Below are 72089 nucleotides of genomic sequence, written 5' to 3'. Positions count from 1 at the left end.
ACTGCTTGCCTCAAGAAGATGGTGAAGTTTATTTCCTGACCTTCAATTCTAGATGCGGGCTAACACAAGACACGTATACACCTTATGGAACATAGAACCGTAGAACACAGGAACAGGCCCTTCGGCCTACAATGTCTGTGACAACATGACACCAAGACAAACTCTTATCTGCCTGTACAAAATCCATTTCCCCTCAGTCCCTGCACAAGAGGATTTTTCCCATCGATGTAAAATAAAAGAGTTATTAGTGTTTAAAAAAAGGTTGAGATTCTCTCTCCTGAAGGCCACGCCCCTTCTGGAGGTGCCTCAGTCAGTCTCTGCAAGATGGGAGAGCGAGAGGGTCACGTCTCTCAGTCTGAGCTGTAAATAAAAGCCCTGTCCCACGTTAGGAGTTTATTCCAAGAGCTCTCCCGAGTTTACCCTGATTCGAACTCGGAGATTTACGGAAATGGCTACTCGTCATTACTCGGGGCTCTCGTGGACATTTTTCAACATGTTGAAAAATCTTCACGAGTCTTCCCATGCTTACCTGCCGTAAGCGAGTCTTCCCTAGTACCTGCCGTTAGCGTTATGAGCCGCTAAGAGACGTCCCCGAGCTCCGACGTACCCGCTACGTTCATTCTCCATGCTTACCACAGAGTTTGATTTTTTTTAACTTGGGAGAGCTGTTGGAATTAACTCGTACCGTGGGACAGGGCTATTAGAATTTGAACAGGGATATCGCCTGTTCCTGAATCCTTTTTAGTTATGTTAACATTTGGAGTCCCCAGCCTCGTCAGTCAGGGACGGTGCGTGGATCAGATAACTTGCTCTGTCATGGGACAACTTTTAAATGTTCCTTGCAGCACCACAACACAGCCTGCCAGTCCTTGACTCTCAGAGGGCTGGGGCTGTAGGTATTTGAGCTGGAGGTAGCCTTGACAGCGCTGAAGAATCCATATGCCTCAGATGGAAACGGAGAAGATGTGTTTGCCATCTGTTCTGGAATTCACTGATGGAGCCATAGGCTGACCAAAGAATCTCCTTCTATGTGGGCCTTGACTATCAAAAGGACAGGTTGGGTGAGTGGGCAGATGCATGGCAGATGCAGTTTAATATGGATAAATGTGAGGCTATTAACTTTGGTGGTAAAAACAGGAAAGCAGAATGTTATCTAAATGGTGTCAAATTGGCAAATGGGGAAGTACACAGGATCTGTGGGTCCTTGTTCATCAAAGGCCTGTCCCACTATGGCGACCTTATTTGCGAGTTTAGGAGAGTTTGCGCTTGCCACAAGCTCGCAGCATGGTCGACACGTGGTCGTAGTTGGCCACTGGTAAGTCTCCTTCATGGTCGAAAAAAACGTAAGCACGAGTTTTCAGAACCAAGGAAAACTGTAATGTTAAATGCCCGCTAAACTTCACAGCTGTGTATCTCTGGCTTATTAAAAGTTGTCTGTCTTCTTAAAAGTGTCTCCACTCCTTCTCTCCCCCCTTCTTCCCCCCCCCCCCCCTTCCCCCCCCTTCCCCCCCCTTCCCTCCCCCTTCCCCCCCCCCCCTCCCCTCCCCCCCCCCCCTCCCCCTCTCCTCCCCCCCTCCCCCCCCTTCTTCCCCCCCCTTCTTCCCCCCCCTTCTTCCCCCCCCTTCTTCCCCCCCTTCTTCCCCCCCCTTCTTCCCCCCCCCCTTCTTCCCCCCCCCCTTCTTCCCCCCCCCCTTCTTCCCCCCCCTTCTTCCCCCCCCTTCTTCCCCCCCTTCTCCCTCCCCCCCCTTCTTCCCCCCCCCCCTTCTTCCCCCCACTCCTCCCCCTTCTTCCCCCTTCTTCCCCCCACTCCTCCCCCTTCTTCCCCCCACTCCTCCCCCTTCTTCCCCCCACTCCTCCCCCTTCTTCCCCCCACTCCTCCCCCTACTTCCCCCACTCCTCCCCCTTCTTCCCCCCACTCCTCCCCCTTCTTCCCCCCCCCCTTCTTCCCCCCCCCTTCTTCCCCCCCCTTCTTCCCCCCCCCTTCTTCCCCCCCCTTCTCCCCCCCTTCTCCCCCCCCTTCTCCCTCCCCCCCCTTCTTCCCCCCCCCCCTTCTTCCCCCCCCCCCTTCTTCCCCCCCCCCTTCTTCCCCCCCCCTTCTTCCCCCCCCCTTCTTCCCCCCCCCTTCTTTCCCCCCCCTTCTTCCCCCCCCCCCCCTTCTTCCCCCCCCTTCTTCCCCCCCCCTTCTTCCCCCCCCTTCTCTCCCCCCCTTCTCGCCCCCCCTTCTCCCTCCCCCCCCTTCTTCCCCCCCCCCCTTCTTCCCCCCCCCCCTTCTTCCCCCCCCCCTTCTTCCCCCCCCCTTCTTCCCCCCCCCTTTTCTCCCCCCCCCCTTCTTCCCCCCCCCTTCTTCCCCCCCCCCCCTTCTTCCCCCCGCCGCTTCTTCCCCCCCCCCCCTTCTTCCCCCCCCCCTTCTTCCCCCCCCCCCTTCTTCCCCCCCCCCCCTTCTTCCCCCCCCCTTCTTCCCCCCCCCTTCTTCCCCCCCCTTCTCCCCCCCCTTCTCCCCCCCCCCTTCTTTCCCCCCCTTCCCCCCCTTCTTTCTCCCCTTCTTCCCCCCGCTTCGTCTCTCCCCCCCCTTCTCCCTCCCCCCCTTCTTCCCCCCCCCCTTACTTCCGCCCCCCTTCTTCTCCCCCCCGCCCTTCTCCCCCCACCGCTTCCCCCCCACTTCTTCCGCCCCCCTTCCCCCCCCCCCCCTTCTTCCCCCTCCCCTTCTCTCCCCCCCTATCTCCCCCCCCTTCTTCCCCCCCCCCTTCTTTTCCCCACCCCTTCTCCTCTTCCCCCCCTTCTCCCCCCCCTTCTTCCTCCCCCCCCCCCTCTTCCCCCCCCACCCTTTCTTCCCCCCCCCCCTTCTTCCCCCCCCCCCCCGTCGCTGGGTTCCGGCCACCCCCCGTTCTTCGCCGCCCGCCCCCCTATCTTCCCCCCCCCCTTCTTCCCCCCCCGCCCTTCTTGCCCCCTCCCCCCTTCTTCCTTCTCCCCCCCCCCCTTCTTCCCCCCCCCCCCCTTCTTCCCCCCCCCCCCTTCTTCTCCCCCCCTTCACCTCACTTCTTCTCCCCTCCATGCAGGTACAGCAGTCAGTGAAGAAAGCAAATGGCAAGTTGGCCTTCATAACAGAGGAGGCGTATGGGAGCAAAAGGGTCCTTCTGCAGTTGTACAGGGCCCTAGTGAGACCACACCTGGAGTATTGTGTGCAGATTTGGTCTCCAAATTTGAGGAAGGACTTGCTATTGAGGGAGTGCAGTGTAGGTTCACCAGGTTAACTCCCGGGTTGGCGCGACTGTCGTATGTTGATAGAATGGAGTGGCTGGGCTTGTATACTCTGGAATTTAGGATGAGAGGGTATTTTATTGAAACATATAAGATTATCAAGGGTTTGGACAAGCTAGAGGCAGGATGTTACCGATGTTGGGGGAGTCCAGAACCAGGGGCCACGGTTTAAGAATAAGGGATAAGCCATTTAGAACCAGAAAGGAGATGAGGAAAAACTTTTTCAAACAGAGAGTTGTGAGTCTGTGGAATTCTCTGCCTCAGGTGGTGGAGACCATTTCTCTGGTTGCTTTCAAGAGAGAGTCAGATGGAGCTCTTAAAGATAGCGGAGTCAGGGGATATGGGGAGAAGGCAGGAACGGGGTACTGATTGGGGATGATCAGCCATGATCAAAATGGCGGTACTTGCTCGAAGGGCCGAATGGCCTAATTCTGCACATATTGTCTATTGTCTATTGGCTCCTTCAAACCTCCTCTGCCATTTAATAAAATCTTGCCTTTCCATGGTAGCCCGACATGCCCCTGCTCAGTCAATATCTATCTATTGCTGTCTTCAAAATAATCAAAGCTTTTGCTTCCATTGCCCTGTGAGGAAAAGTTTCAAATGCTTCCAACCTTTTCCAAAAAAAAACGGTCCCAAATGATTGATTGATTGATTGATACAACATGAAAACATGCCCTCCGTCCCATCGTGTCAACACCGGCCATCGATCACTCATTCCCTCTTCCCATTCACTCCCAAAACATCAGGTACAATTTACAGAAACCAGTTCACCTACAAATGCGTGATCCTTAATTTTTAATACGTCAACTCTCAGTTGTTGATTCTCCCAAAAGAGGATACACATTCTCACAGAAGATAGACACAAAAAGCTAGAGTAACTCAGCGGGAAAGGCAGTCTGTGGAATTCTCTGCCTTAGAGGGCGGTGGAGGCTGCCTCTCTGGATGCTTTCAAGAGAGAGCTAGACAGAGCTCTTAAAAATAGCGGAGTCAAGGGATATGGGGAGAAGGCAGGAACGGGGTAATTATTAAAGCTTTATTTCAGACACAGGTCCATATAACACATCAAACAGTACAAAGAATTACAAAGATACATTAAAAAATTGCATATTAGCCTAAAATATATATAAGCTATTGCACCAATGCCGTCTTAGCCTAGAAGTGAACCTATAGCAGCTTTTCAGAGGGCTGACTAGGGCTTCAGTTATGTGGTTCTCTGACTTGTCCAGGCGACACATAAAACTAAACATCAGCTGTCTTAAGAGTGCCTCGCAGGCTGGCACTCTAGTAGACACAAACAATTGACTGGCACTATGCCATCTAGGGACACGAAGTAGCAACCTCATTGCATCATTGTATGCTACCTTGAGCCTCTGCAGACTCTTTTTCTTATAATTAGACCACAATTGATCAGTATATAACGGTGTGATGTAGGTTCTGAACAGGGAACACTTCACAGAGTCAGAGCACATATAAAACTTCCTTATAAGCATGTTGGCTTGAAGATAAATTTTACAGCGCTGTCGGTAGAGGTCTTTGTCATCCTTCCAGTCATCAGATATGACATGACCTAAGTATTTAATTTCCTCACACACAGCAAGAGGACTGTCTGACAAATAAAAGGTCGGAAAAGTTGATTCCCTGTCCTCAGCGCTTCTAATTACCATTATGCGGCTTTTCTTAGCGTTATACTTAATGTCATAATCAAGGCCATACTGAGAGCACACCTTCAGCATCTGCTGCAGCCCAGCACTATATGGACAGAGCAGGACCAGGTCGTCTGCATACATCAGATGATTAACAATAGTGTTGCCCACAAGACAGACAGTTTTTAGCCTATTTAACTGATTTGACAATTCGTCCATATAGACATTAAATAAAATAGGAGACAAAATTCCTCCTTGCCGCACTCCGTTACTAACACAGAATGGAGCAGATACAACATTGTCCCATTTAACCTGAAACGTTTGATGGGCATACCAGAACACTAAAATTCTCACTAAGAATTTAGGGGCACCTCTATTTAGCAATTTTACAAACAATTGTTCATGATTAATCCTATCAAATGCCTTGGACGCATCAATAAAACATAGAAATACAGATGAATTCAGGCTTGTGTACCTGAACACAATCTCTTTAAGAGCATAGATACACAGGTCAGTTCCATGTTTTCTTTTGAACCCAAACTGATTGTCAGTAGTAAGGACATACATTTCTAGCTTTGTCAACAGTATTCTCTCCAGTACTTTAGATAAGATACTGGCTAATGCAATAGGTCGGTAATTATCAATACTGTTGAGCCTACCAGCCTTATCTTTAATCACAGGCACTAACATTACAGACATATCATTTGGCAAGACACCATGAACCAGACAACCATTAAAGCACATGGAAAGCAAAGGGCAGAGCTTATAGCTGGCATATTAGATGTTCTGCAGTAATGCAGTCCATACCACAGGCTTTGTTGTTATCCAACATGTTAATGACATCATAGACATCAGTTGCCCTAACTACCATATCTACAGAGAGATCAATATGTTCAGGATTGATTCTAACTGGGTTACTTTTAACACAGTTAGAAAGGTTACAGTAGTGCTCACGCCAACTCTCAGCTATTTTTTCTGGGTTACTAACACCTTCAATGTCAGACGGTCGGGGTGTTTTGCTGTTATTCATTACTCTGACCTCTTTCCAGAAGTTAGTAAGATTGTTATTCTGTAGCTTCCTGGCAAGCGAGTCTGCTCTCATTGTGTTTTCATTTTTCTTAATAAAACGAAGTGCATATTTAACTCTAGCATTTGTGCGTTTTTTCATATCTAGCAATACTCCCTGTCTAGGCCTACCTGCCTCTGACCAGAGTCTAAAGGCCTCTCTTGCCTCAGCGTACTGCTCAGCCACAAACTCATTCCACCCAGGTCTGATGTTGGGTACCTTACATTTGCTTTTACAAAAGGGATCACTGGAGGCATTGAGACATTTCACAATAACATCATACATGGCACAGAGTTTTTCAGCATGTTGCACGTCCTTACAATTCATATCTGAGCACATTAGGGCCTCTTGAGGCAATTCAATATTATTTAAAAAACTGTCCGTTTGCAGTGAATAACCAGCCATAACCTCTCTGCTCAGTTTTGACCAGTCCAGTTTACTTGAGGAAGCAGCATTATTATTACTGGACAGCAGGGGTACATTCTCAACATTTAACCGTGCAGCAATAGGTATGTGATCAGAGGTGGCAAGTTCATAACAAATCTCCACCTTTTCCAGTGAGGCATGAGCATCAGCTGTGGTCACAATATGGTCTAACCAAGATGTTGTGTGCCACGCTTCACTAACATAGGTAAAACTTGTGTCAGGCAACAGAGCTTTACTCGATAGAATTAGTTTAGACTCATTACAAAACTGCTGCAGGTGTGCTGCAAATAAAGATTTGCTATCTGACATGTCAGCATTAAAATCACCCATGACGTAGACACAAGATGAGCTGTTGTCCTCTATAAAGGACTGAATAAAAGCTAACCTGTTCAGAAACTCGTCCTCATGCTCATATGATTCATACGATGTATAAACATTTAAGACAGTAAATTTATTTCCATTATAATTACACTCCAGCCCTATGGCCCAGTCAACATTTAGACGCACCACCTTCACCAGTGAGTCATATTTGATGTTCCACAGTATAGCTACACCACCAGCTATCCTACCCCGAACCAGCCTCATACTGAGGTCAGTAGTGGACTCTCCAGCCCCATGGAAGTTCATGTGTAGACTGTTCAACTTATCCAGATCTTGTTTCACCAGCCAAGTTTCTTGCAGGCACAGAATGTCACATTGGTCTAGCAGTGTGTCCACCACCAACCGTCTTGATCTATCAGTAGCAGAATGACCTACTCGCAAACCACGAGTGTTGTATGAAGCAACATGCATTTAATGTGTTTTGTCGCTCCCAGCAGAACAGCTGGCCTTCATCCCGTCCTCACCCACAGATGCGACAGGCACCCCAGCATCGTTACCGTGCAGCAGCTCCTCATCCTGAGAGCGAGGGGCATCCTCTGGGCCAGCCGGACCTCCGTCTGCTCCTCTAGGGCGACGAGGCTCATAGTAGCGTCGGACAAAAGACCCAGCGGGCCAAAGCTGCGGATCGTACAGTTCCGCCACATCATTACATTCAGCGGTGACACAGAAGGAGCTGAATCTACTCTGTGTCGTCTCTATTTTTCTACATATCACTTCAAGACCCAGCTTCGTTTTTAAGTAGTCACTGAGAGTGTTGGCGTCTAAGCTGAGATCAAACTTTGTAGCAAATACCTTTACCATCTTTGTTTTGACAGCCAGTATATTGCTACCCACACCAGTCCCGATTATGCCGGTCTTCTTTCTCACACGCCTCGCTGGAGTTTTTACAGTGCGAGGTGTAGGATGTCGATGGGCAGAGTTCTCAGGTCCCTGCTTCAGTCGGCGCCCTTCCTTCACCACCATGCTCCACGGGGGAGTCTGCGTTCGTCCCAGGGCTGGATCTACAGGATGGGCTGGTTGTCTACCTTCGGTCCCGCCAGGCGTTGCTGTCAACCATCCATTACCCACAGAGGGAGTGCAGGGGGCAGGATCAGCGCCCGGCGGCTTCTCCATCACAGTCGAGGAAAGACCTGTCGCACTGGGCGCAGGGCCCGGTTGTATCTCCACAGCAGAGAGGCAGGCAGCCGAAAAAGTAGCGTCCGGGCCACAAGCCCCCTCCACAGCAGTCAGCCGGCCGTCGAGTTTAGCAGAAACCTCCCGCAATGTTTCACAGGCAGCTACCTGAGTTCCCATAGTTCTTCTTAGGTAGTCAACGTCAGCATTGATTTGCTGCATTCTCCCGAGGAGCGCAGACACATCAATGTGTTTAAATGAGACGGGGGGTAATTCATCCAGAAAGTGCGATACAAATCTCGGGATCTCTTCACCGCACTCATTAATCACTTGCAGGCACATTTTGACATTGTTAATGATTGTGGACGATCAGCCATGATCACATTGAATGGTGGTGCTGGCTCGAAGGGCTGAATGGCCTACTCCTGCACCTATTGTCTATTGTCTATTGTCATCTCTGGAGAGAAGGAATGGGTGACGTTTCGGGTCGAGACCTTTCTTCAGACTGATCACGGTGAGTCTCATTACTTACTTATCCTATATTTACAAACTGCAATCCACATGACGTGGCATCCTAAAATGTTACTCCAGCTTTTTGTGTCTATCTTCAGTTTAAACCAGCATCTGCAGTTCTTTCCTACATGTACACATTCTCACGACCCTTTAGATTGCTTATATATATATTTTGAAGCTCTTTCGTAAATTATTAGGATCGCACAGGGTAAAGGGATTATTTTTAAGCAGAATCCTTATGCCTTTTTTTGTTTGAAATGTGTCCTGAGTTTTGGAAGTGGGGGTGAGTGGCGGGGGTGGAATATGGCTCATGCGGTGACACATAATGAGTGTGTGAGATGCTCAGTGACAGAGTGGGAGATGGAGCGTGGGAAGTTTCTAATTACAGGATGCTGCAGTGGATGTGTGATTGGCTGGCAACTCTGTCTGTGTTACTCCCTGAAGCCGGAACCAATTGTGCAAACCTTGAGGCAGGAAAATGTAATTTTCTTTTAGCACCAGCATTTAGAATGTGAAATATATAACCTTGAAATAAGAAGTTGAAGAAAAGAACCAACGTTCTCTTTGGTGGAAGTGTTACCAATTGCTAGGGCATCTTCCAAGAAGGGGAATGTCAGCGGCAGTGAACATACCTCCTCCCGCACCTTCGGAAAGAACCCTAAATTTCCGTGACCTGATTGGGAAGTGGTACACGGCAACCTTGGTGCACGGAAGCATAGGGGCGTCCGCCAGTGGAGATGGACATTTGTTTGTTTGCACTGGTGTTGGTAGAGGTGGCCGCGGGAGACCCCTGGTGGAAGGAGCCGACGGCATTGCGTTGTAGAAACATAGAAAATAGATGCAGGAGTAGGCCATTCGGCCCTTCGAGCCAGCACCGCCATTCAATATGATCATGGATAATCAGCCAAAATCAGTACCCAGTTCCTGTTTTTCCCCAATATCCCTTGATTTCATTAGCCCTAAGAGCTAAATCTCTCTCGTGAAAACATCCAGTGAATTGGCCGCCATTGCCTTCTGTGGCAGAGAATACCAGGGATGTAGGGATGTGCCAGGCTGATCCCTACTTCATTGATCCAGTGCCACCAGGAGGCTTAAAGTGAGAATATAACAGCTTGCACCTAATGAACTAATGCACAGTATGATTTGACTGGGTAGCATGCAGAACAAGCGTTTAACTTTATCTCTGAACACATGACAGTAAATATACTAGCTCACCAACTAACTTTACAATTCCAAGTGAGCTCTGTTCCAAGCCTGTAGTGTCACCTGGTGTTTACGTCCCTCAGTAGCCCAAGATTAAACTCACTGAGCTGCTGTTAAAGTGTTCAATCATTGTCCAAAACTTGTAGGTCTTTTAATAGTAAAATGAGACTGTCGCACAATTTAAATATAATTATAAAATATCTGACCCAGATGGGTTTAAGGATTTTTTTTTTTAATGACTGGATTTAATGTTAAATTATTGCTAACTGCAGGAAATGCCAGTTAGTATTAAACAAAAGAAAAATTCAACTTATGATTTCTGAAACTATTTATCTTCAGATGTCTTTGGAATGAATGGTCTAGATGCGACAGGTTTCATTCTGCGATGGCAGGCTTGTTCCGGGTGTGACCATAGATTTTCTGTAATTCCTTGGCAGATTAAAGTATTTCTGGCAAATGCAACTGTGCTTGGCTTTGAACTCTCCCAGTTGGAAGCAGGGTTTTCAGTTAGATTAAGTATCAGCCATGTTTTATGATTAAAAGAATCACAACACTGCAGCATTCATTTGGTGAATCTGCAAAAGATAACTGGTGCATTGATTGCTGTTATAGACCCTGGGAACAGAAATATTTAAGAAGGAACTGCAGATGCTGGAAAATCGAAGGTACACAAAAATGCTGGAGAAACTCAGCGGGTGCAGCAGCATCTATGGAGCGAAGGAAATAGGCAACGTTTCGGGCCAAACCCCTTCTTCAGGACATAGCATTTGTGGAGCCATGTCATTGAATGATACAAGGGGAGGCTAATTCACGACGCTTCCATCTGACTTTAGAACAAAGATGGCGTCTGCCTGTGATGACATTTTGCCAGCAGCTCAACAGCAGAGAATTAATAATAGTTTCACTCAACTCACCTGGATCAGAGAAACGGCAGAAATCAGCACCGTATCGGACAAGCTGCTAGTGCACTTGAAAGCACTAGCGATATCCCGCAGCTGCGGGAGCCCCTGACTGTAAGCGATCCCTGGATCGCTGGAGAACACCTGACCCGACTCAGGATCACAGGTACAGTACCTGGAAACACCGGGGAGACCTCCATGGCCGACGAGCAGGCTCTCCCAGGAGCAATGGAGCTGCTGACTGTGAGGGAATCCCCGATCGCAACAGAGCTGGAGCTGCCGTCCGCAAGGGAATCCCCGTTCCAGCGCAGGTTCACAGAAACAGCAGGTACAGTAAGTACAGTACCTGGAAACAACGGAGAGGCCTGCATTGTGTCCGGAAACATGGCCGACCGGCAGAACTTCAGGTTAGACTGAAGCGCAGGGGAGTTCGGCCCCCTCTCCCTACCATCCTACTGGCCAATGTACAGTCCTTTGAAAATAAAGTGGAGGACTTAAGGGCAAGACTGCTTTACCAAAGGGAGCTGAGGGAATGCTCTGTGTTCTGTTTCACAGAGACATGGCTCACCCCCAGCTCCCCAGACTCAGCCGTCCAGCCTGAAGGTTTCTCCATCCACCGTATGGACCGTACGCAGGCATCTGGGAGAGTGAGAGGAGGGGTGTCTGCCTTCTGGTCAACTCTACGTGGTGCTCAGACATGGCAGTCCTATCCATCTCCTGCTCTCCACACCTCGAACATCTGGCGGTGAAGTAGCGTCCCTCCTACCTACCGAGGGAATTCACCTCCATCATTCTGACCGCGGTCTACACCCCACTCCAGGCCAGATTGTTCCTGATGTCCATCTGGCACTGGGAGAGCTGCACGCCATGGTCAACAAGCACCAGACGGCTTACCCCGAGGCATTTACCACCATAGCCGGGGACTTCAACAAAGCCAACCTGCAGAAATCGCTCCCTAACTTACACCAACATGTCACCTGCAGCACCAGAGGACGACACACCCTCGACCACTGCTACATGACCATCAAGGATGCCTATCGCTCTATCCATCACCCTCACTTCTTGCCTACAGGCAGCAATTGAAGAGCGCACCCCCAGAGACGAGAACTGCACAGGGCTGGTCGGGGGAGACAGAGGAACAACTCCAGGACTACTTGGAGTCTGTAAACTGGGCAATGTTCAGGGACTCGGCAACGGACCTGAATGAATACACCACAGTCATTACAGACTTAATAAAAAAATGTGTGGAGGACTGCATCCCAACAAAAACCTTCCGAGTGTTTCCTAACCAGAAGCCATGGATGAATCATGAGATCCGCATTCTTCTGAAGACCAGATCCCGGGCATTCAGGTCTGGAGATACAGAGGTCCACAAGAAGTCCAGATACGACCTTGGTAAGGCCATTCATAGCAAAAGGATTTGAGTATAGGAGCAGGGAGATTCTACTGCAGTTGTACAGGGCCTTGGTGAGACCACACCTGGAGTATTGCGTACAGTTTTGGTCTCCTAATCTGAGGAAAGACATTCTTGCCATAGAGGGAGTACGGAGAAGGTTCACCAGACTGATTCCAGGGATGGCAGGACTTTCATATGAAGAAAGACGGGATAGACTCGGCTTGTACTCGCTAGAATTTAGAAGATTGAGGGGGGATCTTATAGAAACTTACAAAATTCTTAAGGGGTTGGACAGGCTAGATGCGGGAAGATTGTTCCTGATGTTGGGGAAGTCCAGAACAAGGGGTCACAGTTTAAGGATAAGGGGGAAGTCTTTTAGGAATGAGATGAGGAAAAAAAATTCACACTGAGAGTGATGAATCTGTGGAATTCTCTGCCACAAAGTAGTTGAGGCCAGTTCATTGGCTATATTTAAGAGGGAGTTAGATGTGGCCCTTGTGGCTAAGGGAATCAGGGGGTATGGAGAGAAGGCAGGTACAGGATACTGAATTGGTTGATCAGCCATGATCATATTGAATGGTGGTGCAGGCTCGAAGGGCCGAATGGCCTACTCCTGCACCTATTTTCTATGTTTCTATCAAAAAGGCCAAAAGGGATTTCTGTTCCAAGCTGGAGCATGAGACGGATGTTCGGCAACTGTGTTTGAACAGGGTTTGAATGCCATCACCTTCTACAAGGCGAAATCAGGAGGCAGCTCAAATGTCAGCGAAGCATCACTCCCTGACGAGCTCAATGTGTTCTATGAGTTTTTACGGACATTTTCAACCTCTCATTTCTGAAGTCTGAGGATCCCACCTGCTTTAAAAGGGCATCAATAATACCGGTGCCCAAGAAGAGCAAGGTGATGTGCCTCAATGACTATCGACCAGTGGCACTAATGTCTGTGGTGATGAAGTGCTTTGAGAGGTTGATTATGGCGCACTCCTACCTCGACAAGAACCTTGACCCGCTTACTGCAACAACAGATCACCTGTGGATGCAATCTCACTGGCTCTCCACTCCGTTCTGGACCACTTGGACAACAAAAACTCATATGTCAGGATGTTATTCATTGACTACAGCTCGGCGTTTAATACCATCATCCCCTCCAAGCTGGTTACCAAGCTCTCAGATCTGGGTCTCTGCGCACCCCTCTGCAATTGGATCCTCAACTTCCTCATCCATAGACCACAGTCTGTCCGTATTGGTGGAAATGTGTCATCCTTGATAACAATCAGCACGGGAGCACCTCAAGGCTGCTTGCTCAGTCTCCTGCTGTACTCACTCTATACTCATGACTGCGTAGCTGGACATAGTGCGAACTCCATCATCAAGTTCGCTGACGACATCACTGTTGTGGGACGAATCATTGATGGTGACGAGTCAGAGTATACAAGGGAGATCGACCGATTGACCAAATTGTGCCAGCACAACAACCTGGCTCTCAACACCAGCAAAACCAAGGAACTGATTGTGGACTTTGGAAGGGGTATGATAGGGACCCACAATCCCGATTACATCAACAGGACGATGGTGGAAAGGGTCAAGAACTTCAAATTCCTGGGTGTGCATATTTCCGAAGATCTTTCCTGGTCCCAGCACACTGATGCAATTATAAAGGAGACACATCATCTCCTCTACTTCCTGAGAAGATTACGGAGAGTTGGTATGTCAAGGAGGACTCTCTTGAACTTCTACAGGTACACAGTAGAGAGCATACTGACCGGTTGCATCGCGACTTGGTTCGACAACTTGAACGTCCAGGAGCGGAAAAGAATGCATAAAGTTGTGACCACTGCCCAGTCCATCATCGGCTCTGATCTCCCCTCCATTGAAGGAATCTATCGCAGTCCCTGCCTCAAAAAGGCTGCCAACATCATCAAAGTTCCACACCATCCTGACCACACACTCATCTCTCCGTTGCCATCGGGAAGAAGGTACAGGAGCTTGAAATCTGGAACATCCAGGTTCAGGAACAGCTACTTCCCCACAGTCATCATGCTATTAAACTCGCCATCAAACAAACTCTGAACTATAACAGCCTATTGCACTTTATCTGTTTATTTGTGTGTATATATATGGTCTATGCTATATAGACACACTGAACTGTTCTGTATTTGTGCTTACAATATTCTGTTGTGCTGCAGCAAGCAAGAATTTCATTGTCCTATCTGGGACACATGACAATAAACTCTCTTGACTCTTGAGAACAGGAACAGGCCCTTTGACCCAAAATGCCTGTGCCAAACATGATGCCAAGACCAACCTTTATTTGCCTGCACATGATCCATATCCTTCCATTCCAAGCAAAGTTCTTTAAATGCCACAATCTGTCTCAACCACCGACCCTGGCAGCGCATTCCTGTGTAAAAAATCTTGTTCCGCACCTCTCCTTTAAACTTTGCCCCTCTCACCTTAAAGCTATGCCCCCCAGTATTTGATTTTTCCATTCTAGAAAAAAGTTCTGACTGTCTACCCTACCTATGCATCTCATCTATATTACTAAAAGTCTGATCTTGACCGCTTTTGGCCCACTGTGCTGCGATTTCCAAGAGAAGGCCGCCACCAACGGCCGTCATTTTTGGCCACCTCGCTCAGAGCCCCCCTCCGCCTTCTGGTACCAGAGGATTTTTTCCATCGATGAAAAATCAGAGAGATATTAATGTTTTTTTTTAATTCCCCATTCTCTCTGCTGCCCCCTCTGGCGGCAGGGGGAGGGACTATAAAACCCGGAAGTGTAGTGCCTCACTCAGTCTCTGCCAGACCCAGGAAGCGAGAGGTTCACGGCTCTCTGAGCTGCGAATAACACTGAACGCACGTCTACTCCACGGTAAGTCCCCTCGATGCGTGTTCACAAAATGAATTTTGGTTGTCGGGTGGCTGCAGCCCAATTGTTTGCCTCGCCTTTTTAAAAAGTTTGTGTTCACAAAATGAATTTTGGTTGTCAGGTGGCTGCAGCCCAATTGTTTGCCTTGGCTTGGCTTTTAAAATCGTTGCAACATTTGGATGCCAGCCCAATAATCCATTCGGCCCACAATGTCTACACTAGACCTCTGGAAACCAGTACCTTCGGCCCGCAACACCCATATTAGCTCAACAGACAGCCCCCCCACTGGCGAGCAATATTGGAATTGGTGGAGAGGTGGATTATTTTGTTGGTGACCAGCCTTCCCGTGTGATGCTGGGACCCAACGGGTCCCACTTAGAAATTTATATACATCTGTGAGGTCTCACCACAACCTCTGGCGCTCCAGAGAAAACAATCTAAGTCTGTCTAACCTCTCCCTGTAGCCAATACTCCCTAATTCAGGCATCATTCAAGCTCCCCCATCTTTCCTGTAATGTTGCGACCAGAACTGCACATAATATTCCAAATGCGGCTTAACCAAAGACCTATAAAGCTATATCATTACTTCCTGATTCTTATACTCAATGCCCTGACCAACAAAAACAAGCACACCATATGCCTTCTTTACCATTCTATCTACTTGTGTTGCCACTATGAGGGACCCTATCTACCCTGCTGAGCCCTCTTATATGTTTGGATAAAGTCACCTGTTATTCTTCTAAACTACAAAGAATGCAAAGTTTTCACAGGGCAACCCTCTCCTCCCTAGAATTAACCTGGTGAATCTCCTTTGTGACTGCCACCAGTATTATCACTTCCTTCTTTAGGCCAGGGAACCAAAACTGGATGCAGTAGGGTCATTGGACTGTACAACACAGAAACAGTATTGTCCCTCCAACACCCCGCACAAATGGAACAAAACTTCCCTATCCAACTGCTTTGCAATTATGCGATTAAACCTAATGTACTTGTTCAACCTGTCCTATAACATTGTGATTCTTGCACTGGAACACCTAGATTCCTCTGAGGTTCACTCATTTGCAATCTCTCTCCATTTAAATAATATTTTGCCTTTTCATTCTTCTGAAGTGCATGATTTCACATTTACCCACAAAATCTAAATATACAATAGGTTCCCCTCTATCAACTCATCCCATCACATCTTCAAAGAATTTGAGAAAATCTGCTGCTGATGATTTATCTTTCATTAACCATGTTGTCTGGGTTGGATTCTGTTCTGATTTCCTTAATTAGTTATTTCCTCTTTGATTAAATACCTGGGAGTCCACATCACAGAGGATCTGACATGGACAACACAGACTGCAGCACTGGTGAGTAAGGCAAGGCAGTGCCTTTACCACCTCCGGCAGCTGAGGAAATTCAGAGTCTCTCTGAGGATCCTTCAGTGGTTCTACTCTGGGGCTGTAGAAAGCATCTTGTCCGGCAACATCTCAATCTGGTTTGGGAACAGCTCTGCCCAGGACAGGAAGGCTCTGCAGAGAGTAGTGCGTTCGGCCGAACGCACTATGGGAACTACACTCGCCCCTCTGCAGGACCTATACACCAGGAGGTGCAGATCCAGAGCCAGCAACATAATGAGGGACCCCTACCACCCCAGCAACGGACTGTTCCAGCTGCTACGGTCAGGCAAGCGCCTCCGCTGTTACGCTGTGAAAACAGAGAGAATGAGACGGAGTTTCTTCCCACAGGTCATCAGGACTGTAAACTCTTATCTCACCAGGGACTAATTTACTGTTGTGTTGTGTCTTTTTTAATTTTTTTTTCTAAAATGTAAATACTGGTTGTATTCTGTTCTGTTGTTTTTTGCACAATCCGCAGGCATTGCCACTTTCATTTCACTGCACATCTTGTACGTGTATGTGACAAATAAAGTTGACTTGACGACTTGATTATGGCTTCAGTCTTTTGGGACAATGAATGTTAAACTAACAGCCCATAGCCCACAGCCTGCTGTCTTGCCCTTTTTGAACAAGGGAGAAATACCAAGTCTATGCAGACCACTGCCGTCTATGCCGACCCATTCACACTAGTTCTATGTTATTCCACTTTCTCATGCACTCCCTATATGCTGCGGGCAATTTTACAGAGACCTATTAACCCACCAACCCAACATGCAATATCCACATTGACAGCACCCAAGGTCAGTGTCGAAACTGGGTCTGGCACTGTCTGTGTTTAAACTCATGAATTTCCCCAACATTTTATCCTTTGTGGTTGGGATTTTTATATATTCCTCCCTGTTATTTTAAATAAACCCCATCTGTTTCATTGAAGATATCAGACGTTTCCACCGCAATTAAACAAAAATTGATTGTTCATATCTGTTATTTGTTAATTCGTGTTATTAATTCACCAGTCATACTCGAGAGTTTCTGCACCAATAAGACAGGACCTGGCTACAGTTAACTGCAAACATGCACATGCAGACTAGCCGACGTTTGCATCATGTAAAGCCTTCAAAGGAGAAATAACCAGAGTTCTGAGCCTGCAGGATTGCTGGATATCGATGTGAGGGTTGGATATCTATGTGAGGGTTGGATATCTATGTGAGGGTTGGATAAAGAGGAACAAAGAAACATGTGGCAATACGAAGAACTAGAGATGAGCAAGGCCCATCCGGAGTTCAGGAAGTGCAGGGAGTTGGAAGGAAATTAGGAAGGCAGAAAGGTAATTAATGTCACTGGCAGACATAATTATGGTTAATTGCCCCATACATATATTCAGGTCAAAAGAAGAACCAGGGAAACAGGAAAGATTGCTGGGGCGCTATGTGAGTTTTAAATCCTCAGTGACCACAAGTGAGGCTGCTGTTGACTGGAGAACAGCAGGGAAATGGCTGATATAGATGCATAAGCCCTACACCAGTCATTAGGAAGTTATTGCAGAGAATAATGAGTGGTCGGATTAATAATCAGGGTCCAAACAAAAACAGCTTACATTACTTTGCCAAGGGCAGACCCTGTCTGACCAATCTGACTGATTTTCTGAAGAGGTGACCATTGAGGGCAGAGCAGTGCATGTGGCTTACATGGACTTCAGTAATTCATGAATATTAAGAGCAGAATTAGGACATTCACCCCATCAACTCTACTCCGCCATTCAATCATGGCTGGTCAATCTTTCCCTCTCAACCCCATTCTCCTGCCTTTGTCCCATAACCCCTGACACCCTTACTAATCGAGAATCTGTCAATCTCCGCTCAATGACATGGCCTCTACAGCTGTCTGTGTCAATGAATTCTGCTTCAACTTCCTTTCCCCCTCACCTTAAACCTATGTCCTCTGGTCCTCGATTCCCCTACTCTACCCGATCTATTCGTCTCATGATTTTATACATGTATAAGATCTTATACACTCTAAGATCTCCCCTCATCCTCCTGCACCCCAAGGAATAGGCTCCCAGCCTACTCAATATATTCACCACCCTCTGACTAAAGAAATTCCTGCTCATCTCCTTTCTCAAGGTACATCCTTTTATTTGAGGCTATGGCCCTAGACTCTCCCACTAGTGAACTGGATCTAAAATATTTAGTGTTTAAGAAGGAACTGCAGATGCTGGACAATCGAAGGTAGACAAAAATGCTGGAGAAACTCAGCAGGTGAGGCAGCATTCATGGAGCAAAGGATATAGGCAACGTTTCTGGTCGAAACCCTTCTTCAGACTGATGTGAGGGTGGGGGGGCGAGGGGGCGGAAATAAGAAAGGAAGAGGTGGTACCAGTGGGCTGAGGGCGAGCTGAGAAGGGGAGGAGAAAGTAAGGACTACCAGAAATGAGAGAAGCCAATGTTCATTCTGCTGGGGTGCAAACTGCCCAAGCGAAATATGAGGTGCTGCTCCTCCAATTTACAGTAGTCCTCATTCTGGCCATGGAGGAGGCCCAGGACAGAAAGGTCGGATTCAGAATGGGAGGGGGAGTTGAAGTGCTGAGCCACCGGGAGATCAGGTTGGTTATTGCGAACCAAGTGAAGGTGTTCGGCGAAGCGATCGCCAAACCTACGCTTGGTCTCACCGATGTGAGGTTCAAATGACAAATAAATGGTATTGTATATTGTATTGTATGTAGAGCAGCTGACATCTAGAGCAGCGGATGCAATAGATGAGGTTGGTGAACTTGGAAAGTCTGCTTGGGTCCTTGAATGGAGTCAAGGGGGGAGGTGAAGCGACAAGTGTAGAATTTCTTGCGGTTGCAAGGGAAAGTGCCCGGATAGGGGGTGGTTCGAGTGGGAAGGGACGAATTGACCAGGGAGTTACGGAGGGAGTGGACTCTGCGGAAAGCAGGCAGGGGAGGATATAGGAAGATGTGGCAAGTGGTGGGATCATGTTGGAAGTGGCGAAAATGTCAGAGGATTATTTGTTGTATGTGACGGCTGGTAGGGTGGAAGATGAGGACAAGGGGGGCTCTGTCCTTGTTACGAGTGGGGGGATGGGGAGTGAGAGCAGAGTCACGCGGTATAGAAGAGACCCTGGTGAGAGTCGCATCTATAGTAGAAGAGGGGAACCCCCATTCCCTAAAAAATGAGGACATCTCCGATGCCCTGGTGTGAAACACCTAATCCTGGGTGCAGATGCGGCGTAGATGGAGGAATTGGGAGTAGGAGATTCAATTCAATTCAACTTTAATGTCATTGCACAAATACTGAGTATCGGTACAACGAAATGCAGTTTTGCGTCAGTCCGTAGTAGTGCAATATAGAAATTTTTTTTAAAAGAGGATACAGAACAATAGAAAATGCAGAATAATTAAACAATGGGGACGGAGGGATCGGAGGAATCTATCGGCGGGACTCCGAGTTCAGCAATGCGACGGTATGATTGTAGAAGCTGTTCCTCATCCTACTGGTACGAGACCTGAGGCTCCTGTACCGACTCCCTGATGGGAGGAGGGCAAACAGTCCATGATTGGGGTGGGAGGGGTCTTTAATGATCTTCCCAGCTCGTTTCAGACACCGTTTTCGGTGGAGGGCATCCATGGCAGGGAGCGGGGCGCCGATGATGTGCTGCGCGGTTTTCACCACCCGTTGTAGTGCCTTCCTGTCCGCAACAGTGCAGCTGCTGTACCATACCGTGAAGCAGGCGGTCAGGATGCTCTCGATGGTACACCTGTAGAAGTTGGTCAGGATCTGGGGGGACAGGTGGGCTTTCTTGAGCCTCCTCAGGAAGTAAAGGCGCTGCTGTGCCTTTTTGACCAGCTTGGAGGTGTTGAGGGACCAGGACAAATCCTCCGAGGAATTTGTAGCTGGAGACGCGCTCCACCTCAGTCCCGTTTATGTGGATGGGGGTATGTCTGCCCCCTCTGACCTTCCTGAAGTCGACAATAAGTTCCTTCGTCTTCTTGGAGTTGAGGACGAGGTTATTATTGGCACACCAGGTTGTCAGGTGCTGGACCTCCTCTCGGTAGGCTGACTCATCGTTGTCACTGATCAGTCCTACCACCGTGGTGTCATCAGCAAACTTAATGATGGCGTTGGATCCGTACTTAGGGATGCAGTCATGGGTGAAGAGGGAGTAGAGGAGAGGGCTGAGGTGCAGGAAGCAGGGTGGGAAGAAGTGTAGTCCAGATAGCCATGGGAGTCAGTGGGTTTATAGTGGATGCCGGTCAGTAGTCTATCACCTGCGATGGAGATAGTGAGGTCAAGAAAGGGTAGAGAAATGTTGGAAATGGTCCATGTGTATTTGAGTGCCAGATGGAAGTTAGTGGTGAAATGGATGAAGTCAGTGAGTTGTGTGTGGGTGTAGGAGGCAGCACCAATCTGGTCTCCTGGTGGCTCAGTTCTTCAAGACCCCCTTCCATTCCAAATCCGATCTTTCTGTCCTGGGCCTCCTCCATGGCCAGAGTGAGGACCACCGTAAATTGGAGGAGCTGCACCTCATATTTCGCTTGGGCAGTTTGCAACCCAGCGGTATGAACATTGACTTCTCTAATTTCAGGTAGTCCTTACTTTCTCCTCCCCTTCTCAGCTCTCCCTCAACCCACTGGGTCCACCTCTTCATTTCTTTTTCCCGCCCACCACCCAACCAACCCCACCCTCACATCAGTCTGAAGAAGGTTTTCGACCGAAACGTTGCCTATTTCCTTCGCTCTATTGATGCTGCCTCACCCGCTGATTTTCTCCAGATTTTTCTCTCCCTTGGATCTAAGATACTCTGGTACTGTAGAAACATAGAAACACATAGAAATTAGGTGCAGGAGTAGGCCATTCGGCCCTTCGAGCCTGCACCGCCATTCAATATGATCATGGCTGATCATCCAACTCATCCCCTTAGCCACAAGGGCCACATCTAACTCCCTCTTAAATATAGCCAATGAACTGGCCTCGACTACCCTCTGTGGCAGAGTTTCAGAGATTCACCACTTTTTGTGTGAAAAAAGTTCTTCTCATCTCGGTTTTAAAGGATTTCCCCCTTATCCTTAAGCTGTGACCCCTTGTCCTGGAATTCCCCAACATCGGGAGCAATCTTCCTGCATCTAGCCTGTCCAACCCCTTAAGAATTTTGTAAGTTTCTATAAGATCCCCTCTCAATCTCCTAAATTCTAGAGAGTATAAACCAAGTCTATCCAGTCTTTCTTCATAAGACAGTCCTGACATCCCAGGAATCAGTCTGGTGAACCTTCTCTGCACTCCCTCTATGGCAATAATGTCCTTCCTCAGATTTGGAGTAGCAGGGATGTTAGTCCCTCACTTTACACAGAGTGCCACTCATCTCCCTTGCTTTATCTGAGGACACTCTACTTCATGAAAGCTTCAAGGGGATATCTGACTGGTTAAACCCGTTGTCCAATCCCCGCCGCCCTGACACCACGTTGTCGAATCACAGTCGCACTGACACCACGTTGTCCAATCACAGTCGCCCTGACCCCACGTTGTCCAATCACAGTCGCCCTGGACCCACGTTGTCCAATCACATGTTGTCCAATCACAGTCGCCCTGACACCACGTTGTCCAATCACAGTCGTCCTGACACCACGTTATCCAATCACAGTCGCCCTGACAGCACGTTGTCCAATCACAATTGCGTTGCCCCGCCCGCTGGCGCCGAGGCCGCTCGCGCGCTTGGCATGCGCACCAAAGATGCGCACTGCGCATTCGGGCAAGATGGCGGCGTCGGCGGGAGCCGGTGCTTGTGGACGGCCGGTGTTGGTGCTGATGGCGCTGCAGCTGCTGCTGTGGTCGACTACGTCGTCGCGGGCGGAGCGGAGTTTGGTCAAAGTTATCACGGACCACAACTGGAGGGAGATGCTGCAGGGCGAATGGATGGTGGAGTTGTGAGTGTGGACGGACGGGCGGCTCCGGGACTGGACCGACCACGTGACTGGCCATCCCCGCGCCCCCACCACGTGACTGGCTGGCTATGTACCGACCACGTGTCTTCCTTCCCTGTACTGACCACATCACAGGTCATCCCAGCACTGTTCACGACTGATGGGTCAGGGATCTTTGTCAGATGCTGGCAACTGGGACTAGTTTAATTGGGATATTTTTAGTAGCATGAATGAGGGGGCCGAGTGGCCTGTTTCTGTGATGTACGACTGAGGGACCAGGTCCCAGGTCGGCTATTGGCCACAAGCCTACCACACCTATCAAGAACTAGAGGGCATAGGTTTAAGGTGAGAGGGGGAAAGATTTAATAGGAATCTGAGGGGCAACTTTTTCATACAGGGGGATGATGGATATATGGAACCACCTGCCAGAGGAGGTAATTGAGGCAGGTACAATACCAACATTTAAAAGACATCTTGACCGTTCATGGATAGAAAAAGGTTTAGAGGAGTATGGGGGCAAATGGGACACACTTTTATGGGACATTTTGGTCGGCATGGAAGAGTTTTAGAGTTGCGTCACACTAACTGATTTTTGGAAAGTACCAATGGTAGTGTAGAATATAACAAATTGATACAGCATGGAAACACTGACCATCGATCACCCATTCACATTAGTTCTATGTTATCCTACTTTCCCATCCACTCCCTACACACAATTTACCAGAGACCAATTAATCTACAGACTCGCATGTCTTTAGGATGTGGAAGGAAAACAGCCAAAGAAGCTCACACAATCACCGTGAGAATGAGCAAATGCCACACAGCCAACACCTGGTCAGGATTGAACTTGGGAAATTGGCGCTGTGACACTGCAGCTCTATCTGTCAGTGCCCTATTTGCTCAGTAACATTTATGAAATAAAATTATGAAATGTATAGGCCAACAGAATGAGTTAATGATAAAGAAATGAGTGTGCATTAAAAAAAAAGACAACGTGCTGGAATAACTGCGGGTCAAGCAGCATCCTTGGAGAATATGGATAGATAACCTAGGTCGGGGCCCTGTGTATATTAATCTGCTCCTTATTTGATCTCTAGTTATGCCCCCTGGTGTCCAGCCTGTCAGCAACTTCAGGCGGAGTGGAATGCGTTTGCAGAGTGGAGTGATGATTTGGGTGTTAATGTTGCCAAAGTGGACGTAACGGAGCAGCCAGGTATTCTAAAACCTTTTATAAGAATTTTGGAGGGGTACAAAACATGTCTGCAGTAAAGATGTAACCCCCCAGTTTAACATGGCTATAATGAATTAGAAAGGCTGTCTCTTGTACTCTTTGAGTGCAGATCTGCATTTATTCCTATGAAGAAAAAAAGGGGTAAGGGTAAGAACAGTCAGCCATGGCTCAGTAAAACTATAAAGGATAGTATTCGGCTGAAGGCAAGGGCATATAAGGTAGCCAGAGATAGTGGGAGGGCAGAGGATTGGGAAGCATTTAAAGGACAGCAAAAAATAACTAAGAGATTAATTAAGACGGGGAAAATAGACTATGAAAGGTATTTAGCGAACAACATAAAAACTAATAGTAAGAGTTTTTATAGCTATATAAAAAGAAAAAGGGTGGCTAAGGTGAACGTTGGTCCATTGGAGGGTGAGACTGGAGAGTTGTTGAATTGAATTGAATTGAATTGAATCCTTTATTTGTCATTCAGACCTTTCGGTCTGAACGAAATGCTGTTGCCTGCAGCCATACATGTAATAATAACAAAACACAATAAACACAAATTATCCATCCACCACAGTGAGTTCACCAAACACCTCCTCACTGTGATGGAGGCAAAAAGTCTTAGAGTTACTGTCTCTTCCCTCCTCTTCTCCCTCTGCGCCGAGGCGATACCCCACCGGGCGATGGTAAGTCAGTCCCGCGGCTCAACCGAGCTCCGCGAACGGGCCGGTTCAAGCTCCGCGGCCCGGGGGATGGTCGAAGCTGCCCGCAGCTGTTGTGTCCTCCATTGGCCCGCGGCCGAGCTCCGGATCCAGGTCGCCGCCGCCAGAACGCCGCCTCAGCCGCCGTCTCCGCTCCGCACCGGGCTGCCCACAAGGCAGCGTCTCAGCCCCGCACCGGGCTGCTCACACGGGAGCACCTTCCAGCCGGTAGCCGTGCCGGCCGCACAGGAGTGTCTCAGCTCCGCACCGTCCGCCCTCACCGGAGCGCCGAGTCGTGCCGCTACCCGGACGTCGCCACAGCTCGAAGTCGGCCAGCCTCGCGTTGGTGAGTCCTGGCTGGCTCTACCTCCGGACCCTCGAGGTCGGTCGCAGGTTGGAGGCCGCCATTAGGCCTCAGCGCAGACGGGGGAAGAGAAGGGGGATACGACAAAAAGTCGCATTCCCCCGAAGGGAGAGACAGAAAGCTCTGTTTCACCCTCCCCCCACACACATAACACCACCTAATAACCAAAAAAATTACTAAACTAGACAAAAAAAAAAAAAAAAAAAAAAAAAAAAAAACGAACATGGTGGGGAACATGGAAATGGCAAAGGCATTAAACGAGTATTTTGTATCAGTCTTCACCATAGAAGACACAAAAAATATTCCAACGCTGGATAAACAGGGGGCGGTAGGAATGGAGGAGCTAAATACTATTAAGATCACCAAGGAGGTGGTATTAGGGAAATTAATGAGACTGAAGGAGGATAAATCCCCTGGGCCTGATGGATTACATCCAAGGGTCTTGAGGGAGATAGCGGTGGGGATTGTGGATGCATTGGTGATAATTTTCCAAAACTCCCTGGAGGCAGGAACGGTCCCAGTGGATTGGAAAATGGCCAATGTAACACCTATATTTAAAAAAGGAAGTAAACAGAAGGCGGGTAACTATAGACCGGTTAGTCTAACATCGGTGGTGGGTAAAATGTTAGAGACAATTATTAAAGAAACACTAACGGGGCACTTGGATAAACATGACTTCATCGGACAGAACCAGCATGGTTTTGTGAAGGGGAAGTCCTGTTTAACGAATCTGCTCGAATTCTTTGAGGAAGTAACAACCCGGGTGGATAAAGGGGAACCGGTGGATGTGGTATACTTGGACTTCCAAAAGGCTTTTGACAAGGTGCCACATAAGAGACTATTGCTAAAAATAAAAAATTATGGGATTGGGGGTAATATATTAGCATGGGTAGAGGATTGGCTAACAAATAGGAAGCAGAGAGTGGGGATAAATGGTTCATACTCGGGATGGCAACCGGTAACTAGCGGGGTTCCGCAAGGGTCGGTGCTGGGACCCCAGTTGTTCACAATTTATATAAATGATTTGGAGGAGGGAACCAAGTGTAATATATCAAAATTTGCGGACGATACAAAAATGGGAGGAAAAGTAGGGGATGAGGAGGATAGGAAGAGTCTGCAAAAGGATATAGATAAGCTAGGTGAGTGGGCAACAACTTGGCAGATGAAATTTAATACTAATAAATGTGAAGTCATTCACTTTGGGAAAAAAAATGATAGGGCAAGTTATTTTCTAAATGAGGAGGAGCTGCGTTGTAATGCAACGCAAAGGGATCTAGGGGTATTAGTACATGAATCACTAAAAGTTAGTATGCAGGTGCAGCAAGCAATCAGGAAGGCCAATGGAGTTTTGGCCTTTATTGCTAGGGGGATTGAGTATAAAAACACGGAGGTCTTGCTGCAGCTGTACACAGTATTAGTGAGACCACATTTGGAATACTGTGTACAGTTCTGGGGTCCATACTTAAGAAAGGATGTACTAGCCCTGGAGGCAGTGCAGCGAAGGTTTACAAGATTAATTCCTGCAATGAGGGGATTGACATATGAGGAAAGGTTAAGTAGGCTGGAACTCTACTCTTTGGAGTTTAGAAGAATGAGAGGCGATCTCATTGAAACATATAAGATCGTGAGGGGCCTTGATCGGGTGGATGCACCGAGGATGTTCCCAATGATCGGGGAAACTAGAACTAGGGGACATAGTTGCAGAATAAGGGGGGGCTCTTTTAAAACTGAGATGAGGAAGAACTTCTTCACCCAGAGGGTGGTTAATTTATGGAATTCACTGCCCCAGGGAGCAGTGGAAGCAGAAACGTTAAATATATTTAAGTCTAAAATAGATGTTTTTTTAGCTGCCAAGGGGATAAGGGGCTACGGGGAGAGGGCAGGGATATGGACCTAGGTATGGTTAGTATAGTAAGACCTGAGTGATCTCCTGGACAAGTGTCGATCGCCTGGATTGGGGTCGGAGAGGAATTTCCCGGATTTTTTTCTCGAATTGGACCTGGGTTTTTATCCGTTTTTTTGCCTCCCCCAGGAGATCACGCGGTTCTTGGGGTGGAGAGGGGTGATAGCGGTATAAAGGGGAGGGTAGTGTCTTGTGTTCTGTGTCTTGTGTCTACTGTTTGTGGGTAAGTGTGTCTGTTTAGTGTTCAGCCATGAGCGAATGGCGGTGCGGGCTCGACGGACCTGGTGGTCTACTCTCGCACCTACTTTCTATGTTTCTATGTTTTGGTTGATGTGGGACTTGCGTAATTGGAATGGGAAGTGTAAATTTTGATTCTATATGTTGCAAGATTTTGGCATCTAAGTGTACCTGTCACTGGTTGGTCTGCAGTTATTCATCTGGGAATTGTTATTTTCAAGACCTTGTGCCTTTCAGTTGAAAGTGCAGGGTAGAATTGAACATAATACTCCAATTACTGTTGTACCCCAGTTTTTTATGTATGCTTTCTTGAGCTCCTTATGTTTATGCAATGCTTGTATTAATAGTTCTCCTCAGCTTGTCCGACGCTATCAAAGATTTGTGCATCTCTGACAGAATTGTCCCCTTATATTTTATTGCCTCGTATTTTACCAATTATATTGTCACTATGCATCGTTTGCATTAAACTTCATTTGCCACTTGCTTGCGGATTGCACCACGATTGAAGTTCGGTGTCATCCTTAATGATTTTGAAATTGTATATTGTATGCACAAGAAGTTACTATGATTAGTATTAAGGCATGAAGAAAGGCTTGCCTCTGTATGGCTTTACCATTACAAAAAAATAGTGATGTTCACAGTTTCTTCTATCAAAGCCAATTTTGTATCTATTGTCAATGATCACTGAATTTCAATTTTGTCGACAAACATATTGTGTGACAGTTTATCAAGCTACATTTGAAAATGCTCATGCACAAAGCCAATTGCAGTGCCCTTGCATGTTCTCCCTGTGATCATATGAGTTTCCTTGGTGATGGGAGGAAAATATGACATCCCAAAAAGATGTTTATAGATTAATTGGCCACTGTAAAATTGTTCCTCATTCATCTAGGAGCAGTTGATGAAAAAGTGATAAGAATTTTTAAAGATGAGTATTGTAACTGGTGTTTAGAGATACAGCACGGAAACAGTCCCTTCGGCCCACTGCCGACATGCCGACCGATACGGTAATTACAGTTACTGCCCACATGCCGACCATTGTGCTGCTTGATGGTCAGTGTAGACCTAGCGGGTTGAAGGGTTTGTTTTTCCGTGCTGTATGTTTCTGTGTCTATTAAATTTTCAAAGAAATCAGACTTCATCGTTGAAAATCAGAACTGTGAGCATTGAATACTTGAAATGTTGTGTTAAATTGGAAACATTATTTCTGTAGATGCAGTTCATTAGCATATTCACAAGAATTAACTTGTGCATTGCTTTTAAAAATGATTTGCATTTTTGCTGTAATAAGTGTCCTTTTTAAACATAGGTCTGAGTGGTCGATTCATTATTACAGCTCTTCCCACTATATACCAGTAAGTGTACATTTTTTTTAATTATAAGTAGATCAGTAAAAGTTTTCTTACATGTTTGTACTGTTTCAACACTTTTCCTGTACTTTGATGTATTGAATCTGCAGATAGATCTTGGAAGTATTTCTTCTCTCTGTTGATCTTGTGGAATAATTGTGGTTTTTAGACATGGGCGGAAATCACTTTTAAAACATGGGGAGGACACAAAGAGAGAGGGCATAGAGGGGAGAGAGAGAAGGCAGAGAGGATCAATCGCATGAGTGTAGAGAGGAACGCGCCGCCGACTCATTCTGACCGCTGCCCCTTTATGGCGGCCCTGTGATGTCTCAGCTCTGACAATTCGAGGGACCTATCTGGTAACAACACTATGAGCAGCTCCGGGCCGCCGTGCTCCCCAACTCGAATCGGCTCGACGTTCCGTCCTGCACTGAGCTTGCTGCGGGCCGGATAAAATCTCGTGACGAGCGGATGTGGCCCGCGGGCCATAGTTTGGAGACCCCTGATGTACGCATACGTACGTACGCATGATACGGTAATTACAGTTAGCACTGGCTTAATTGGAAAGAGTGTAGCGCTAGCTTCCTTTTGTGGTGGGTGGGAACACTTAGGGGGGTAAAGGGGCTGGAGAATAGGCCTAAGTTACATTTCGACATACAAGAAAACATGGGGGGGATTGTCCCCCACCTCTCAAAACATGCGGGAGAATGCTGACCTACAAACGAAGACACAAAGTGCGGGAGTAATTCAGCGGGCCAGGCAGCATCTCGGGAGAGCATCTCACACCTTTTGGTTTTTAATCTCTGCCTCTTACCCACCTATCTGTCTTTCAAATAACCCTCTTTTCCTGTGTCAGCCTATTACTCGACAGTCTTTGTCTAGATCCCCTCCACCTCTCTTCAAACACTCTCTCTCTCTCTCTTCCACTTCCTCCCCTTCACGCTCCCCCGCCGAATCAGTCTGAAGAAGGGTCCCAACTTGAAAACATCATCTATCCATGTTCTCCTGCGATGCTGCCTAACCCGTTGACTTATTCCAGCACTTTGTGTTTACTCACCTTATGGTATCCTAGTCAACCTGACTGGATTGTCTTAAGGATCAAAGAATTTCAAGAATGTAGTTCAAAGTTTGGGAAGTGTAAAAGCTTTTTGTAAAATAGATGAGAGATGGTTGAAGAGAAATGGAGACCCGGAATGTCCCCTCTTTTTTCGAGAGATGCTGTCTGACCCGCTGAGTTACTGCAGATTTTTATTTCTAGCTTCAGTTTAAACCAGCATCTGCAGTTCCTTCCCATGCATGTCACAGTTGTTTCTTTTTCCAGTTGTAAGGATGGAGAGTTTAGAAAGTATCAAGGTCCTAGAATGAAGAATGACTTTATTGACTTCATCGATGGAAAGAAGTGGGAAAGCATCGAACCAATGTATTCATGGTTACAACCATCCTCCATTTTGTAAGTTTAAGCACAAAAATCACCACCTTGCTCTGTTTTTTCTAATAGTGATTAAAAGTTGTATTTAACCTATTTATGTTACACAAGTAGCTTCTGATTTTCTTATTGGAAGTTAGTTTGTGAAATGGTAATTAAGAATCTGGGCTCCTATTGAAATGACAATATTTCATTACTCTACTTATCATTTGGCTATGACAAGGATCACAGAATACATTGATAGCTTTTGAGACTAATTGTTTCAATAAAGTGAATGGTTGATTGATTGATTGATTGATTGATTGATTGAATGAATGAATACTATATTGTCATATGTGATAGGTCACAGTGAAATTCCTTGCTTGCATATTTGGTGTTCTTAGACATTAATTTAACAGTATGGATACAAATTTAAACATTTAAAATCTTCCAGAAGCACCCTGAGAGTTACTTTAAAGTTGTTATATTTTGGGAATAAAAAGCAAGTTATTTAAAAAAGAACTTTTGTAAACCCACCTAATTTTCTATGTGTGTTTTGATAACCTAATTAAAATCCATGTTAAGCTATGAACGTTCACAAATAAATGTGTCTAAATAACTCCTTTATATTGGTTAAAAGACTTATCCAAGAAAAAAACTTTTTTTGTCAGGTTTTGAAATGATGCCATGAAAATTACAAATGGAATGATAATGAACCCAAGTGTATGTTTTTCCCTCTTGTTAGAAACTTCCAAATAAGTGGTTGGTATATTGTAGAAGGCAGCAGGAGCGCATTGCAGAAGGATCAGGAGGTGGTATTTACTATATTCAGTAAACGAGAGGACTAAGAGAAATGTTACCTTGGATTGAGATGTAGAAACTGTACCCGATTCATTGGAGGAAAGATCCTTTACAAAAGAGAATACAATCCCTTGTGGCAGAAAAGGGCCTGTATGTGTTTCAGGTGGCCGCAATATTGGATAATAACAGCACTAATTCAGGAAGTAACGCGTGTTTAATTGACCTTGCGTATCAAATAGCTTGCTCGTCGATGGGTTCCCTAAAATTCTTTCATATTTTCATGTTCGCTCACATGTCTGATCAGGCATTCATTGTGTAATTAAATTTGATGAAAAATTTCCTCTTGACAAGCTGTTCCATTTGAAAGTTGACATTGATATTTGGAGTGATCAAATATTTTTCAGTGCAGGAAAAAGTGTTTTCATGTAGAAACGAGGATGTGCATCATAAGTCTTTTGTTGATGAAGAGCACTCCATAGATCTGCAATGCAAGTTAAAGTGTAAAATAACTTCTGTCAATAAACAATGGTGTAAAGCGTAAGAGCACTTCCTTTCTAAGAACATTTAAATTCTAAATTGAACATTACTCATTGCTTGTTGTAATGTCATTGCAGAATGACCAGCATGTCAGCACTATTCCAGCTGTCTATGTGGATCCGTGTAAGTTATCATCTGATTTTACCTGTCAGTTGTTGCCCCACATAATTTCTGTTGCATTTTTGGATTTTGCTTCTTTGAAAGGCTTTGGGGTATATGCCGGCAATGTTTAGTGTGTATCAGTGGGCAGGATGATACTGATATCAAATGCAATTTTTATTATAGCTGAATAACAGCTTAGTTTAATTTAGAGCTTGAACTGCCTTTACATCACAATAGTGAATGAATGTTAGAAAGCCAATGGTTATTGTTCCTATCTTTTTTTGAATTGGTTGAGATTTTAATTACCTGATCCTGGAAAAATAAAACTGCTCTTCTATAAATACGCCTTGCCTAGTCAAGATAACCAGACAACTGAGAACAAGGAAGTTGCAGGTAGTCTGAACTTCCTTAGAGTTGCTTTTCCTCAGCTTATGATGCTTTAGCAGCAAAACTCCATCATGTGTCACATTGCATCTAACTTCTACACGTTCCTTTTGTTTCTGTTAAGCTACTAGTGTATACATTATAGCTATTGTCTGCCATATGCCAGAACCTTTAGATAACGGCCAATGTTCCATTAGCCTTTTTTAATTGCTTTTGAATTTACACATTAGCATTTCGTCTTTTTGTTTAATGTTTATTTTTGTTCTCTGCAGTTCCTAGTGTCTTGTAAATATTCTGATTTCTAATAGCTACAAGTGCCTTGCATTCCCGTAATTGCAAGTTATTATGTAGTCGTGATAATGTCTTGTAACAGTCCATCATCACACGTCGCTATGAGTAAACTTGGATATAAAGTTTTTTATGCAAATCATCGATATAGTGAAAAGCTTCATTTGTAGGTGGGAACAGACTGGAAAAGGGGAATTGGATCAAATCAAGATACGTGGAGATGAATTCTATAGGGTAGGTGCAGGCAGAAATAATGGGTTCTGCCAGGGCAGTCCTGTCCATGGATTTTGGTGAGGAAATAGAAGTGGGAAGAGTAGGGCTGTGAAACGATAAGGTTGGAGGCTGTGGAGGGGTGATCACCAGAGGTGATGGGATCAGAAACAGTCTGGGAGATGGCCTGATGATTGTCGGTGGGGTCATGATTAAGGGACAGGTATGAGGAGGTGTTATTTGCAACCTTGTTTTTGTTCGCTGTTCTCTAACGATGTCAATTTCTTCCCAGCAGGAAATAAATCTGGCACCAAAATGTGGTAGATTAATGCGTTTGAGTTGTGCCATCATGGATTTCATATATTTGCTACTTATTCCTGACAAAATTATACAAATCTGTGTTTCCAGTGACTAACTTCATGACTGTTTTGGTGGATAGTGACCGTATTTTAAATTGCATTTAAACTGTTTATTTTGCAGCACTGTCATAATTACTTCACTGAAGATATTGGCATACCTGTTTGGGGATCGTACATCATTTTTGCTTTGATGACTCTGTTTTCTGGTCTGGTGCTTGGATTGGTAAGATTTCTAAACATGGCTTTTGGAGATTAATTCAGGCAGCACAGTGGCACAGCTGGTAGAGCTGCAGCCTCACAGCCATAAGACAGGAGCAGAATTAAATAATTGAGTCTACTCTGCCATACAATCATAATTGTTATTAATATATTTTTTTATTAAAGGTAATCAATTACAATGCTTCAAACAACTTTATATCAAATTAATTCAATTTGCATTAAGTAAAACACTAGTAATACTTATCTACTATTTTTTTAGAAATAATGATAGAGAAAGAATAGAACAGTTATAAATCATTAAGAGAGTGATTAAATAATAATTTGATTATATATAAGAAAGGAAAGAGAAACGAAAAAAAAAAAAAAAAAAAAATTTGAGTAACCACAATATGTATTATTAATAACACTACTACAAGTGATAGTATCAATAAAGACATATATGTTAATTCCAATATAAAAATGAATTATTCTCACCAAATCCCGCAGGGTGCACGCCGAGCTGTGTTGCCAAGAACAGCTACTTCTCTAAATACTGTATATATGGAGACCATATCTGTTCAAAAGAATTATACTTGTCCAATAGGACAAATCTAATTCTTTCCAGATGTAACGTCTCCATCATCTCTGTTGCCCACATTTTGGTTGTGGGGGATAATGTTCCCTTCCAAAATTTCAATATGATTTTTTTCCCAATTATCAAACAGTAATCAAAGAAATTTCTTTGATTTACTGTAAGTGATAGATGTAAATCCGGAATTCCAAATATTATTAGCTTTGGGTTAGGGTCCAATTTAACTTTGATGACTTCAGAAATAACTTTAAAAATTTCTGTCCAGTAATAATTCAATTTAGGACATGTAACGAAACTATGTATTAAATTTGCCTCTGCTTTCTTGCACTTATCACAAATAGCGGAGAGATTCGGAAAAATACTATTTAATTTAGTTTTCGAATAATGTAACCTATATAATACTTTAAATTGTATCAGTATATGTCTGGCGTTTAATGAACACCGTGTATTCGTTGTAGACTTTCTTCCCAGTTTTCTTTTGTTATAGCCAATCCCATTTCATTTTCCCATGCTTGACGATATATTTCCGTTATTGGATTCTCCTTATCCAAAATGATGTTATATATATAGGCTATTAATTTTTCTGTATTTGGATGTAAATTAAACAGTTCGTCTAACAATCCTGCTTCTTTATTTTTATAATCTTGTGTATTGGATTTAATATAATCTCTAATTTGTAAATACCTAAACAAATGTTGTGGAGACAATCCATAAATATCTTGTAACTCCTGGAATAAAAGAAATTTTCCTTTTCTATAAAGGTGTTCTATCCTTGTAATTCCTAAATCATCCCATTGTTTAAACCCCCCATCTAATATAGCAGGTTTAAACGCTGGATTATTCATAATTGGTAATCTAAATGAGAGATTATCCAAATGTAGAGTCTTAACTATTTGTTTCCAAATACGTCTATTATTATATATTATTAGGTTGTCTTTATAATATTTTTTTTGTACTTCCGTTGGTGCAAAAATTATCGAACCTACATTGAAAGGTAGACAGTCTTCCTTTTCTATATTTAACCATGTCGGTTCATGATCCATATTTACCCACCAGAAATTCATATTCTTAATCTGAACAGCCCAGAAATAATATAAAAAGTTTGGAAGTGCTAATCCTCCATTTATCTTAGCTTTGCATAGATGTTTTTTATTTATTCTGTGATTTTTATAATCCCAAATAAAACTATTGACAATATTATCAATTTAAAAAAAAAAAGTTTTCGGAAGAAAAAAAGGAATAGCCTGAAACAAATATAACAACTGCGGTAGAAATACCATCTTTATGGCACTTATTCTACCAATCATGGATATAGGAAGTGTTTTCCAATATAAAATATTTTTTCTAAGTTTATCTAATAGTTGAGGATAGTTGGATTTTATTAATGAGTTATGAGTTTTAGTTACGTTAATCCCTAAATATTTAAGTTTGTCTGTAACTACTTTTAATGGGTATTGTTGTAATGTATTTAGATTTATTCCTGTTATTGGCATAATCTCGCTTTTATCCCAATTAATCCTATACCCAGAAAATGCACCAAACTTAGTTATAATGTTTAGCAGGTTGGGAATACTAATTTCCGGTTTTGTAATATAAATCAAAACATCATCTGCATATAAAGAAATTTTATTAATTGTTGTATCAGTATTATAGCCATATATTTCAGGTTCAGATCTAATTTTTTCCGCCAATGGTTCTATCACCAATGCGAACAATAAGGGTGATAACGGACATCCCTGTCTGCATCCCCTAGAGAGTTTGAATTTGGCTGATAAAATTTGGTTAGTCAAAATTCTTGCCATAGGATTCGAGTATAAAATTCTTACCCATTTACAAAATCTATCCCCCAATTGAAACTTTTCCATTATATTAAATAAATACATCCATTCCACCTGATCAAACGCTTTTTCTGCATCTAGTGATATAACCGCTAGTTCCGTATCTCGTATTCTTTTTGAATATATAATATTAAACAAACGTCTGAGATTATGGGATGAGTAACGTTTTGGGATAAAACCTGTTTGATCATAATGTATTAATTTAGAGATCACTAAACTTAATCTCCTAGATAAGACCTTAGTTAATATTTTTTGGTCTGTATTTAAAAGGGCAATCGCTCTATATGATCCAGGATCTTCCAAATCCTTATCTACTTTAGGGATGAGTGTAATTGTGGATTCATTTAAAGATTCTGGTAATTTTCCTTGGTCATATGCATATCTATACATTATTTGTAATCTTGGGGAAATCAGATCTTGAAATTTTTTATAAAATTCTGCACTCAGGCCATCTGGGCCCGCTGCTTTTCCGTTCTTTAGCGAACTAATTGATTCTATAATGTCTTTTACTGTTATTTCAGCATTTAACAATTCTCTACCTTCCTGATCTAAGCTATTGATTTGACATTCTTGTAAAAATATTTCCATACTATCTGTTTGTCCTGTTAGTTTTGACGAATAAAGATTTTTATAATATTGTAAAAATCTATCATTAATATCTTTTGGAGTAATTAATATATTTCCATACTCAGATCTAATTCCGTGTATCATCATAATTGATCTATTTTTTCTTCTCAGCCCCATTCTGCTGCCATCTCTCATAACCTTTTAAGCCCTTTCTAATCAAATACGTATCAATTTCTCCCTTAAAAATACGCAATGACTTGGCTTCCCTCATCTCCATTTTAAAGCTGCGTCCTTTTATTCTGAGGCTGTGCCCTCTGGTCCTATACTCACCCATTACCAGAAACATAGTTTCCATGTCTACTATATCTAGGCCTTTCATTATCTGGTGGTTTCAATAAGATCCCCCTTCAACCATCTAAACTCCAGCAAATGCAACCTTCAAATGCTCCTCGTATGTTAACCCAATCATCCCAGGCATCATTCCCGTAAACTACCTCTGGACCTTCTCCAAAGCTAGCACGCCCTTCCTTGGATAAAGGATCTAAAATTGCTCACAATATTATAAACAATATTAGTCTGAAGAAGGGTCTGGACCTGAAACGTCACCAATTTCTTTTCTACAGAGATGCTGCCTGTCCCGCTGAGTTACTCCATCATTTGGTGTCTATCTTCAATTTAAACCAGCATCTGCAGTTCTTTCCTACACAATATTATAAATGTGGCCTCATCAGTGCCTTAAGCCTCAGCATCACATCCTTTTATATTCGCCTCCCCTTGAAATGAATGCTAACATTGCATTTGACTTCCATACCACTGACTCAACCTAGAATTTAACCTTTTTGGGAATCCGTCACCAGCACTACCAAGTCCATTTGAACTTCCGTTTTCTGAATCCTCACCCTATTTAAAAAGTAGTCTATGCCTTTATTCCTTCTACTAAAGTGCAGAATTGTACACTTTACAATGTATTCCATTTGCCACTCCTTTGCGCACTCTCCCAAATTGTCCAAGTCCTTCTGTAACCTCCCTGCTACGTCAACATTTCCTGTCCTTGCATCTATCTTTGTAGCGTCCACTAACTTGGCGAACGCCAAGCCATGAATTCCCTCACCCAAATCACCGACCCCTGCGGAACACCACTAGTCATCGGCAGCCAACCAGAAAAGGCCCCCTTTATTCCCACTCTTTGTTTCTGCCAGTCAGCCAACCTATTGGCCATGCCACTATCTTGCCGTCACTATTTATATACCATGCTCCTGTCTTGTTTTGCCTCAGGTGTGGCACCTTATCAATGGCCTTCTGAAAATCCAAGTAAACAACACCCACTGACTCTCCTTTGACTGCCTTGCTTAAAAAAAAACTCCCAACAGATTAGTCATGCAGGATTTCCCCTTAACAAATCAATGCTGACTTTTGCCTATTTTATCATGCACTTCCAAGTACCCAAATTACTACATCTGCCCCCTGCTTTCTTGATTTTCTAGTATCTTGCTGGTATCAACTGTGAACACTGATGAAAAAAACTTGTTTAGTTCAGCTGCCATTTCTTTGTTCCCCATTACTACTTCTCCAGCGTCATTTTCCAGCAGATTAATGTCCAAAACCATATCCTTAATAATTTACACACCACAGAAGCCAGACTAACTGGCCTATAATTTCCTTTCTTTTGCCTCGCTTCCTTCTTAAACAGTGGAGTCACATTTGTGATTTTCCAGTCCTCTGTAACCATTCCTGATGCTTGAAAGATTAGTACTAATGCCTGCACAATCTACAGATGCCTCTTTTAGAGCCCTGGCATGTAGTTCATCAGGTGCAGGTGACTTATCCACCTTTAGACCTTTCAGTTTTGCAAACACCCTATCTAATAGCGACTGCACTCACTTCTGCCCCCGAGTCTAGAATATCTAGCACATTGCTAGTATTTTCAACTGTGGCGACTGACACATAAAACGTATTCAGTTCATCTGCTGTTTCATTGTTCCACATTACCACTTTTCCAGCATCATTTTCCAGTTGTTCAATGTCCATTCTTGCCTCTTATTTACTCCTTATATATCTGTAAAAGCTTTTGGTAAGATCTTTTATATTATTGGCTAGCCTACTATCATATTTCATCTTTTCTCCCCTTATTGCTTTTTTAACTTCCCAATCCTGCCACCTTTGCATTTTATATACCTTCTCTTTGGCCTTTATGCTATCTTTGACTTCCTTTATCAGCCAAGATGGCCTCATTCTCCTCTTGCCAGCATCTGCAGTTCCTTCTTAATCATTATTCTCTTGGTATGTTTCTTCCACTTTGGGATGAAAAGATATCGCGTCTTCTGAATTGTTCTCAGAAACTCCATTGCTGCTGATATGTCATTTGTGCTCACGTCCCCTTAAAATCAACACCAGAGCCAGCCACCCAGGTTTGATTCTAGCCTCAGTTGCTGTCTGAGTGGAGTTTGCACATTCTCCCTATGATCACATGGGTTTCCTCCAGGTGCTCTCGATTTCTCCCATATCCCAAAGACGTGTGGGTTTGTAGGTTAATTGGCCTCTGTAAATTGCCTTGTGTGTGTAGATAGTGGATGCGAAAGTGGGATGACATAAAACCAGTGTGAACAGGTGATTGATTGTCAGTGTGCTTAGCGAGGCAAAGGGCCTGTTTCCATGTTGTATCTCTCAATGAATCAGCATAAACGATTTTTGGATTTCACAAAGCAGATCAATGTAAGTTAAAATGGTGCTGGTAACTACAGTATGTTAAATTAAAATTAGTGGTTTAAGTGGTTAACATTTTGCATAGTTCATCAAAGTACAAAATTATTTTATGTCTCCTTTGGATGAAATTTATTTCAAATAAATAACTGCGTGTCTTTTAGATTCTGGTCTTTGTGGCAGACTATGTACTACCATCGCGAAGATACAAACATCAGCCTCATTGCTCTGAAAGTGAGTATATTTTCCTTCTGAGAACATCCACAGACCTATAGGTTTCCAGTGCAATGTTGTAATTAACCTAAGAAAATAAGCAGTAGTTAGTTTTCAAAAAAATGATTGCCTTTCAGTTCTAATTGTCAGTGAAATGTGAAGTTGTTCAAGATTTTCTAATGTTAAATATATTTTAGACAGCTGATGTGATCTCCCTCGCAGTTTGAGCCCCTTATGGTATCTATATTTTCAGTCAATTGAGCCCTTCTTCATTATCCTATCCACCACTGGGCTTTTTTTGTATTTTTATCCCTACATCTACTGATCATTGAGACACGGAATTGCCAATGCTGGAATCTTGAGCAAAACACAAAGTCCTGGAGCAACTCAATGGGTCAGAAAGCATCTGTGAGGGAGAATGTAGTCCGAGATGTGAAGCCGGAGGGTTTCCCGCCTAGTATGTAAGGACTGGATAGAACTAGTATGAACGGGTAATCATTGGTTGGTGTGGACTCGGAGGTCCGAAGGGCCTGTTTCTATTCTGTATCTCCAGAACTTTCTTTCATTGTTTGAAAATTGAATGAATCTTTCTTTTGTTTGGAAGGGAAAACGCCAGGAAGCAAGCTGTTGCAGTCGAAAGATGGACATTTGCAAGATGAGGCTAATGAAGATGATCAATGTTCTCATGAAAGGAAGAGCAGCAGTAAAGGATTGGAGAAGACTCTGGTGAAAGATTATGGGGATGATATACAGGACACTGTAAGAAAACGTACCTTGGAATACACCAGCAGAACTGATGATTCCTGATTCTAGGACAGAGTGACGTGAAAGGTGACTAAAACTATGGTCCTTCCGAAAGGCATTGAACTGTTTAGTAATGGATTTATGGAAGAAGACAACTATATTTTGGAGTACGGGGTCGCCTCTGTCGGTAGCTGTGTCATACTACATTTACTTTTGTTCTCTTGGGCTTTGTTGCAAAATTACAAAGCTTTAATATTAAACCTTGCATGCTCCTTTAAATCTTCCAAACCTCTGGGTCTATAATTAAAATGTCATTAGGTCCTTTGTACGTTTTTGATGGAAGTCGAAGCGTAGCATTTACTAAACAAGATACTGTGGCACTATCCATGACCCAGGTTCTGAAAATTCCAATATTCCAAACTGTTTGCAAAACATTTGCTTGAAAGTAACACGTGTGCATACAGCGGCTAATTTGTGCAGAATGCCGTAAAAGATGTTGTATTTTTGGTCTGCCAATTGTTCTTTATTCCTCTTTCCACTTGTCTTGCACTCATTTTAATATTTTTGATATCCTAGGTTTCTTGTTCCTGCTCATCCCTCATTGCCTGCACCAGAATTTCGATTTTGAGGTTACTTAAATGTGCTGTTATTTAAGTCCTTTCCATAATGAAAATGTGTGTATGCTTACAAAACTATTCATTTACAAGAATATATATGTATCTAAATGTAATAACAAACAGCTCATCTAATCCCAGTAGTGTAATTTAACAATCAAATGAAAATAATCATTGTAGCTTAAATTAAATACATTCTCTGGTTTCCCCCTTTCATATTAGTTTGAAGGACAGGAACTTATTTTTCTAAAAATATTTGATGTTGAAATGCATAGATCAAGGTAGCCTTTACTGTGCTGGAAGTCATGATAATGGACTTTGATTTCACTATCCCCTTGGGAATGGAGGAGAAAAATTGTGGGATTATTACCCTGGGGTAATAAATCTGGAGAAGCTTTTTACTTGACTGTTCAGGATCAGTTATGATCAATGGACACAAATTGTTGAAAGACTGGAGCTTGAACCAATATGCTTCACTGAGTGTGCAGGGAGGATCATTTGATCTGGTAAAAAGTTTTATCATTTAATCAGAAGAAAATAAATGTTTAAAGACCAAATATTTCATCATTTTTAAAAATTATTTAGCTTCTCATTTGGACACCTTTTAGTTTTCAAAATACTTTGCAATGTGAGGATGGTGTGCATTTTCATTTAATGGTAAGGATTTATTTTACATGGAGAGAAATGAGTTTACAAAGTTTTTTGTGTACATAAAATGTTTAATTGTGGATATCCTATTTTGCATATTTGTGGATTATCCTTAAAATATTCTATTTTGCATTGAAGTGCTATATTTAAATCTGGTTTGAAACGTTCAATTTTATGATAAAAATTCTGCATGCTAATGAGAGCCATTGCTTTGTGGACAGGTTTTACAAATTACACTTACAGTTGTATGGACCATGCACATCTGCATGAAATGTTGAATTTTACACTGTACCTTTGCTATTATATGCCTGCGTATATGGCCACAGATAAATATAGCTGCCAAAGACGGGTACAAGCCTTTTAATTTATTTTGTTTCTTTTTTGATGGAACTGGAATAACACATTCTAATGTCCACTAATTACCAAGTTTGAGAACATGTCCAAACACATTTTTGGCTTGTAGTATTTTGAGTAGGGGTGGGGAGAATGTTTCGAAACGGAATTAAAGAAAATTAGTAAATAGTTTTGTTCTAGAGAAATTGTACATTTGTAGATGATGCCTAACACAAAATATGATGTTGAGTTGACTTGTCTTTTTCCTAACTGTTTGTGTTGAGATTGTAAGTTATTTGTGTCCATAATTCATATAAAGCCATTTCTTTCAATGGTTTATTTTGCTCTACTTTTTAAATCTGGATGTAAAAGATTGTACAACTATGAATACAAATTATTTCTTAATTACTGTGGTCCAATTGTAGTGCCTCATTGTCCTGGAAAATCTACTGGCACAATGTGTATTTTTAATCCAATTTAAATTATAAAATATTATGACATGCCCAAGGTCCTTTGGTGAGGTCTAAACACGATAACATTTGCAACCATTTGGTCCAAAGTAATTTACAGTGATGAAGTTCACAAAATGGATCTTTGATTGGTCTGGCAAGAATAACCTCTGAAAAGTTGTGTCCCTTCTTGAAGAAAAATGCATATACGTTAGAATCTGTGGGTCATTCACTTTCAAAATATGTTTAAACCTAAATACCAGGCTAAGAATAAACTCATAAGTATTGGCTGTTGAATAGCCTTCCCTCTGTATCCTCAGTGAGATGGAAAGTGCTGATGTTGTGACATTAGCTACTGCCACAACTGCTGTGTTGAATAATGAACTTGGAGGCTTTGCTTATTGAAGTTATCAGGGGGAACCTACATTTACTGTTAACGCATTTTGGTTTGGCAAAATATACAAGTTAAATCTAAAGTTTGTAAGTAAAAATGACTTACAATGTACTTACAAAAAAAAATTTTTTTGGCTTAACATATTATAACGTCTATAATATGCTTTGTGGTCTTCATAATATTTTTGAGACTGCGGCCAGTTTCACATGCTATGCTGTATACTGCTTCTGCAGCCTGTCCTTTAAGTTCCAGGAGCAGTTCCAGGAGCAGCTATGGGGTACATACTTTGCCCCTAGTTTTATGGAAGAAAGTGTAGACACTGCCTTGGTTCAATATTTAACTTTTCACGTAAACACCTTGCAAATCCTAGTCTACCATGAATCAGTCGGTATTTACAGGGAGAACTGACCAATGCTTCCAGTCAAGATCTCTGTCAGAATCAAAGTATTTTGAAACTTGGAACAGAATATGGGAGAAGAGAGAGCTGCAAGCATTATTTGACAAGATGCTAAATGGGAAAATTAATTTAAACTCATTTCAAGGGCTATTGAACAGAGACAATTGGAAGCAGGGTGGGAGAAATAAAACATTTTGCAAGTGCATGAAAAGCGAGAGGGATTTAGAGGAGGAAAAAAAAAAACTGACAGAATGAAACATGCTGCACATTTCGGGGGCTTGAGAAAAGAATTAGTCAACTATGCATCCAGTTGAAAATCAAATGGGAAGTTAATAACCACATTCAAAATTCCAAGTATGAAGATAGCAAACTGTTTCTCTTGAATGCAAGACCTTGAATGCAACTTGCTGAGCAGCAGTTAATTTGTAATATTTTGTATGAGAGCAGAGTTGAAGTGTTTAAAAAATGATAATCTGTACTGTGTTTAGTTTCCCAAAGTTGCACAACACCGTACCAAAGCTCATGTTTGTATAATTTAAAGTGCAGGTAAATAGCTGTCTCATTAATTACCGATTTGTTGGTTGCTAAAAATTAAGTTTCCACTTGTTCCGTTGTACCCTATCATTTTAAGTCTCTTGGAATCTGCTTGATAATGCAATGTGCAGATATCTCTCTAGATGGCACTAGAGTGTTGCATTGATAAACTTGGCGTAAAGTCAGTCAGAAATTCTCACTACAAATATGAGAATTTCACATGGTTCTAAATAGCATTGTATCTTCAATAAACAATTTGTGCTTTAATAAATATTTCTGGCATTTTTGTAACAATTACACTTACAGCTCTACTGTTTTGATTGCAAATCCAACAAAATATTTCTACCTGTAATAGTTCACTAAAGATTTGCATTTCATGAATGTTGAATATTTTCATTTTTCACAGACATTGGAGCCTGTGCTCCAACTTTATTAGAGTCATAGAGATGTACACAAGGGAACAGGCCCATTGGCCCACCTTATCCATGCTAACCAAGCTGGCACACTGAGCAAGCCCTATTTGTCTGCATTTGGCCCATAGCCCTTCCCATCCATATAGGTCAAATTTTCTTTAAAAAAAGTTGTAATTGTATCCACATCTATTACTTAACCTGACTGCTCATGCCAGATACAGACGATGTTCTGAGTGATGAAATTGTTCCTGAGGCCACTCTTAAATCTCTGCACTCTGTCGTTATGCCTAAGCAGTGGCGGACCTACATTTTTGGGGCCCTGAAGCTTGAACTGTTATGGGGGCCCCTTCGCAACCAGCAACGAGGACTGGGTAACCACTGTTATCTTCTTCAATGGGGTTGTTCCACGACAGATCACAAATTTGAATTTCTGTCATAAATGTTAATAGTGTTTTAAATTATTTATAATTATTTTATATTAAATATATTTAGAATTAAACATCCTTAATTTGAACGTTTGAACAGCTAGCCTACATTATACTTTAATAACCTTTAAATTTTTATTTTAACTATTATTTTTTGTTGGATTACACTATTATTAATATTATTATATAAAAAAACCCATCTCATACAGTAGACACAATTTTTAAACAATGTGGACTAAGCATGATATTCACCTCCAGAAAAAAATAGAAAGTATTGGCCTGGGGTCCAGGAGGCTGGCTAGGCCTCCGGCGGGGTCCAGGGCATCGCCTTGGTGGGGGTTCAGGAGGCAACGCCCCCTGAGGCTCCTGCATTTTCAATAAATTGGAAGTGATTCTCAAGCTTTCCTCTGGTAGTTTACATAACAGAAGCTTAGAATTTTTCGAACACATAAGCAGTAAAATAACCCCCAAATATATATATATTTCATTAAATAGACAATAGGAGTAGGCCATTCAACCCTTCGAGCCAGCACCACCATCAATGTGATCATGGCTGATCATCCACAATCAGTGCCCCATTCCTGCCTTCTCCCCATATCTCTTGACTCTGCTATCTTTAAGAGCTCTATCTATCTCCGTCTCGTGAAAGCCTCCAGAGAATTGGCCTCCACCGCCCTCTGAGGCAGAGAATTCACAGATTGACAACTCTGTGTGAAAAAGTATTTCCTCATCTCTGTTCTAAATGGCTTGCCCCTTATTCTTATACTGTGGCCCCTGGTTCTGGACTCTCCCAGCATTGGAAACATGTTTCCTGCCTCTAGCGTGTCCAACCCCTTAATAATCTTATATGTTTCAATAAATAGCCTCATACAGCTGAAAAAATCTTTCCAAAAAATGTTACCTGAAATGTCTCTTTGCCTAGCACTGAAGCGGGAGAGAGGTGGCGATTAGTCGAGGCGGGATGATGTGGGAGGTTTAGTCACGGCGAGGTTTAGTGAGTTGAGGTTTAAGTGTGAGGTGAAATTTAGTCGAGGCTATGGGTTTAGTCGAGGTGAAAAATCTGATTAATTTCTAGGAAAACAAAAAAATCAGATGTCCGATTTAACTGGACTAAAGTCGCTTCTGGGGCCCCTCCGGGATTAGGGGCCCTGAAGCTTAAGCTTCATTAGTTTCATAGTAGATCCGCCCCTGTGCCTACGTCCTCTATCCTGGGGGGAAAAATAATGTGAGCATTCACTTTATCCATCCCCTTCATGATCTTGTACAATTTATTAAGGTCACCCTTTAACCTCCTACGCCAAACACACACTGATTACTTGACTCACCACTTTTAGGGAATCATGCATTTACCAGATCTCAGTTATACAGTAGAAACAAGGAACTGCAGATGCTGGTTAATGCACAAAATGACACAAAGTACTGAAGTAACTCAGCAGTTCAGTCAGAATCTCTGGAGAACTTGGATAGAACTCTGGGGAACCCGTTTTGGGTCAGGGCCCTTCTTTAGACTGAAGAACGATCTAAACCCGAAACGGGTTCTCCAGAGTTCCATCCGTGTTCAGTATTGATGTGGATAGAGAACTGGCTAGCAAACAGGAAGCAAAGAGTAGGAGTAAACGGGTCCTTTTCTGAATGGCAGGGATTGACTAGTGGGGTACCACAAGGCTCAGTGCTGGGACCCCAGCTATTTACAATATATATTAATGATTTGGACGAGGGAATTGAATGCAACATCTCCAAGTTTGCGGATGACACGAAGCTGTGGGGCAGTGTTAGCTGTGAGGAGGATGCTAGGAGGCTGCAAGGTGACTTGGATAGGCTGGGTGAGTGGGCAAATGCATGGCAGATAACCATATAACACCATATAACAATTACAGCACGGAAACAGGCCATCTCGGCCCTACAAGTCCGCGCCGAACAATTTTTTTCCCTTAGTCCCACCTGCCTGCACTCATACCATAACCCTCCATTCCCTTCTCATCCATATGCCTATCCAATTTATTCTTAAATGATACCAACGAACCTGCCGCCACCACTTCCACTGGAAGCTCATTCCACACCGCTACCACTCTCTGAGTAAAGAAGTTCCCCCTCATGTTACCCCTAAACTTCTGTCCCTTAATTCTGAAGTCATGTCCTCTTGTTTGAATCTTCCCTATTCTCAAAGGGAAAAGCTTGATCACATCAACTCTGTCTATCCCTCTCATCATTTTAAAGACCTCTATCAAGTCCCCCCTTAACCTTCTGTGCTCCAGAGAATAAAGACCTAACTTATTCAACCTATCTCTGTAACTTAGTTGTTGAAACCCAGGCAACATTCTAGTAAATCTCCTCTGTACTCTCTCTATTTTGTTGACATCCTTCCTATAATTAGGCGACCAAAATTGTACACCATACTCCAGATTTGGTCTCACCAATGCCTTGTACAACTTTAACATTACATCCCAGCTTCTATACTCAATGCTCTGATTTATAAAGGCTAGCATACCAAAAGCTTTCTTTACCACCCTATCTATATGAGATTCCACCTTCAAGGAACTATGCACGGTTATTCCCAGATCCCTCTGTTCAACTGTATTCTTCAATTCCCTACCATTTATCATGTACGTCCTATTTTGATTTGTCCTGCCAAGGTGTAACACCTCACATTTATCAGCATTAAACTCCATCTGCCATCTTTCAGCCCATTTTTCCAAATGGCCTAAATCACTCTGTAGACTTTGGAAATCCTCTTCATTATCCACAACACCCCCTATCTTGGTATCATCTGCATACTTACTAATCCAATTTACCACCCCTTCATCCAGATCATTGATGTACATGACAAACAACAAAGGACCCAACACAGATCCCTGAGGCACCCCACTAGTCACCTGCCTCCAACCCGACAAACAGCCATCCACCATTACCCTCTGGCTTCTCCCATTCAGCCACTGCTGAATCCATCTTGCTATTCCTGCATTTATACCCAACAGTTTAACCTTCTTAACCAACCTTCCATGAGGAACCTTGTCAAAGGCCTTACTAAAGTCCATATAGACAACATCCACTGCTTTACCCTCGTCAATTTCCCTAGTAACCTCTTCAAAAAATTCAAGAAGATTAGTCAAACATGACCTTCCAGGCACAAATCCATGTTGACTGTTCCTAATCAGACCCTGTTTATCCAGATGCTTATATATATTATCTCTAAGTATCTTTTCCATTAATTTGCCCACCACTGAAGTCAAACTAACAGGTCTATAATTGCTAGGTTTACTCTTAGAACCCTTTTTAAACAATGGAACAACATGCGCAGTACGCCAATCCTCGGGGACTATTCCCGTTTCTAATGACATTTGAAATATTTCTGTCATAGCCCCGGCTATTTCTACACTAACTTCCCTCAATGTCCTAGGGAATATCCTGTCAGCACCTGGAGACTTATCCACTTTTATATTTTTCAAAAGTGTCAGTACTTCTTTTACTTTGAAACTCATAGTATCCATAACTACTCTACTCGTTTCCCTTACCTCACATAATTCAATATCCTTCTCCTTGGTGAATACCGAAGAAAAGAAATTGTTCAATATCTCCCCCATCTCTTTTGGCTCTGCAGATAGCTGCCCACTCTGTTTCTCCAATGGACCAATTTTATCCCTCGTTATCCTTTTGCTATTAATATAGCTGTAGAAACCCTTTGGATTTACTTTCACCTTGCCAAAGCAACCTCATATCTTCTTTTAGCTTTTCTAATTTCTTTCTTAAGATTCTTTTTACATTCCTTATACTCCTCAAGCACCTCATTTACTTCATGCTGCCTATAATTATTGTAGATCTCCCTCTTTTTCCGAACAAGATGTCCAATTTCCCTTGAAAATCAGGGCTCTTTCCAATTTTTACTGTTTCCTTTCCACCGAACAGGAACATAAAGATTCTGTACTCTTAAAATTTCCCCTTTAATTGTCCACCATTTCTCTTCTACATCTTTCCCATAAAACAAAATGTCCCAGTCCACTCCTTTTAAATCATCTCGCATCTCATCAAAGTTAGCATTTCTCCAATCAAAAATCTCAACCCTAGGTCCAGTTCTGACCTTCTCCATAATTATATTGAAACTAATGGTATTGTGATCACTGGACCCGAAGTGCTCCCCAACGCATACCTCCGCCACCTGTCCCGTCTCATTTCCTAACAGGAGGTCCAGCACTGCCCCTCCTCTAGTAGGTACCTCTATGTATTGCTGCAAAAAACTATCCTGCACACATTTTACAAACTCCAAACCATCCAGCCCATTTACAGAATGTGTTTCCCAGTGTATGTGTGGAAAGTTGAAATCTCCCACAATCACTACCTTGTGCTTACTACTAATATCTGCTATCTCCTTACATATTTGCTCTTCCAATTCTCGTTCCCCATTTGGCAGTCTATAATACACCCCTATAAGTGTTGCTACACCTTTCCCACTTCTCAGTTCCACCCAAATAGCCTCCCTAGATGAGCCCTCCAATCTATCCTGCCAAAGCACTGCTGTAATATCTTCCCTGACTAGCAATGCAACACCACCACTTCTTGCCCCTCCAATTCTATCACACCTGAAGCAACGAAATCCTGGAATATTTAGTTTCCAATCACAGCCCTCCTGCAACCATGTTTCACTGATCGCCACAACATCATACTTCCAGGTGTCTATCCAGACTCTAAGCTCATCCACCTTTCTTACAATGCTCCTAGCATTAAAATATGCACATTTAAGAAACCCCCCGTCTCTTCTTCTCTGTTTATTTCCTTTTTTTTCTTTCTCCTCTTGTGTCCGAGTGCTTCCCTTTTCTGCTTCCTGCCTCCCATTCTGTCTACTAGCTTTCTCTATTTGAGTCCCTCGCCCCAACCATTCTAGTTTAAAGTCTCCCCAGTGACCTTTGCAAATTTCCCCGCCAGGATGTTGGTCCCCCTCGGGTTCAAGTGCAACCCATCCTTTCTGTACAGGTCCCACCTTCCCCAAAAGAAGTCCCAATGATCCAGAAACTTGAATCCCTGCCCTCTGCACCAGTCTTTCAGCCACGCATTTATCCTCCACCTCGCTCCATTCCTACTCTCACTGTCGCGTGGTACAGGCAGTAATCCTGAGATTGTTACCTTTTTGGTCCTTTTCCTTAACTCTCCTCCCAACACCCTAAATCCTCCCTTCAAGACCTCTTCACTTTTTTTACCTATGTCATTTGTACCAATATGTACCACGACCTCAGGCTCCTTTCCCTCTGATTTCAGGATCTCTTGGATGCGTTGAGACACGTCCGAGACCTTGGCACCAGGGAGGCAGACCACCATCCTGGTCTCCTGACTGCGTCCACAGAAACGCCTATCCGACCCCCTAACAATAGAGTCCCCAATTACTATTGCCCTCTTCTTTTTTTCCCTACCTTTCGGAGCAACAGGGCCGGTCTCTGTGCTGGAGGCCCGTCCGCTGTTGCTACCCCCGGGTAGGCTGTCATCCTCATCCGTACTCAAACAGGAGTACTTATTTGCAAGGTGTACCGACATTGGAGTACTCCCTCGTTCCTGCCTCTGCCCCTTGCCCTTCCTTAGCGTGACCCACTTGTCTCTCTCCTGTGGTTTTGGAGTGACCACCTCCCTATATCTCCCCTCTATGACCTCGTCACTCTCCCTGACCAGACAGAGGTCATCGAGCTGCAGCTCCAGGAACCTAATACGGTCCCTTAGGAGCCCCATCTCTCTGCACCTGGTGCAGATGTGGACGTCTGGAGGGCCATCCACCACCATGACCTCCCACATCTGACATCCAGAACAGTACACTGCTCTGACTGTCATTCTCTCGCCTTACCCTGGATCCGATACCAGTATAATACAATAGAAACTGCTGGGAGAAATCAGCAGGTATCTGACACAAACAGCTGCTCCCTCTTGCCCTTTAAACTGCACCTGAGGTTGCACCCAATCAGCTGCTTCCTCTAGTCTGCTTCCACCAATCAGCGGCTTCCACCAGAAACCCTCCCTATGGAGTGTGGAACGTTACGGGATTTGGTAAGCCCTGACCCTCCTCCACTGTCTCCAACGGTCCCGGGCCTCTGTGAAAACAAGCCCCGTGCCCGATTTAAGTACTCACCGCCCTGACCCTCCTCCGCTGTCTCCAATGGTCCCAGGCCTCTGTGAAAACAAGCCCCGTGCCCGATTTAAGTACTCACCGCCCTGACCCTCCTCCGCTGTCTCCAACGGTCCCGGGCCTCTGTGAAAACAAGCCCCGTGCCCGATTTAAGTACTCAATGCAGATGCAGTATAATGTGGATAAATGTGAGGTTATCTACTTTGGTGGCAAAAACAGGAAAGTAAACTATTATCTAAATGGTGGCCGATTAGGAAAAGGGGAGATGCAACGAGACCTGGGTGTCATGGTACACCCGTCATTGAAAGTAGGCATGCAGGTGCAGCAGGCAGTGAAAAAAGCGAATGGTATGTTAGCATTCATAGCAAAAGGATTTGAGTATAGGAGCAGGGAGGATCTACTGCAGTTGTACATGGTATTGGTGAGACCACACCTGGATGTATTGTGTACAGTTTTGGTCTCCAAATCTGAGGAAAGACATTCTTGCCTTAGAGGGAGTACAGAGAATGTTCACCAGACTGATTCCCGGGATGTCAGGACTTTCATATGAAGAGAAACTGGATAGACTCGGCTTGTATTCGCTAGAATTTAGAAGATTGAGGGGGGATCTTATAGAAACTTACAAAATTCTTAGGGGGTTGGACAGGCTAGATGCAGGAAGATTGTTTCCGATGTTGGAGAAGTCCAGGACAAGGGGTCACAGTTTAAGGATAAAGGGGAAATCCTTTAGGACCGAGATGAGAAAGACATTTTTCACACAGAGAGTGGTGAGTCTCTGGAACTCTCTGCCACAGAAGGTAGTTGAGGCCAGTTCATTGGCTATATTTAAGAGGGAGTTAGATGTGGCCCTTGTGGCTAAAGGGATCAGGGGGTATGGAGAGAAGGCAGGTACAGGATACTGAGTTGGATGATCAGCCATGATCATATTGAATGGCGGTGCAGGCTCGAAGGGCCTAATGACCTACTCCTGCACCTATTTTCTATGTTTCTATGTGTTCTCCAGAGGTGCTGCCTGTCCTGCTGAGTTACTCCAGCACTTTGTGTCCTTTTGTCTCTGCTACACAACGCTCTCCAGAAAATGTATCACCTTCTAAACTTAGATATCCTTCCTCACTTCCTACATGACTGTAGAAATACAATTTTGTTCAAACCTTGTCTGTTTGAATGACAATAAAAGGCATTCTACTGTCCACCAATGTTGGTATAATCTGCAAATTTACTGACTTAACTAACTCATCCAATTCATTAATGTACACAACAAAACAGCAGTGGACCCAGCACTGACTGCTGCAGTCCATAAATGATCACAGTCCTCCAATCAGAGAAACAACCCTCCACAATAACCCTTTGACTCTCCTCCAAGTCAATTTTGAATCCAATTGGCTAACTTCCCTTGGACCCGGTGCTCTAACCTTCCAGACATGCTTATCATTCAAATCCTTGTAAAAGGCCTTGCAAACTCCACATAGATGTCAGGCTCACTGACCAGAGTTCCCTGGCTTGGCCTTGCTGGTCTTCTCAATGGATCATGGATAAAGAGGTAACACAGTGGCACAGCTGATAGAGCTAATACCTCACAATGCCAGAGACCCTGCTATGCATCTTCTCCGTGAGTGCGGGGGTACCATCCCAAAGACCTGGAGAATTGTAGATTAATTCACCTCTAAAGGAGCAGATGAGGTGATGGCACAACATAAACTAAATGGGGTATATTATTAAAGCATATAGGCCATCCTTGAGTGTTGGGACTACATAATCCAAGTTAGGTTCTTTTTTAATAGCCTTAAAAGGTTAGTAAGTTTTTTTTATAGCCTTTCCACCAGTATTAAGAATCAAATTATTTGCGCACATTTCTGCTCCTTTTATTATTCAGTGATTCTTGCTGAAAGTGCTGGTATCACCCCGAATATAGATGTGATTTGGCAACTCGGATGGAACAACACATCATAAGTCTTGTTTAGTCTTGAACCATCGGGTTAATGTTATTTCCTTCAGGAGAGTAAGGCAGAAAACCAGAAGGTATGACTACTTTGAAGAAATTCTCCTCCATCTGCAGTTCTTTCTTAAACAACTGTAGCTGATAATACCTAAGTTTGTCTTTTTAACCGCAATTGTCATTCTCACCAGTTTTGTGCCGAACTCCAAACTGTTAATGAGCTACTTTTGGCGAAATTAAAACCAATTAAAATGTTTTACCATTATGAACTTCTAAGATCTAATATTGTAACCTATAGGCCAACTTGATGTTTGTGCAAGATCTGTGTCTTTCTAATATTCCCCTAGGTTTCTCCAAGCTGTGATATTCCTGATAGGATGCTTTCTATGGTGCCTCTCTCGAAGTTGTTAATATTAAATGAAAACATGCTGAGCTTCCTTTAGTCTTCTCAGGAAGTAGAAACATTGGTGTGTTCTTTTGGCCAAGGCTTTAATGTGATAATAATCATAATCATTCTTTATTAACCAAGTATATTTTGCAACATACGAAGAATTTAATTTGCCATACCGTCATACCAATAAAAAGCAACAAAGCACACAAAATACATTTTAACAAACATCCACCACAGTGACTCCTCCATATTCCTCACTGTGATGAAGGCGAAAAAAAAGTTCAATCGCTTCCCTTCTTTGTTCTCCCTTGGTCGAGGGCCTCGAGCTTTCTGTTGACAGGACGATCTTGACTCCCGTAGCCAGCGGTCGAGCCCTCCGCGTCGGGGCGATCATGCTCCCGCGTCGGGGGATCTCAGCCCCCACGCCGTGCGATCAGAGATCGGAGAGGTAAGAGATTGAAAAAAGTCCCCCCCCCCCCCCCCCCATAAAACAAACCAGAGAACATTAACACATACTTTTTAAAACACATTAAAAATAACAAAAAAGGTGAAAAGACAGACAGACCGTTGTCGAGGCTACCCGGTGGAATATGATTAGATCAGGACATGTTGGTGATGTTTACGCCTAGGAACATAAAGCTGATGAGCATCTTCATGGTGCCCCCATTGATGCTGATCAGGCCATGTACTCCACCATGCATCCTGAATCAATAATTAGCTTCTTTGTCTTGCTGACATTGAGGGAGACATAGTGACATCCTGTTACAAAGCAAAAAAACAGCTCTAAGCATCTCTGCATGGAAGGATGATCTTAAGTGAATTATTTTGCATGTAATTTGAAGTGACTAGTGTTCCCTTTAAAGCAGTGTGACTGAGTAAAGATTTCACAATGTGACGTTTATTTCTGCGCAATGTCTTCCCCGGACAGTATTTAATAATCACTAAGATATAGGGACCAAGATCTTCAGGTCAGTGAATGGAATGAGAATTTTAATCATACTGAATTTGAAGAAATGTTCTTGTCAGAATAGATATTTTGGTTAAAACAAATATAGTGAGCTGATGGCAAGCGATATTTGACTACGTCAGTGGTCGGTCTGAAACCCCAGGGTAAATTCTTCAGGCTCTGACGTAGGTTGCATTTTTAGAGTGGTTTGCATTTAGTAGATAGTGTTGTGCCTTTTCAATTGTTAAAAGCTGCCTTTGTTGGTGAAAACTCTCCAGTCGGGAACGTTCAAAGTAGGATGGTTTTGTGTTGTGTTAAAATGGAGAATAGAATTTCACACATTTCTCTGATATACCTTAACAATAATCTTTTCAGAATATTTTACACTTTATACTCTTTGAAAGGCTGCAGTTTATTTTCATCTGCACACTTTTCTCCCACCAACTCAGTCACCTTGCTCCTTTCCCCATCGTATTCCCACCTTCCGCCCCACATTTCCCTTTATTCCCTCTCTTTCCCTGCCCCTGTCACATTCCAACCATAATCCCACCGTCCCAATCCAGTTTTACATTTCACTCCTTGTCTTCTCTCCTTATCTGACATACTATTGTCTCTTTTTCACCTCTAGCCTTTGTCACTTACTCCACCTATCTTACAATCACCCCCCCCCCCCCTCCCCCCACCCACACACACAACCTGTATCCACCATGCCAAGCTTTGTCCTGCTCCCCACCGCTCTTTTCCAGTTTACGTCCTCCTTACGATATGACATTGTGGGGATTACTGAGACGTGGCTGCAGGAGGATCGGGCCTGGGAACTTAATATTCAGGGTTATACATCCTATAGAAAGGACAGGCAGGTGGGCAGAGGAGGGGGGGTAGCTCTGCTGGTGAGGGATGGAATTCAGTCCCTTGTGAGGGAAGACATAGGGACTGACGAGGTAGAGTCACTGTGGATTGAGTTGAGGAATTGTAAAGGCAAGAAGACACTAATTGGTGTTATCTACAGACCCCCAAATAGTAGCCGGGATGTAGGGTGTAAGTTTCAGCAGGAGTTAAAACTGGCATGTAACAAAGGTAATGCCACTGTGGTGATGGGGGATTTCAATATGCAGGTAGACTGGGAAAATCAGGTTGGTTCAGGACCCCAAGAAAGAGAGTTTGTAGAATGCCTCCGAGATGGATTCTTAGAGCAGCTTGTAATGGAGCCGACCAGAGAAAAGGCAATTCTGTATTTAGTGTTGTCCAATAAACCAGATACGATAAGAGAACTCGAGGTAAAGGAACCGCTTGGAGGTAGTGATCATAATATGATTAGTTTTAATCTGCAATTTGAGAAGGAGAACGTTAAATCGGAAGTGTCAGTGATGCAGTTGAACAAAGGGGACTATGAAGGCATGAGAGGGGAGCTGGCCAAAGTAGACTGGAAATGGATCCTAGTAGGAATGACAGAGGAACAGCAATGGCAGGAATTTCTGGGCATAATCCGGAAGACTGCAGGATCATTTCATTCCAAAAAGGAAGAAAGATTCTAAGGGGAGTAGGAGGCAACCGTGGCTGACAAGAGAAGTTAGGGATAGAATAAAACTAAAAGAAAAGATGTATAACACAGCAAAGAGTAGCCGGAAGCCAGAGGATTGGGAAACTTTCATAGGACATCAGAAGGAAACAAAAAGGGCAATACGGGCTGAAAAGATGAAGTATGAAGGGAAGCTGGCCAGGAATATAAAAAAGGACAGTAAAAGCTTCATGAGATATGTTAAGGGAAAAAGAGTAGCAAAGTCAAATGTGGGTCCCTTGAAGGCAGACACGGGTGAAATTATTATGGGCAACAAGGAAATGGCAGAACAATTGAATAGGTACTTCGGATCTGTCTTCACTAAGGAAGACACAAACAATCTCCCAGATGTACTGGAGGACAGAGGATCTAAGGGGGTAGAGGAACTGAAATAAATTTTTGTTAGGCGAGAAATAGTATTGGATAGGCTAATGGGACTGAAGGATGATAAATCCCCTGGGCCTGATGGTCTGCATCCTAGGGTCCTCAGGGAGGTGGCTCTAGAAATAGTGGATGCATTGGTGATCATTTCCCAATGTTCTATAGATTCAGAATCAGTTCCTGTGGATTGGAGGATAGCTAATGTTATCCTGCTTTTCAAGTAAGGAGCGAGAAAGAAAACGGGGAATTACAGACCAGTTAGCCTGACCGGTGGTGGGAAAGATGCAATTATTAAAGAGGTAATAATGGGGCATTTGGATAGCAGTAAAAGGATTAGTCCAAGTCAACATGGATTTATGAAAGGGAAATCATGCTTGACTAATCTTCTGGAATTTTTTGAGGATGTGACAAGTAAAATGTATGAAGGGGTACCAGTGGATGTAGTGTATTTAGACTTTCAGAAAGCCTTTGATAAGGTCCCGCACGGGAGACTGGTGACTAAAATTAGAGCACATGGTATTGGGGGTAGGGTGTTGACATGGATAGAAAATTGGTTGGCAGACCAGAAGCAAAGAGTAGGAGTGAACGGGTCCTTTTCAGAATGGCAGGCAGTGGCGAGTGGAGTGCCGCAAGGCTCATTTTGGGGCCGCAACTGTTTACCATATATATTAATGATTTGGAAGAGGGAATTAGGAACAAGTTTGCGGATGACACAAAGCTGGGTGGCAGTGTGAACTGTGAAGAGGATGTTAGGATGTTGCAGTGATGACCTGGACAGGTTGAGTGAGTGGGCAGATACGTGGCAGATGCAGTATCATATAAATAAATGTGAGGTTATCCACTTTGGCGGCAAAAACAAGGGGGCAGATTATTATCTTAATGGGGTTAGGTTAGGTAGGGGGGAGGTGCAGCGAGACCTGGGCGTCCTTGTACACCGGTCACTGAAAGTTGACTTACAGGTACAGCAGGCAGTGAAGAAAGCTAATGGAATGTTGGCCTTCATAACAAGAGGATTTCAGTATAGGAGTAAAGAGGTTCTTCTGCAGTTGTATAGGGCTCTGGTGAGACCACATCTGGAGTATTGTGTACAGTTTTGGTCTCCTAATTTGAGGAAGGACATCCTTGTGATTGAGGCAGTGCAGCATAGGTTCTCGAGATTGATCCCTGGGATGGCGGGACTGTCATATGAGGAAAGATTGAAAAGACTAGGCTTGTATTCACTGGAGTTTAGAAGGATGAGGTGGGATCTTATAGAAACATATAAAATGATAAAAGGACTGGACAAGCTAGATGCAGGAAAAATGTTCCCAATGTTGGGCGAGTCCAGAACCAGGGGCCACAGTCTTAGAATAAAGGGGAGGTCATTTAAGACAGAGGTGAGAAAAACCTTTTTCACCCAGAGAGTTGTGAATTTATGGAATTCCCTGCCACAGAGGGCAGTGGAGGCCAAGTCACTGGATGGATTTAAGAGAGAGTTAGATTGAGCTCTAGGGGCTAGTGGAGTCAAGGGATATGGGGAGAAGGCAGGCACGGGTTATTGATAGGGGACGATCAGCCATGATCACAATGAATGGCGGTGCTGGATTGATGGTCGAATGGCCTCCTCCTGCACCTATTTTCTATGTTTCTATTACTCCATCAGTCTGAAGAAGGGTCCCGGCCTGAAACGTTATCTGACCATTCCCCCCACAGATAATGCCTGACCTGCGGAGTTCCTCCGGAACTTTGCGTTTTGTTCAAGATTCCAGCATTTGCAGTTTCTTGTGCCTCATTTGTTTCTAATTAGTTATTTTCCAATAAAATGTAACCACAACATTTGTCATTCATGAAAAGATTGTCTAAAATTATATGTATAAAAAATCTTTAAATGCATCTGAAGGGTGAATATAACCTACGTCATTGTATAAAACAGGCTTTTGTCAATGCAACTGAAGTGATTCATTTAATGCTGAGTGACAAATGACTGCGCCAGTGACACATATGAAACCAAGTTTGTTTCTTGGGGCGGTGGTAAATTGCTGCTATCTGCTGTTACTTGTGTCCTTGTCATGCTACACATGTCAAGTCAGAGACAGAAATGTCATCTTCTCTTGACCTCAAGTCAAGATCTGACTTAGAAAGGGTGCTGAAGAGATTCACCAGAATGTTACTGGGACTTACACGCTTGAGTTATAGGAAGAGGTTGGATTGGCTGGAACATTCATTTTTTGCAGCTCAGGATGCTGAGGGGTGATCTTATTGAGGTGTACAAGGTTGTGAGGGTCATGGATAAAGGGAATGTTGTCACTTTTTTCCAGTGTATAGGATTCTAAATCTGGAAGGCATAAGCTTAAGGTGAGAGGGGAGAGATTCAAGAGGGACCTCAGGGGCAACCTGTTCACTCAGATAGTAGTCCGTAACTGGAATGAGCTGACGGGGGAAACTATAGAAGCAGATTCAATTATGACTTTGGAAAGGATGGTTTTAGAGAGCTATGATCAAAATGCACACAAATGGGACAAGCCCAATATGCCAACTTAGTCGGCATGGGCAAGGTAGGCCGAAGGGCCTGTTTCCGTGCTGTAGCTCTATAAATTGGCATCATGGGAGTAAGCTCAGTTGGCATCACCATTTTTTCACCAGTTATTAATGGTGACTTTGCATAATTAAAAGAACCACAACAGCAGGTGCTGCGGTTGTGGTTCTGCTGGAAATGCTGTTTCAGTTAGTGCCTCGTGGGAAAGTGTGGGTTCAAATGCATAGAGAGATTGTTGTGTCTGGGCCCTGTTGGCACGGGATTGGCAGCATCGGATAAAGTGGCTTTTCTTTTTACAATAGTGGCATGTTTTGCCATAAGTGGGGCATTGCTCATGGAATGCGGGTGTGAGCCACCGCAATTACCACAGTTATTGACCAGATGATCAGTTACCCTCCCTGGGGCTGTAGGCGGTTGTCGAGGGGTTAATGTTTGTCGTGGGGACCTATAGAAGGCATGGACACCATAGGCAGAGCATGGCCCCGGTCCCAAGGCTTTGGTATGGGTGTCAGTGTATCCTGTAACCCGGCAGGCACGTTCAACCTTATCTAGTGTAAGCTCCTCATCCCGGAGTAATTGATTTCTCACCTTGTTATTCCGGATGCCATATACGAGTCTGCCATGGATGAGCACATCATGGTTTTAGAAATGGCATCTGGATGCAATGCTCTTGAGGGCACCAATGTAGGATTCAACCGTTTCGCCCTCTTGTTGGCTGTGGGAAAAAAACTTGTGCTGCTCCATGATAGCGTTAGTGCGAAGTTGGCACAGTCTCTGAACTTTCGGAGAAGGCAGACCGGGTCTCTGATCGACTCTGCCGGGGTCACAACATGTGTTACCGCATCAGTATGTTGTGGGGCGTAGTGGAAATCCTGTACCCGTAGGGCAGCCTCTGTGCCTGCTACGTTGAGGAGAATTGATGCAACAGTGTGGGGTGCAGCTCTAGGGTGGGCAGCATCTATCAAAATCCCAAATTCCACCTCGAAGATGCGCCAATGTTCGGCAAGTTCACTGTCGAACACCAAGGGATCTGGTCTCCGGTTCGATGTAAAAAAAATAAACTAAAATAAATTCAGGCAAAAGAGTTGGAGACCTGATTCAAGACTCTGACACCATGTTTATGAATGATCCACAACAACACGTGCATGGTAAAAAATCAATCTTTATTCCATAGGCAAAAAGGAACATTCAAACTGCCAGTTGCTCGCATCTGGCTCCGCTAGCTTGTGTGAGAGAGAGAGAGAGAGAGAGAGAGAGAGAGAGACAGTTAGCTGAGCTTGTGTAGTACCGTAATACCATGTAAAGGGTGGCATGCACATATGTGTGGTGAAGGTTATAAATGCATGAATTAATAAGGGTTAATCTACAAATATGACAGAGCCAAATTGAAACAAAGACTCAGCCACATCTTTCGGGTGGTGAGTTTTTAATTTAAAGGCGAGAGCACACATGCCGTGGATATATCTACATCTCCGAATAAAGATTTGAAAATTTATCTTTTAAGGGGCCTTTTCTCCTATTTCTACTTTCTACTTTTTCTTTTTTTATATACACACTCACGTTTTTCTATTCTCTACTATCTATTTTTCCTCTTTTTCCCCTTTCCATTGTTTTCTTTTTCTTGTCTTGCTTACTTCCTTTTCAAAACATAAAACTAGAGGTTGTACATAGAATGGATTACGGTATGACATAGTTGGCACCTAAAATTAGGTTCCACTGTATTTGTATTGTATTAACTTCTAATAAAATAAACAAAACAAAAACAAAACAAAAAAACACAAAAAAAAATGCAAGAGCACCTTAAGGTGAGAGCAGAAAATCAAGTGGACTATTCCTGTCACATAAATATTGTGACAACAAGAATGCATCAGAGGCTGAGTGGAGGAGGTCCCATGATGCCCAAAAGCACAAGTGTGAAGAAATGATTCCAACTTATATAGAACGTAGAAGGGTGCAGCACAGGAACAGGCCCTTTGCGCCACTATGTTTTTGCTGAACATGATGCCAAGTTATATTAAACATCTCTGCCTGCATATGATCCATATTCCTCCATTTCTATGTGCCATAGATAATATATTTTACATGCCATAAATAATATCTTTAACATGTGATAAATAATATCTGCCTCCACCACAATTCCCAGCAGTGAGTTCAATGCACCCACCACCTCTGTGTAAAAAAAACTCGCCCAGCACATCTTCTTTAACCTTTGCCCGCTCACACCTTAAAGCTTTGCCTCTGGTTTTTGGCATTTCAACCCTGGGGAAAAAAGGTTCTCACAGCCAACCCTATTTATACCACTTGTTTAAATGAGTGCAGCTCTAACAACTCAAGACTCCCAACACGATTTAGGACAAAGCTGTCTGCCTGACTGGCATCAAGCCAAAGACCTGTTCTGTTATCCCATTGTGGTTGCAATGTGTGCCATCTACAAAATACTGTTTCCCATGCTGTATGATTATATGTACGATTTACTTATTGCTCCCTGTTGCCTGAGAAGCCAAGGTAACAATCAGAAGACTCTTTGTAACGAATTGGAATCAGTTTCATCAGTTGTGCCTCTAAACTTTAATAATTGTTTCCTGTGCGGTTTCTTGCATTCAGCGCACATGTAACAGCGATCTGTCATGACATTATGAAGACAGAATTTCATGCAATGGGTCCCACAGATATGTGATTCATTCCATGACAGAGCAAGTGTGATAGTCAACAATGTACACAAGTTGACACTTCTGTGTTGTGAAGAGTCAGAGAACAGACTCAAAGTGTTATGATTTTTAACATAGAATCTGAGGAAATACATGCTGCAGGATGCTATTTGGCCCATCATGCTCATGTTTATTGAGGTACCTATCATACTACCAGGAACAATGAAATACTTAGTTGCTGCAGCTTAATGGGGCCCATAGACATAATAACACACAGATAAATATATAGTAATCAACAATATAATAAATTAATTAGCTTAATACCAGGTAACCATAATAACAAAGAGTTTTGCAGACTGGTACTACCCTCTGAATGGAGAAAGGTGTTCTCCATTATATCTACTTTGATCTTAATAATTACTGTAAAATCAATATCGCATGCTGTGACTTTTGTACTATAGGTGGTCTCCATTGAGTTTTGTTAATCAAGACTTTATTCACGTCTACTCTCTACCTCCTCTTTCAAAGAAAACAATTTGGGTTCATCTAAATTTCCTTCATGGTTAAAACTTTCCAGTCCTGGCATTGTCTTTGTAAATCTCCCTCTTCAGGGGATCCATTGATGAAAACAGATACAGCTGATGATACTTATCATGTGGCTGGGTATTTGGAGTCACACAGCATAGAAACAAGCCAAGTCAGCCCAAGTCATCCATGCCAAATAGGATGCCACATCTAAGCTCGTCCCATTTGCCCATGTTGGCCCATAACCATCTAAACCTTTCCTATCCACGTACCTTTCCAAATGTCTTTTAAATTCCGTTATTGTACCTGCCTCAACTACTTCCTCTGGCATCACCCATCAGCTTCCTGCGCTCTTAGAAGTAACATTGTAGCATGCCCAACCTATAGCTCAGATCCTTGAGTCCTTGCAACATCCTTATAAATCTTTTCTACATTCTTCATAGCTTAATAACGTCCTCTATATAGCAGGGTGACCAAAACTGAACACATTGCTCCAAGTATACTAGTTTACCATTGTCTGCTTGTTGGGGTTGTAAGCCTGGCTCTCATACCACTGAATTCCTCTCAGAGATTAATTGGTTGACAGAATAAAAAGATAACGATTTCAATATATCCTAAAGGTGAAAGGTGGAGGAGAGAGTTGCTAAAGTTCTTGTTTACATTGCAAATAGTTTATTTTTGTGTAATCGGTTTTAATTGTGTCCTTAAACTTAAATATTCACAAATCAAATAATTTGCTGCAAAGTTATAGATATGTAAAAAAATCCTCAAAAAACACAACCTTTTTTTACACCAGTTTGCATGTATTAAAAAAAAATGTTGCCACACAATGACCAAAAGTTGATTTTCAATTTCTGGATACAAAAGTAAAGCACTGTCACAATATGCGGAGAGTTCGCAGACTCTGTTAGTAACTGGGTAAACATGTAGTTTTTGCTTTGACTATTGTTATTTAATGTCATTATATAGTTGCTTTGAGTGCTGGTGCAGTGGATAACATCTGCGACATTTTACATACAGATAATATCAAAAGGTCAGATACCTAGAGTAGGCATTTCATTAACACTGATAAACCACAGAGCAGGGTGATGTGACCCAGCAGTATGATGTAAAACAGGTACTAAGCACTCATCTGTTAGAAACCACCTGCCACCCCTATCTAAGCACTGGACACCTCCTGAGATCTTGATTCCTCAGAGAAGCATGCAGCAGTATATCTTGAGATGAATGTGGAGCACAGGACACCGAAGGGTGATCCTATACAGGTGTATAAAATCATATGGGGAATAGATGGGGTGAATGCACAAATTCTTACCAAGGGTAGGGGAATCATGAAGGCTCGAAGGGCCGAATGGCCTACTCCTGCACCTATTTTCTATGAACTCGAGGACATGGGCTTAAGGTGAGAGGGAAAAAGTTTAATTGGAACCCTGAGGGGCAGATTTTTTCATACAGACGTGGATGTACAGCATCTTTTATCCAGGGTAGGGGAATCGAGAACTAGTGGATATAGATGTAAGGTGAGAGAGCAAAGATTTAATAGGAACCATGAACTTACTATCCATGTATCTGTCCAAATGCATTTTAAAAGTCATAATTGTATCTGCTTAGAGTATCTACATCTTAGCTCAGCTGTCTACTTTGGTAACAGGACTTTTTGCACAGTGGGGAGGTTATTGTATTGTTTGCCTGGATAGCAATCTCTCACCGAGACACTTATTTTATTTCTAATTGGACCAACAATGAGCATAACTGTATTCCTGTCCAGGCTCTGGGGATGAAAATAATTACACGATACAGTGAGCTGAAGCTGAAGATGTTCTGTTGGACCAACATGTCTTTTCCTAATGTAAGGGTCATCTTCCCCAGTGCGACTAGTGCGGTGGACAATGTGGATATAGTACAGTTGACAGCAGCATTTTTCTTCAGACTCCACAGTCCTTCTAACCCTTGCTTTCCCTCCCTCCCTCCCTCCCTCCCCCTTCCTCCCCCTTCCTAGTTCTACGACCAGTCTGACTGTCCCCCTGATTAATTTTTTTCTCAGTATGCTTCGTTGTCTCCTGCTCCTAGCTAACAATGATATATTCTACATTTTCCTTGATCTGCATTCCCTTTGATGCCTCATTTTCACACCTTACACGTCCTTATCTCTGTGTCTCCCTCTCTCCTGACTCTCAGTCTGAAGAAGCGTCTCAACCCCAAATGTCACCTATTCCTTCTATCCAGGTATGATGCCTGAGTTAATTCAGCATTTTGTGCCTATCTACAGTGTAAACCAGCATCTGCAGTTCCTTCCTCCATAGTCTCTTGCATGGGGTGAGATGGCTGCCATGTTTCTTCACAAAAAATGGAGTTGGAAGCCCATAATAGGATCTGAGCCAACCTCCAATCTTATTCAGGTGGGGAGATTAGTGGCTCTTACCAGGTGTTGATAGAGTGATTGACTCAAGAGTCATACAGCCCATTGGCCCAACACTTCATGCCAATTAAGAGCCCCATCTAAGCTAGTCCCTATTCTCCCACCATGGGGAAAAAAAGTATGTGCATTCTACATATCTATTCCCCTTGTGATTTTATACAACTCTATGAGATCACCCCTCACCTCCTGCTCACTAAGGAATAAAGCCTTAGTCTGTTCAATCTCTCCCTACAGTTCAGGCATTGATTTAGCTGGACAAATGGGTGCACAACTATTGGTTGTCGATTTGTCAGGTGGAAATTTCCCCCAAGAATTCACAACTACAGACATTTGAGCATTCTTTTTTACTGTGAGCTTTTTCTTACTGACCCTGTGCACAATCTTGAAAATTGAATCAGATCAACCCAGAGGGAATGCTGCTTTACCATCTACCTTTGACAGTCGATTGAGGGAAAGTAAGAAATCCTCAATTTCGCTGGAATATCCTTGCAAATCTAAAGCTAAAGTAGACTTTCCCAATGGGATGCATTGGATCGAATGGGTAAGGGCAGCAGTTTGTAGATAAATGGTGTCTATTATTGCTAATTTGTTCATGCCACTTTTATCAGTGTGTGTATTCCCATGGTGAAAACACCGATAAATCCTCTTAAATGCTACTGTTATCAATTGCAAAGACAGACTAGCTCTTTAACTCTGAGTAATTCTTCAGGTCAAAAATAATGTTTGTGAATTTAGCGATTATAAATATTTGGAAAATGGCTCTCTGTATAGTCTCATGTTGCTTTGTATTCTGCTGGCGGTGGTCTTCTGTGGCTGCTGAAATTACATGGCCTTTTTAAGAAAAATGCAATTTAGATCCTACTTGCAAAAAAAACCCTTGATAATTTGGAACTGAAGGATTAAAATGAAAGATAATAAAGGTTCAAGAATCAAGAGTGGTTAATTGTTACTAGACTAAGTGGGACCCGTTGGGTCTCAGCTTCATTGTGTACAGTTTTCGTCCCCTAATTTGAGGAAGGACATTCTTGTTATTGAGGGAGTGCAGCGTAGGTTTACAAAGTTAATTCCTGGGATGGCGGGACTGTCATATGCTGGGAGAATGGAGCAGCTGGGCTTGTACACTCTGGAATTTAGAAGGATGAGAGGGCATCTCATTGAAACAAACAAGATTGTTAAGGGTTTGGACACGCTAGAGGCAGGAAACATGTTCCCGATGTTGGGGGAACCCAGAACCAGGGGCCACAGTTTAAGAATAAGGAGTAAGGCATTTAGAACGGAGACGAGGAAACACTTTTTATCACAGAGAATGGTGAGTCTGTGGAATTCTCTGCCTCAGAGGGCGGTGGAGGCGGGTTCTCTGGATGCTTTCAAAAGCGAGCTAGATAGGGCTTAAAAATAGCGGAGTCAGGGGATATGGGGAAGAAGGCAGGAACGGGATACTGATTGGGGATGATCAGCCATGATCACACTCCTGCACCTATTGTCTATTGTCATACGGGAAGGCTGGTCCCCCACTGCTATATTCCACCTCCCCACCAATTCCAATATTGCTGGCCAGTGAGGGAGGGATAGGGAGGAGGGGGTGGGTGGGGGGGGGGGGGGCTTTCTGGAGCGCTAGCATGGTGTTGTGGGCCGAAGGGACTGGTTTCCAGATGGACATTGTGGGCCAAATAGATTCTTGGGCTGGCAGCTCAGTCACTGAGACCACACACACAGACACACTCACAGACACATACACTCACAAACACATACACACACACACACTCACTGACTCACACACCATATATATGGTAGTAAACTTTCTTGAATACTCACATGGCTGAGCTCTGCCTCTCCACATTGGGGCTTCCGCAGTCAGTGGCACTTTCGCAATCAGCGGGACCTCTGCACTTACCGGATATTACGCAATCAGCACGACCTCTGCACTCACTGGAAATTACACAATCAGCGCGACCTGTCCACTAAGCGGAAGTCACGAAATGAGTGGGACGTTTGAACCAAACACAGTCGGACCTAATAAAGCATTTATTCCTTCCAAACACAATCAGACCTGATAAAGCATTGCAGTTTCAAGCATAGGCAGGGCAACAGGCCAAACAACTCATGGCATTGTCATTAAGGGGCCTCTCCCTCGTGATCTTGCAGAGTGACTGAGTCACGTCCAGGCATCCGGGGTTTTATAGTCCTGCCCACCCCCCCGGAAGGGGTGTTACCTTCATCGCGGTGAGTAACAGGTGAGAGGATCTCAAGGTTTTTTAAACACTCATAACTTTTTTATTTTTCATCGATGGGGAAAATCCTCGGGGCCTGCTCAGCAGAGGAGGTCTGAGTAAGATGGGCAAAAATCATAGCGATATAAGGTAGCGTCTTTCTAAAATCAATATACAGCGCAGACAGGAAGTGGTCAAGATGAGACTTTTAATTATATAGATATGTACCGACAACAGACCAATTCCTGCAATCCCCCTCCTTCCTTACCATACGAGTCCTACTAGTTCCACTGTTTGCATCCTTATATCCCTTCATTATCACCCCTTCCCCAGCCAACAATGGGCCATTATTGGCTTCATCCTTCCTTGGTCATCTGTTGCCGGCCCTGCTTTGTTCTGGCCTTTTCTTGCCTCCAGTTCCTCCCCTCAACTTTCGGTCTGAAGAAGGAGTCCCTACAGGAAACATCACCCATCCTTTTTCTCCAGAGATGCTGCCTGACCTGAGTTACCCCAGCACTTTGTATCTATCTTTGGTATAAACCAGTATCTGCAGTCCCTTTCTACACACTACAAATTAAATATATACTGCAGCTTAACAGGCCCATTAATGCAATAACACACAGATAAATATATAATAATTAATAATGAGACGGTTTATTTAATTATTATGTTTGGCAGAGGCATTCTGGGCCACGGGCTTGTTCTTGTGATGTATTTTTCTCTGTTCTAATACAATAAATTAATAACTCTAGTACTAGGTGACCATCACAGTGCAAAACTGAAGTCTGTAAAACAACCAAAGTCAGTCCATAGAAGGTCATAGTCATTGATGTTAGTGTTCTGCAGTGTTCTAGAGCTTGCTGGTTGTTGTTCTTGAACCTGGAGGTCATGGTTTGCAGGCTCTTGTATCTTCTTCCCAATGGTAGTGCAGGTGAGACTATGGTCAGGGTGGTGTGGGACTTTGATCATATTGGCTGCCTTTTGGATGCAGTACATCCAGTAGATCGCCAATAAATTCTCAGTCTGCCCAACCTCACCCTCAGACCTTCAAGTCCTGCCAACATACTTGTGAATCTTCCCTGCACTATTTCCAGCTGAAGAGGTTAACACTGATGATACAAATACTCAAACAGATGGGAGAGGTGACAACAAGTCCAACATGAGGGGGAAATGGATACGCTGGGGCACTTCAACGGTTCAAGGTAGGACAGGATGAAATGTTTAAACGTCGAGAGCAATGCAGTTAATCGTGGATGAAGTGGATTTGTAAAGAGCAGGGGATATAACTGACATAGTTGAAAATGACGGCAATGTCCAGGTAAAAGGAATGTGCTCAACTGGTAAAGTTGGAGATGGCAGGTTAATTGGGTGATGTGGAATGAGTTGGTATTTGGAGGGATAGAACAAGTGGCAGTACTTTGTAAACTCTGTGTTGAACTCTGGTGTCAGGGGTGAGGCTGCAATCAGTATCACTGATTGATGTGCCAGTCCTCGGTGTTTATATTCTTGGCTGTGAATACGGAGATTGCCCTTCACATCCTTCAAGACATGGTATTTGTCATGGTATTTTAATGGAGCTTTCAGTATATACTTGATACTAGGCTATTCTTTATTTCCTTGGTATCTTCTTGGGATCAAGGGAGACTTGCTTCCATTCCGGTTTGGGGGGCTCTCAGGCAACGTTGGTGAGGCCGCACCTGGAGTACTGCAATTCAATGTTTTCAAGAGATAGTTCGATATAGCTCTTAATGCTAATGGAATCAAGGGATATGGGGAGAAAGCAGAAAACATTGTGTTTTGCTCAAGATTCCAGCATGTGCAGTTCCTTGTGTCTCTCAGAAAAGAATGTTCCCATTTGACTGGCTGATTAGTAGTGGATTAATGGGTGAGGAAGTATTCACAGGTCACTAAAGTTCAGCTTGGTGTGTCTCCGGGAGGAAAAAGGTTTGGCTGGGAGTGAATAGTGAGGTTTGGGACTGAGAATGATAATTGTGTGTTCTGGGATTATGGGATCACGAGCCATAGGGGAAACAGCTGTGATCTGATGAGTTTTGTTTAGTTAGGGTGTGTCAAGCTGAGAAGTTTTGTACAAGAAGAGAGTTAGATATAGCTCTTTAGGCGAATGAAATCAAGGGATATGGGGAGAAAGCAGGAACAGGCTACTGATTCTGGATGATCAACCATGATCATATTGAATGGCAGTGCTGGCTCGAAGAGCCGAATGGCCTACTCCTGCACATATTTTCTATGTTTCTAAGAGGAGCAGATTTTCATGCCTGTTTTTTGACTTCTTGTTGTCCTAGCCCATTCAGGGTCTGAGCACATAAACTGGGCTGACATTCAGTGCCAAGGCAATGCTGCATTATGTTGTAAACTCCCCTGTCAATATATGCTCCTTGTTGGTGTAAGAACCCTTTCCCAAATGCTATATGTGAGTAAATATACTATTTAAAATAACCAACTGATAATCAGATGACCAATACTTTCATCTCCTTTGATGTATTTTTGTTTTGTCATTGACATTTTAACCTCCACGGATCAGAAGGTGATAAGTTAATGAGTTTGTTTGATTACAAGATTTCCTGATGGAACTCACTGCTTAGCCATATAGATAATAGATACAGGGAACACCTCTTAATTTTCACAGATGGATCAAAGGACCCAGTAGCTGAAACAACAGGGGCAGCTGTGGTAGTCCAGGATGAATGTTGAGCTTTACAAAAGAACAAATAACTATTTGACAGTATATACAGTGGAACTGTACGCTATTTTGATGGCAGTTCGGTGGATGGAACAGGTGCAACCATGCAAAGTATTAATATGTAGCGACTCATTATCTGCAATCCAGAGTATTGGGTCTGGTGCATCCCATAGGCGGCCTGACTTAGTTTATGAAATCCTACTACTATTAAGCCAAGTAACAAGGAAGGGCAGTGACGTGACTTTGTTGTGGGTCCCAGCACACATTGGTGTTCTAGGGAATGAAAAGGTGGATAAATTAGCAAAGGAGGCTGTAAAAAAAAGAAACATAGAGGTAAACTTACAACTATCCAAATCTGAAGGAAAACACATTGTGTGGAAGAAAATAAATCAGGAATGGCAACAATACTGGGAACAGGAGACAAAGGGGAGACACCTCTATTCGCTACAAAACAGAGTGGGCATTACAGCAAGAAGAGGGGGGAACAGGAGGGAACAGGTAGTATTAACAAGATTGAGGATAGGACACACTCACCTGAACAGCACATTAAAAATATTGGGAAAACACCCTACTGGGATGTGTGAGGAATGCCATCAGCCAGAAACAGTTCAGCATGCCCTAATTGCATGTAGAAGATATGAGACAGAAAGAGGAGTTATGATCATTGAAATTAGGAAAATTGGATTGACAGAAATATCAGTAAAGAACATTCTAGAGTGTGGAGAGAAAGGAAAAGGAATAAAGTTGTTGTTTGATTTCTTGAGGGCCTCTGGCCTTATAAAAAGGATATAATGTAAAGACATGAGTGCTGTGGAATGAAGCCAGAAGGTGGCAGCAATGCAACATTGCGGATGCCGGCTGCCGTAAAACTCCAAAGCAGAAGAAGCAGAAGGAACTCACTGCTGAGTTAAACACACAAAGTGGTGGAGTAACTCAGCGGGTCAGGCAGGACCTCTGGAGATCATGGATAGGCAACGCTTTGGGTCAGGTCCCTGCTTCAGAAACGCTGCTGACTCTAAGCAGATCTTGGTGCAATGTTTATTCTGTACTCATCATTCAACAGCCAGGACACGCTGATCAATGCTGTGAAATGATCAGTGATTGATCATTTCACAGTCAGATCACAGGATAATTGTAATGACACACTAATTTTTGTTTAAATGCCTTAAAGTTACACACTGTACTGAAGGCATCATATTGTGAATGATGGTGGTATTAATGAGAATGGAATAAATCTGACCACATTAAGCCTGGCACAAACACACAAGTACCGCATCCTCATTCAACTGTAACTGAATGACAGTGTAAGTATTATATTAAGATAATAGCAACCTATTAACAATTAATAGCTTAATCAACTATCAGCTAATTAATAGTAATTAGATATTACAGTTCTAATAACTTACTGCATTAAGATAACAGTCAGAGAGCACGGAAACTGGTCCTTCAGCCCAACTTGTCCATGCTGACCAAGATGTCCACCATCTAATCTATTCCTATTTGCCTATGTCTGGCCCATATCCCTCGGAATTATATTCTGCACTCTGTATCTTTCCCTTCACTCGAACTATTGTACTTGAGTTTGACTTGATTGTATTTATGCATTGTATTATCTGAAGTGATTAGATATCATACAAAACAAAGCTTTTCACTGGTACACGTGACAATAATAAACATTAACTAAACCGAAACTTTTCCTATCCATGTGCCTGTCCAAATGTATTTTCAATTGTGTTATTGTACCCCCTCAACTACCTCCTCTGGCAGCTCGTTCCATATACCCACCACTCTCTGTGTGAAAAGGTGGCCTCTCGGGTTCCAATTAAATCCTTTTACTCCCATTTTAAACCCATGCCCTCGAGTTCTTGATTCCCCTACCCTTGGGAAAAGACTCCATGCAATCACACTATTTATTCCCCACAATTCCAGCATCTGCAGTTTATTGTGTCTCTATTATTCCTAGTTGGACCTGGAAAGTTTCTAAGATTAACTGTGTGTTGAATTTGCAGTTAATGTAAAGCAATTTATTTGTCATTCTGTATGTAGGCACCTATGCAATATAGGAAACCCAATGGCCTGTATGGCAATGATATGATAATGACTAGATCATATATTGGAATGCTGTTGCTTTGAGAGATAACCATTCATCTTGGCACTGGTTAAAACTCCTGGTTTATTTAAGGTATTATTGTGGCATCTTTATCACCACCTGAAAGAACAGTTGGAGAAATTGCTTTAAATCTCACCTGAAAGACTCACCTCTGCCCCTCTTTCTACTGTTCAAGAGTTTTACCTAATTATTCTGCTCATCTCTTTCAAGTAGGATTTATAACTAGAATGGAGCCACAAGGAAGGGCAGATGCTGAAATCTTGAGTAAAAAACAAAGTGTTTAAGTATCTCAACAGGCAGCATCCGCGGAAGGAATTGATGGGCAACCTTTCAGGTCATGATCCTTCTTCAAACACAAAAGAAGGGACCTGACCGAAAACAGCATCTGTCCATTCCCTCCACAGATGTTGCCTGCCCTGTTGCGTTTTTCAGCACTTTGTGTTTTGCTTTAAAACGATGCAGCTGCTTTAAGTTGAGAATGGATTCGGATTTAATTTATTGTCATTTGGACCCCTTGAGGTCCATACGCTAGCATTAAATCATGGCTAAAACAGCTAAAATATCATGTGTATATTAGCGTTTTTGTCTGATGTGTCTTGCTGCTGGCACACTTAAAGTAAATCATCCTGGGTGCGGCTGGATCGTAACTTGTTCCACACGTTACAGCTGTCGATCCCAGATATTTCTCCGTCTGCCTCTACATTTCAACGTAAGGTTTTCATTTAAGTTCTGCGAAACACATGTAAGTAGGTGGGAAAATACAGCTGGGGTTCAGAATGGGGCAGAGATTTAGCTGCAAGAATTTCCACTTCCACGGCGCACTCTATCAATAAATGTTGGTGCGGTGTCAGGTTTGGCAATGATCCTGGCATATTTTGCAATGTGTTGAGGAAAAACTAGGCAGCACTTTTTTCCATGTTAATGATTTGTATCACAAATTGGTCTTTTTTATAATGGTATTGATAATATTTTTATAATTATTATTGCCACGTGCACTGAGATACAGTGAGAAGCATTTGTTTGCGTGGTATCCAGCAAATCATACTATGCATGAGTACAATCTAGCCATACACAAGTACAGCAGGTAGTGCAAAGTGAAAAATGCCAGCGTGCAGAATATAGTATTACTACACTATAGCATTACATTTGTAGACAAAAAAGGTCAAAGTCCACAATGAGGTGGGGTGGAAGATCAGGACTATGTCCTAGCTCATGGGAGGACCATTCAGTAGTCTGAAAACAGCAAGGAAGAAGCTGTTCTCGAATATGGTGGTACATGCTTTTAAGCTTTTGCATTTTCTGCTGGATGGGAGTAGTGAGAATACAGAATGAGCAGAGTGTGAGTGGTCCTTGATTATGTTGGCTGATTTCCCAAGGCTGCATGAAATATAGATGGAGCCAATGTTAGGGGAGTCTGGTGTGTATGATGAACTGGGCTACATCTATAACTCTCTGCAATGTTTTGTTGTCTTGGGCAGAGCTGTTCCCACACCAAGTTATGATGCCCCCAACCGTGCATCTCTAGAAGTCAGAATGTTCAGAAACATGCCGAACCTCCCTAGTCTCCTGAGGAATACAATAATCCTGCAATATGGATGGTTTGTTGCTTTTTTGTTCGTCAGATTTTTGCCTCATGAAATGAATTCTTGAAATATCACCTTTTCTCTCCTGCACTACGGCATTGGCTTAAAGAAACATGAATAGTTAAAATAAAGTTTCCGTTGCCAGTTGAGCTAGAGTTCAAAGTGCAGTAATCACTTACAGGGAATGTTTGGCACTGCTCTTGGTTTGGGGGTGGGGTGGTGCGTGAGGTGGCAAGGTATTTGGAATCAGCAGGGCCTTCGTATAAACACGAGAAACACATGAGCTTCACTTGATGTTCTCATGTGTAGGGAGGAACGGCAGATGTTTGTTTACACTGAAGATAGACACAAAATGCTGGACACAAAATGCAGCATCTCTGGAGAAAAGGAAAAGGAGATGTTTCGTATCGAGACCCTTATTCAGACTGAGAGTCAGGGGAGATGGAAAAGAGGGAAGGTAGTTTCGCTCCCGACTCACAGTCTGACGAAGGGTCTCATCCAGAAACGTTACCTATTCCTTTTCTCCAGAGATGCTGCCTGATCCACTGAGTTACTCAGATTTACCCTGGTATTTTGAGTCTATCTTCACTTAATTTTCAATGATTGTTATAGGGAGAGGTTGGATAGGCTGGGACTTTATTCTTTGGAGCATAGGAGGCTGAGGGGTGACCGTATTGTGGTGTACAAAATCGTGAGTGGCATGGATAAAATGAATGCCAGGATAAACTTAATCCCAGGATAGATCATTCTAAAACTGGAGGGCTGACATAGATGAGAATAGAGAGATTTAAGAGGGACCTCAGGGATGTTTTTTACTCGGAGGGTAATTCGTATCAGGAATGAGATGTGGATATACGTATGATTTTTTTTAATGGCAGGTGAATAGGAAGCATTTAGAGGGCTGTTGGACAAATGCAGGAAAATGGGACTAGCACCATACGCCAACTTGGTTGGCATGGACAATAGACAATTGGTGCAGGAGTAGGCCATTCGGCCCTTCGAGCCAGCACCACCATTCAATGTGATCATGGTTGATTATCCCCAATCAGTACCCCGTTCCTGCCTTCTCCCCATATCCC

The 72089-nt window shown here is 43.4% G+C and overlaps 1 protein-coding gene across 1 annotated transcript; it reads left to right on the top strand.

Moving 5' to 3' along the window:
* The first annotated feature begins 21877 nt into the window (after window positions 1-21877).
* On the top strand, window positions 21878-42420 carry tmx1 (thioredoxin related transmembrane protein 1). The gene is made up of 9 exons (XM_033027332.1): window positions 21878-22072; window positions 23167-23282; window positions 27803-27848; window positions 29164-29292; window positions 30663-30708; window positions 32050-32151; window positions 37988-38057; window positions 38641-38867; window positions 39357-42420. The coding sequence occupies exons 1-8, from the start codon at window positions 21879-21881 to the stop codon at window positions 38841-38843; spliced, it is 906 nt and encodes a 301-aa protein (XP_032883223.1). The 5' UTR covers window position 21878; the 3' UTR covers window positions 38844-38867; window positions 39357-42420.
* The last annotated feature ends 29669 nt before the right edge of the window (window positions 42421-72089 follow it).

Source organism: Amblyraja radiata, chromosome 9, assembly GCF_010909765.2.
Source record: "Amblyraja radiata isolate CabotCenter1 chromosome 9, sAmbRad1.1.pri, whole genome shotgun sequence".
Lineage (NCBI taxonomy): Eukaryota > Metazoa > Chordata > Chondrichthyes > Rajiformes > Rajidae > Amblyraja > Amblyraja radiata.
Note: the sequence above shows the minus strand (reverse complement) of the source record. Positions and strands in the feature narration are given on the sequence as shown.

Excerpts from the sequence above, each read along its gene's own strand:
- tmx1 (XM_033027332.1), top strand. The coding sequence starts at position 21,879 with ATGCGCACTGCGCATTCGGGCAAGATGGCGGCGTCGGCGGGAGCCGGT. Across the intron at positions 22,073-23,166 it reads GGCGAATGGATGGTGGAGTT|TTATGCCCCCTGGTGTCCAG; the intron begins GTGAGTGTGGAC and ends TTTGATCTCTAG. Across the intron at positions 29,293-30,662 it reads TTACAACCATCCTCCATTTT|AATGACCAGCATGTCAGCAC; the intron begins GTAAGTTTAAGC and ends ATGTCATTGCAG.